This window comes from Nicotiana tomentosiformis, chromosome 2 (assembly GCF_000390325.3).
Source record: "Nicotiana tomentosiformis chromosome 2, ASM39032v3, whole genome shotgun sequence".
In the NCBI taxonomy this organism is placed as follows: Eukaryota; Viridiplantae; Streptophyta; class Magnoliopsida; order Solanales; family Solanaceae; genus Nicotiana; species Nicotiana tomentosiformis.
This window is the reverse complement of record NC_090813.1, coordinates 124,825,276-124,896,799: the sequence shown is the minus strand read 5'-3', so window position 1 is coordinate 124,896,799 and position 71,524 is coordinate 124,825,276. Positions and strand designations below refer to the sequence as shown.

Here is a 71,524-nt window from a genome sequence, read left to right as displayed (position 1 = left end):
TCAGGCATCTTCTTCGTCTTAAAAATAACATTAAACACCCCAGTGAGCCACTCCGAACCTGCCCGCCCCACGCTCTTCCAAAATTCCATCGGGATTTCGTCTGGCCCCATCGCTCTGCCCCTGCACATCTTACGCATCGCCCCTTCCACCTCCTCTACCATAATCCGCCTACAGTACCCAAAATCCCGCCGACTCTCAAAGTGCTCCAACTCACCCAGCATAATGCTTCTATCCCCCTCCTCGTTCAACAGTTTATGGAAGTAGGTCTGTCATCTTCTCCTAATAAGTGCCTCATCCATCAACACTTTGCCATCCTTGTCCTTGATGCACTTGACTTGGTCTAAGTCACGGGTTTTTCTCTCCCTCACCTTGGCCAACCGGTACAATTTCCCGTCCCCGCCTCTTCCCCTGAGCTCATCATACAAACGAGCAAATGCCGCATTCTTAGCTGTCATAACTGCTAACTTCGCCTCTTTCTTTGCCTTCTGTAACACTCCTGATAAGTCCTTTTTTCCTCTTCGTTTGTACTCTCCACTAGCTTCAAATAAGCAACATTCTTAGCTTCCACTTTACCTTGAACCTCTCCATTCCACAACCAGTACCCTTTATGACCCCCAGGAGAGCCCTTCGTGACCCCTAAGACCTCTCTAGCAGCTACCCTAATGCAATTCGCAGTCGTGAACCACATACTAGACGCGTCCCCCCTACTCATCCAGGACCTCATAGCCAACAACTTCTCCCCTAACTCCTGACCTTTGTCCTCGGTCAAGTTACCCCACTTGATCTTAGGTTGCCTGCACCCCGCCCTCTTCCTCCCACTCCTCTTGATCTCCAGGTCCATAACTAGGAGCCTATGTAGGGTCGTGAGGTGCTCACTTGGGATGACCTTGCAGTCAGTGCACAAACCTTTATCGCATTTCCTGTAGGGAAGATAATCAATCTGAGTCTTGCCCATTAAATTCCGAAAAGTGACCAGGTGCTCTTCCCTCTTCAAAAAACTCGAGTTAGCTATAACCAAATCAAAGGCTCTAGCAAAATCCAACAGTGAATTACCTCCCTCATTTCTATCCCCAAAACCGAACCCGCCATGCACATCATCATAACCCCTAGCACTAGCCCCAATATGGCCATTGAAATCTCCGCCAATGAATAACTTCTCTGTGTGCGGGATACTACGCACCATCTCGTCCAAATCCTCCTAGAATTGCTTCTTGACCTCCTAGTCCAAACCTACCTGAGGAGCGTATGCACTAATCACGTTTACAGTAAACCCACCAACTACCGGCTTAATACTCATCAACCTATTATTTACCCTCCTAACCTTGACCACGAGCTCCCTGAGGTCCCTGTCTACTAAAATACCTACCCCATTCTTACCCCCAGCACTTCCTGAGTACTATAGTTTAAACCCGTCTACATCTCGTGCCCTAGTACCCTTCCATCTAGTCTCCTGAACACACGCTATGTTGATCTTCCTCTTATGAAGAATCTTACCTAACTCTATAGACTTCCCCGTCAACGTCCCAATGTTCCAAGACCCAACTCTCAGCCTAAAGGCTTTCTTACCCTTTTCCCACCCCTGGACCCCTCCCCAGCCCCACCCGAGGACATGACCTTATTCTCACATCATTCACTACTGCCACTATAAGCCAAAGGTATTAGGTAAACACTACTACTAAGAACAAGTGGCGGGGATGAAGGACTACAAGCTACGAACCCGAGAGCTAAAAACAACTCAAAGGAGCTACTACGCGAGCAGGCACTAGAACAATGGATCTACCACGTCTAAGAAACTACCCCTATGCAAACACATAATTAAAATGGATAGATGAAACCTTAAGCTTAAAACACTAGTAGAAAAGATAGAAAGAGCAAGCAATCCAATTAAAATTGCTGGCAAGGCAACAGTAAATAGATGTGCGCAAATACAATTCAAGAAACATGGAACCTGGATCACAGTCGGGGATGTCCGGACGCGCTTCCAAATCTGCTAAATGTTGCTGCCTCCCGAACCCGTGTGTAGGAAAGTTTCGGCGATTTGTCAATTTCACCGGAAAGTTATCTCACAGCGGCAGTCGAAAAATGTCAATTCGATAATCAGAACTTGACACGAGAACTTTTACAACTGGCTAAATAAAATCTCAACTTTGTCGGAATTGAGAAGTTCGTTCGCCGGAATCTTGCTCCCTGTCCTAAATTAACAGAAAACTCCACTGCAATACTCCGACAGAGGGTTCTTTATTTTTCCGGGGTGCACTTTATAGTACCCGCGATGCTTCAGCGCCAGCCCCAGCGTGGGGCGTTGGGCTGGCGATCCAGGTGAGTAATTTTTGTTTTTATTTTTTGTTTTCTTTATTTAATTAAAAATACCCTACCCAATTATCCATATACACTCACAACCCAACCCATACCTAATTACCCAAACCCATTCCCCCACCTAAATTAAGACAACCCAACCCAAAACCCCCATTCTTCAAAAACACACGGTTTCTTCTTCTTCTTCCCCTTTTCTCTCAAATTCTAATATTCTTCAATATTTCTTGCTCAATTCCATCTCAATACTCTAAGGTATGTTCTTCTTGTTATCTCTTTTCTTGTATTTTGGAAGTTCTTAGAGTAGTGTAGTCTTCTTTCTCCCCCAATCCTCCAACACCCTAGGTTTCTTAAACATATTTGGATGTTATTGTGGGTGGAATGATTATACACAAAATTGGTGCAAAACTTTGGTTGCGTAGTTGTGTTTGAAGTAGTAAACTATAATTCCCTCTACTTCATGTAAATTTGGGAGGCCCACCTTCTCCCACCATTTTTGAAATAGAAGAGCACTATTGATGCCCATAAGGTGTTTGTGCTTAAGAGAGTAAATTTAAACACCGGTGAAGTCTAAGTAGCTGAGTGTAGTTGTATATGAGTTTGGGTGAAGTGTGGGGTGTTGTGGGGGTATTGTCTCTTGTTGTAAACTTTTGTAAGTTGTAGTTAGTGTACTAAAATAGTGTAGTAATGTAGACTTTAGCTTTGTTATGCTTGCACTATAGTTAAGTTACGGCCATGTTAGACTAATTTAATTTTATGGCATAGGGAAGTCTAAGTACCTATAGCCTTGTGATGACACATTGGTGCACATTGAATCAATATTATGATTCGCTTATACATAGCCTTAGGTTTTAAGTGTGGGCTCATCTTGCCTCTCACGATGACCTTAGGCAACATCTCTTGATTCATTCTCATCTTTGTGTTTATCATGTGTAGGTTGCTATAGCTCGTGACGATGCCGCTAAAGGAAAAGGGGTGGGGAAGTCCTCCACTACTGCTCCCCCTCCAAAGAAACGCAAGCAAGGCGAGAGCTCCTCTCGACAAGCCAAGGGAAAGCAACAGGCTAGTGGGCCTACGAGGCCACCACGGCCTCGACTGGAACTTGTTCGGGATGACGCCATCAAATGGCATGATACTTTTATTCCATATGGGAGATATGTGTCTGAAATGGGGATAAATGTGAAGGCTTTAGAACAGAACTTCCCAGATGTACTTGCTACATTGATTGAAAAGAAGATGGATAAGCTCCTCGAATATCCGGGCCCGGCAAATCTCAGCATGGTAAGAGAGTTATATGCCAACTGGAACGAGAAAAATGACATGTCGTGGGTCAGAGGAAAGGAAATTCCAATGGATAGGAAAGCCTTGTGTCATTTTTTAGGAGTTGATAGTCCTAACCCACGAAGGCTTCGAAAGTTCGTCAAAAGTCCAAGCTACCAAGAAATACGTCACACACTTTGTAGCATTGATTCTAATGCAAAATGGACGCGAACTAAGGGAAATATTCACCTTGAAATGCTCTGTTTCGACTTCAACAAAACGACCAAGGATTGGCAAAACTTTGTGCAAGCTAGATTAATGCCCGTTGAACATAATACTGAGTGCACTCGAGCTCGAGTGTGCGTGATCTACTTTTTGATAATCGGGCGCCCCATAAATGTGGGTGAGCTCATGCTTGGAGAGATGACCCGCACCCATTTTGGGGATCAAAAGATTAATCCCAGCTGTTACAACACAAAACCCTTGAAGATAGGGGAAGACCCTCATCGTCTAACTATTATCATGATTTTTGAAGGGAACAAAATTAATGGTGTAACCTTCTCGGTGGCCAAAAATACAAAAGTATCGATAACCCACAGCAAGAAACTCCGGGAAGTCACTGAAGACAATATAACCTTCATGGAAGAGGACGCCGATGGACTTCTTCTGCCTCATAATGACGCCCTAGTAATTTTTCTTAATGTTCTAGATTTTAAGATTAAACGTGTTTTGGTTGACCTAGTAAGCTCAGCCCACATCATTCAATAGAGAGTGCAGGAACAAGACAAATTAACCGGAAGCATCATTACGTCAATAAAACTCCTCGCTGGGTTCAATCTGGTGTGACAACCCGAGGGGAGATCTTACTGGCCACGAACGCCGAAGGGGTCACGAAGACCACCTTATTTGAAGTAGTGGATGGTGACATAGGCTACAACATAATCCTAGGCAGACCATGGTTGCATGAGATGAAGGTTGTACCATCAACTTATCACCACCTGCTAAAATTCCCGACCCTAGAGGGAATCAAGCAAATTAGAGGAGATCAACCGATACCAAGAGAAATGAACGCAGTGTCAGTTTCCAGCAGCAAGGGAAAGGAACCCGACAAATAGCAATTATAGGAACCGATGCCTACTCCCGAGCCGAGCAAAGATGATAAATACGAGGGGTCGTTGGAATCCCACCAGGTACCGAGATACTTTCAGGTACCGGAAGAGACAGACGCAGCCAAGTCCACGATAGAAGAACTCGAACAATTAGCTTTGTTTGAGGAATTCCTAGAGAGAAAATTTCACTTGGGAACGGGACTCAATCCAGAGCTCAGGTCAGGGTTTATTAATTATCTTAAAATTAAAGTTGATTGTTTTTCATGGTCTCACTCAGAAATGACAGGTATCCCACTAGAGGTGGCCGTGCATAAGCTAATCCTAGACCCAAGCATCCCTCCGGTAAGGCAAAAGAAACGCTCGATAGCCGAGGTCAGAAACAGGTTTGTTAAGGAAGAGGTAACTCGACTACTTGACATTGGTTCAATCCGGGAGGTAAAGTATCCCTACTGGCTAGCTAATGTAGTTGTGGTTCCAAAAAAGAATAAAATATTTTGAATGTGCGTAGATTACAAAGACTTGAATAAGGTGTGTCCAAAAGCTTCGTTCCCACTGCCAAGCATTGATCAAATGACTGATTGTGATGACCCAAAGGGTCATCTTGTGAATTAAGGCTTTACTTTCGCAATTGTACTTTGATTATTAATAAATTTAAAAATTATTTTTAAAAAAGATAATATTATTCTAACGTTGGCTTGTCTAGCAAGTGAAATGTTAGGCGCCATCATGGTCCGAAGGTGGGAATTTCGGGTCGTGACAGTTGGTATCAGAGCACTAGGTTACATAGGTCTCACGAGTCACGAGCAAGCTTAGTAGAGTCTGAAGGATCGGTACGGAGACTTCTGTACTTATCTCTTAGAGGCTATGAAGTTTAGGAACAATATCACTTCTTTCTTATTCTGTCGTGCAAATTAATTCTATCATCAATGATTGAACCATTCTACTCTTATTCTCTCACAGATGGTGAGAACATGTAATACCTCTACCGATGGACAGGGACCAGAACCCCCAGTGGTAAATATGGCCAGGGGTAGAGGTCGAGGTCGAGGTCATGCTAGAGGCCGAGGTGGTGCTAGAGGTCGAGGCAGAGGCCGAGGTAGAGCTCAGTACGGAGCTCGAGCAGCTGCACCTATTGTAGAACCTCAGGTGGACCTTCAAAAGGAGGTTCTAGTTCAGAATGTACCAGCTGGACCAGTTCAGGTCCCGGAAGGATTCATAGCTACTCCAGTGCTTCAGGACGCTTTAGTCCGTTTGTTAAGTCTTATGGAGGGCGTGGCCAGAATGGTACATTTCCAATGGCACCAGCCATTTCACAGACTGGGGGAGGAGCACAAACTCCCACTACTCCCGCTCCGGAGCAGATGGCTCCCCAGAATCAGGCTCCAGCAGCCCCGCCAGTTGGGGTAGTTCAGCCAGTTATTGCGGCACAGATCGGTGATAGGCCCGCCATGTCTTTTGAGGCCTTATTGAGAGTGGATAAGTTTACCAAGCTCTTTCCAGTTCACTTCAGTGGTACACCTTCTGAGGACCCACAGGATTATCTTGAACACTGCCATGAGGTGCTGCGGAACATGGGTATAGTTGAGACTAATGGGGTTGATTTTGTTGTATTTCAGATGACGGGTTCTGCCAAGATATGGTGGAGAGATTATACATTGACCTGACCAGTTGGATCGCTTGCACTTACATGGGAGCAGTTCTCTCAGCTATTTCTGGAAAAGTTCCTCCCTATCACACTGAGAGAGGAATTCCTCAAGCAATTTGAGCGTCTACAGCAGAGAAGTATGACTGTCACTCAGTATGAGTCCCGTTTTGTGGATTTGGCCCGTCATGCTCTCCTTTTACAACCTACGGAGGGAGAGAGAGTGAGGAGGTTTATTGAGGGACTCACTCACCTTATCAAACTTCAGATGGACAAGGAGATTAGAAGTGAGATTTCTTTTCAGGCGGCTGCTAATGTCGTAAGGAGGATCGAGATGGTTCTTGCATAGGAGAGAGAGCAAAGGTCCGATAAGAGGCCTCGTCAGTTCGGTGGTTTCAGTGGTGCCTCGTCTGGAGGCAGAGATAATTTTGGTAGGGCTCATCCTCCCAGACCATTTCATTCAGCACTTCATGTATCTCCCAGTGCTTCGGGGAGTCACGGTCCTATTATGCATTACTCTTGGTAGCCAGCATTTAGTGCACATTCAGCTCCTATCAGTGCACCACCACTCCAGAGTTACTATAGTGGTTATCCGGCCCATCTGGGTCAGCTTCAGCTTCAGCAGCCATGGCATCAGGATGGGTGTTATGAGTGTGGAAACATTAGTCACATCGGGAGATATTGCCCTAGATTGGCGAGTAACAGATCTCGGTAAGATTCTCGTGCCATCATACCGGCACCGGTTGCTTCACCGCCTGCTCAGCCAGCTAGAGGTAGGGGTCAGGCAGCTAGAGGGGGATGTCAGGCCATTAGAGGTGGATGTCAAGCCATTAGAGGTGGAGGTCAGACCATTAGAGGTGGAGGCCAGCCAGTTAAAGGCCGTCCCAGAGACGCAGTTCAGAGTGGTGGGGCTATGATCACATGTATTATTCTAGTTTGCCATAGAGATGCTTCAGTTCTATTTGATCCAGGATCTACTTATTCCTATGTGTCCTCCTATTTTGCTTCATATTTGGTTGTGCCTAATGATTCTCTGAGTGCTTCTATTTTTGTATCTACACCGGTGGGAGACTCTGTTGTAGTAGATCATGTCTATCATTCGTGTGTGGTTACTATTGGTAATCTTGAAACTAGTGTGGATCTTCTAATTCTTGATATGGTAGATTTTGATATCATCTTGGGTATGGACTGGCTATCACCTTATCATGCTATATTGGATTGTCATGCAAAGATAGTGACTCTAGCCATGCCGGGGTTACCTCGATTAGAGTGGAAAGGAACTCCTGGTCATTCTGCCAGCAGGGTTATTTCATATATGAAAGCTCGACGTATGGTAGAGAAAGGGTGTCTAGCCTATTTGGCTTATATTCGTGATCCCAGTGCGGATGCTCCTTCTATGGACTTAGTACCAGTTGTTCGTGAATTTCCAGAAGTATTTCCTACAGATTTGCCGGGGATGCCACCCGACAGAGATATTGACTTCTATATTGATTTGGCTCCGGGCACTCAGTCCATTTCTATTCCACCATACCGGATGGCCCCACTGGAGTTGAAAGAATTGAAAGAGCAGTTACAAGACTTGCTTGATCAGGGATTCATTAGACCTAGTATCTCACCCTGGGGTGCATCAGTATTATTTGTAAAGAAGAAAGATGGCTCTATGCGGATGTGTATAGATTATCGGCAGTTGAATAAAGCCACTATCAAAAACAAATATTCACTGACAAGAATTGATGACTTATTTGATCAGCTTCAGGGTGGCAAGGTATTTTCGAAGATCGATTTGAGGTCTGGTTATCATCAGTTGAAGATTAGGGCATCAGATATCCCTAAAACAACTTTTCGAACTCGGTATGGGCATTACGAATTCCTAGTGATGTCATTTGGGTTGACAGATGCCCCAGCAGCATTTATGAATTTGATGAATCGGGTGATCAAGCCGTATTTGGATTATTTTGTGGTTGTACTCATTGATGATATCTTGATTTACTCCAGCAGTCGAGAGGAACATGAGCAGCATCTTCGAAGTGTGCTTCACACCTTGAAGAATAATCAGTTATATGCCAAGTTTTCAAAATGTGAGTTTTGGTTAGACTCAGTTGCCTTTTTGGGGCATGTTATATCGGCAGAAGGCATAAAGGTGGATCCTAAGAAGATTGAGGCTATTCAGAATTGGCCTAGACCTACTTCAGTTATAGAGATTAGGAGTTTCCAGGGTTTAGCAGGTTATTATCGTCGGTTCGTGGAAGGGTTTCCATCTATAGTAAGCCCATTGACTAGATTGACCCAGAAAGGTGTCCCATTCAGATGGTCAGACGAGTGTGAGTTGAGCTTTCAGAAGCTCAAGACCGCTTTGACTACGGCGCCAGTGTTGGTATTACCCATAGTTTCAGGATCGTATACGGTATATTGTGACGCATCTCACATTGGGCATGGTGCAATATTAATGCAAGATGGCAAGGTAATTGCATATGCGTCGCTGCAGTTGAAAGTTCACGAGAAGAATTATCCTGTTCATGACTTAGAATTGGCAGTCATTGTTCATGCGCTGAAGATTTGGAGGCATTAACTCTACAGGTGTCTCGTGTGAGGTATTTACTGATCATTGTAGCCTTCAGTATCTGTTCAAACAAAAGGATCTTAATTCGAGGCAGAGAAGATGATTGGAGTTGTTGAAAGACTATGATATCACCATTTTGTATCACCCTGGAAAGGCCAATGTGGTGGCCGATGCTTTGAGTAGAAAGGCTGTGAGTATGGGTAGTCTTGCATATATCCCGGTTGGTGAGAGGCCATTAGCTGCAGATGTTCAGACTTTGGCTAATCAGTTCGTGAGGTTAGATGTTTCAGAACCCAGTCGGGTTCTAGCTTGCACAGTCGCTCGGTCTTCTTTATATGAGCACATCAGAGAGAGGCAGTATGATGATCCTTATTTACTTATCCTTAAGGATACGGTTACGGTGATGCCAAACAGGTTGCTGTGGGGGAAGATGGGGTTCTGCGAATGCAGGGTCGTATTTGTGTGCCTAATGTGGATGGGCTTTGTGAATTAATTCTTGAAGAAGCACACAGTTCCAGGTATTTTATTCATCCAGGTACCGCCAAAATGTATCAAGATTTGCGGAAACATTATTGGTGGAGGAGAATGAAAAAGGATATAGTTGCATATGTAGCTCGATGTCTGAATTGTCAGCAAGTTAAGTACGAGCATCAGAGACCTGGTGGTTTGCTTCAGAAGTTAGAAATTCCTGAGTGAAAGTGGGAGCGTATCACTATGGATTTTGTTGTTGGGCTCCCACGGACTCAGAGAAAATTTGACGCAGTTTCGGTCATTGTGGACAGGTTGACCAAGTCAGCACATTTCATTCCAGTGGCAGTTACCTATTCTTCAGAGAGGTTAGCTGAAATTTACATTCGTGAGATTGTCCGCCTTCACGGTATGCCCGTGTCTATTATTTCAGATCGAGGTACGTAGTTTACCTCACATTTCTGGAGGGTTGTACAGCGTGAGTTAGGCACGCGGGTGGAGTTGAGTACAGCATTTCATCCACAGACAGACGGACAGTCAGAGCGCACTATTCAAATATTGGAAGATATGCTCCGCGCTTGTGTTATAGACTCTGGAGGTTCTTGGGATCATTTCTTTCCACTTGCGGAGTTTGCTTATAATAATAGCTACCAATCGAGCATTCAGATGGCTCCATATGAGGCATTATATGGAAGGCGATGCCGATCGCCAGTTGGTTGGTTTGAACTAGGAGAGGCTCGGTTGTTGGGTACCGATTTGGTACAGGATGCCTTGGATAAGGTCAAGATTATTCAGGATCGACTTCGCACAGCTCAGTCTAGGCAAAAGAGTTATGCCGACCGTAAAGTTCGTGATATTGCATTCATGGTAGGAGAAAGAATATTGCTCCGGGTTTCACTTATGAAAGGTGTAATGAGGTTCGGAAAGAAGGGCAAGTTGAGCCCTAGGTATATCGGACCCTTTGAAATTCTTTGAAAGGGTGGGTGAAGTAGCCTACAGGCTTGCATTACCACCTAGTTTATCAGCGGTTCATCCGGTGTTCCATGTGTCTATGCTCCGAAAATATCATGATGACCCGTCCCACGTGTTAGATTTCAGCTCTGTCCAATTAGACAAGGATTTGACTTATGAGGAGGAGCCGGTAGCCATTCTAGACCGGCAGGTTCGTCAGTTGAGGTCAAAGAGTTACCCTTCAGTTCGAGTGCAGTGGAGAGGTCAGCCTGTTGAGGCAGCTACTTGGGAGTCTGAGTCGGACATGCGGAGTAGATATCCCCACTTGTTCGCCAGTTCAGGTACTTTTCTATATTCGTTCGAGGACGAACGTTTGTTTTAGAGGTGGAGATTGTGATGACCCAAAGGGTCATCTTGTGAATTAAGACTTTACTTCCGCAATTGTTCTTTGATTATTAATAAATTTAAAAATTGTTTAAAAAAAGATAATATTATTCTAACGTTGGCTTGCCTAGCAAGTGAAATGTTAGGCATCATCATGGTCCGAAGGTGGGAATTTCGGGTCGTGACACTGATGCAACAGCCGAGTATGAGTTAATAAGTTTCCTTGATGCCTATTACGAGTACAATCAAAATAAGGATGAACCCGGAGAATCAGGAAAAGTCTTCGTTTATAATGAACTTTGGCACATATTGTTATAATGTGATGCCCTTCAGGCTTAAAAATGTTGGAGCCACTTATCAGAGGCTCGTGAACAAGATGTTCGAGAAACAAACAGGTAAAATAATGGAAGTATACATAGATGACATGTTAGTCAAGTCTTTGAATTCATATGACCATTTATAACACCTCCAGGAAACCTTCGATATCCTGAGGAAGCACAACATGAAGCTCAACCTCGAAAAATGTACGTTCGGGGTTAGCTCCGGTAAGTTCTTGGGTTTCTTGGTTTCACAAAGGGGGATCGAGGTAAATCCCAACAAGATCAAAGACATTGAGGTCAATCCATACCAGCTGACAAGCGTGAAAGAAGTCCAAATGCTAACCTAGAGATTGGCCGCTCTAAGCAGGTTCATCTCTCGATCCTTGGAAAACATGTCATCACTTTTTCTGACTTCTAAAGAAGAATAAGAATTTCGAATGAACTCTAGAGTGTCAACAGACCTTAAAAGACCTAAAACATTACCTATTGAGCCCCTTGTTGCTATCAAAGTTGGGGGAAGGTGAACAACTACTAATATACTTAGCGGTCTCTAAGGTAGCGGTAAGTGTCGTTCTAGTCCGGGAGGATGAAGGTACGCAATCTCCTATCTATTATGTTAGAAATATTTTGTCAAGAGTGGAAACTTGTTATCCGCACCTCGAAAAATAGCCTTAGCTCTCGTAATCGCCTCTCGAAAGCTTAAGCCTTATTTTCAGTACCACCCGATAGCCGTCGTGACATCCTTTCCCTTGCGGAATGTCCTTCACAAACCTGAGTTGTCAGGTCGGTTGGCCAAATGGTCAGTTGAAATTAGCGAGTTTGATATGAATATAAACCTAGGACTGGGATCAAATCACAAGTTTTGGCCGACTTTATGGCCGATTTCAGTCCCGAGTTACTTCCTTTGGATGCAAATGAAGTAGTGATAGTGTCGGAAATGAAATCAGGAGTTTGGACCTTGTTCACAGACGGAGCATCCAATGTGAAAGGGTTCGGGCTCAAGGTGGTCCTAATCACGCCTTCGGGGGAGACCCTAAGGTGAGCCATAAAAACTATTTCGTTAACTAACAATGAAGTCGAGTATGAGACTTTGATTGCAAAACTTTAGTTGGCCCGGGGACTTGGCTCCGAGGTCATCAAAATCAAATGTGATTCCCAACTGGTAATAAACGAAGTATATGGAATCTTCGACACAAAGGAGGAGCGCATGCAATAGTATGTGATTAAAGTTCAAACTTTGCTTACACGATTCAGGGAGTGGTCGATAATACACACCCCGAGAGAAAAGAATGTAGAAGCAGATGCGTTGGCCAATTTGCCAATTTGGGGTCATCCACTGAGATAAAAGGATCTGACTCTGGTACAATCGTTCAACTTATACATTCGGTACTAGATGTGGACGGCTATTGTGAAGTAAATACAACCAACCTAGCATGGGATTCGAGGAATGAGTTCATCGATTACCTTTAGTATGGCAAACTGCCCGAAGACACGAAGGGATCACGGGCACTACACACCAAAGCGGCTCGTTATAGCCTCTTAGGTGGACAGTAATATAGAAGATCGTTACAAGGCCCGTTGGCTCGATGCTTAGGAGCCTTGGAGGCGGACTACGTAATGAGACAATAAAGGAATTTGTGGGAACCACTCAGGTGCAGATTCGTTGGTGTTAAAACTGGTTAGGGCAGGATACTACTGGCCCTGAATGGAACAAAACGTGAAGGCATTCATTCAAAAATGCGACAAATGTCAGCACTATGCATAGTTGGTGTACCAACTGGCAGAACTCTTGCATTTGGTGCTATCCACATGGGCATTCGTGATAGTCGGGTCATTGCCACCCGATCCCGAAAAGGTAAGATTTCTTTTAATTTTAACTGATTACTTCACTAAATAGGTTGAAGCAGGTCCTTACCAAAAGATCGGTGAGCGCGAAGCAGTTGATTTCCTATGGGATAACATAATTTGCCGGTTCGAAATACCGAAGGAGGTTGATTGTGATAATGGGCCACAGTTCATAGGTTCCAAAGTCATAAAATTTCTTGAAGATCAAGAGGATTACATCTTTACCATACCATTCGAGCGCTAATGGCAGACGAAATCAACCAATAAAGGAGATTATTCAAAACTTCAAAAAGAGGTTAGAAGCAGCTAAAGGCAAACAGCCCAAAAAGTTACTAGGTGTGCTATGGACATACCGGACGATGGAAAAATCAAACACGGGAGAGACGCCTTTACCGTGCAGAAGCATTGATCCTGGTGGAAGTAGGAGAATCGACCATACGGTACTTCTGAATGGATGAAAAAGCAAAATAATGAGGCATTGCTGGTCAAGCTGGAATTGCTTGATGAACGCAGGGATTTGGCACACATAAGAATGGTGGCTCATAAACAAAGGATGGAAATATACTATAACCGGAGGGCCTATCTCCGCTACTTTAAACTAGGAGACTTGTTTTTTAGGAAAGCGACTCAGAATACTCGGGAGATCAACACTGGAAAGTTGGGTCCGACGTGGTAAGGTCCCTACCGGGTTTCAGTAGTCACCGGGAAGGGATCATACGAACTGGAGAATCAAGATGGAGTCAAATTTCCAAGCAACTAGAATGTAACTCACCTCAAAAGTTATTACTGCTAATGGATCCTACTTATACTGAAAGTATGTGTTGCACTCTTTTTCCCTTTGACTAGTTTTTGTCCCAATTGGATTATTCTAGCAAGTGTTTTAACGAGACAGCAACGTAAAGCATACTACGAAGGAAGCATCATCAGCAAATTTAAGACCCTAACATGACAAGGCATTGAAATAACATATCACTAAGGGATGGTTAAATAGTATTTGGCTCGATGGAAAATTCCTAATGGGAAATAGAGCTTGCCATCGAATCAAAGTCTATTCAACCATTCACAAGTGTTTTTCTTCAAAGGAGCAAGACTTCCAGTTTTCCAATTCGCATACTTCGTATTCGAACACTAGAGGGAATAGTATGAGAATACGGCAACATGATTGCCACAAAAATCGAGAATACGAGACCCGCGAACAACAATGTCTTATCGGGACCGTGGACTGTATAGCTAGCCCCGTAGAAATAAGTTGTACAAGTTAGCCACATATATTGACAATTTTGTTTTTTAGCAAACGAATGCTTATGTACTTTGAAGATAGAAGGAATAAAATGATGTCCCTTTATTTTTATCTTGTTTCTTGTCCAAACGATGGATTGATTTTATCATTTGAATGTTTAAGTAAAACTACAAATGCTAGTATCAGAATGAATATGAGACGTCCTCTTCAAGAGCATCGTAAACATAAGAGGGGCCTCTTTGATGAAACCCTCATAGTAAAGGGTTGCTTCCGGAAGAGTTTATGCTCGGAACCAAAAAGCTATCGAAAGAAAACACACCTGAAGCCTTACCTAATTCGACGAAAAGAGAATGAACTTTGCGCAATGCTTAAACAAATAGCCCTTTTTATTTATCAAATATGCCAAACGGAATAAGTGCAAAGGTACAAAGGGAGAACAACAAAAGAAAAAATCTAAACTTCATCGCCACCAGAACTCGGAGGAGAGAGGCATCTACGCACCTCGGGAAAAGTGGGCAGGTCTGCCACCGATGTAGGATCTTGGCCCTCATCAACATCCTTTACAAGTTCCTCCTTGGTCCCCGAATAATCGGTGTCGGTGCTAGAAGAGTCAGTTGCGTCGTACTGAGCTGGGAGGCATTCTTGAGCAGTTAACTCCAATGCTGGGCCTTGGTAATCTCATCAACAATATCAATAACCCCCGCTTTGGCCTCCTCCGAGGTTTTCCTCCTCATATGGTACATAGAATATGTCTTTTCAAAGATGAGCGAATCCCTCTGGTGCTGGATCTTTGCCTTAAGCCTATAAACCTCGGTCAAAAGGCCATCCCGCTCGGACCTTATGGCACCAAGGCTAAGATCGAGATCACGGATTGTTGATATGTGAACCCTATTTTGGTCCATGGTCTTCTTATACCTATCATCCATCCGATCCTGCTTCTCCTTAGCAGCAGTAGCCTATTCGGCTTTGTAGTTCAAGGCTTCCTCCAAATTATTTGCTCGTTCAATGGTGGAAGACTTGTGTTCGGTAGCAGCAAGAGCAGCGTCTTGAGACTCAACCCACCTAGCCTTAGCATCTTGAAATTGTTCATGTATCTAAGTGGCTTCTTGACTATGAGTCATCACCTCTTGCTCACGTTGCTACAACCGGGCCACAAGCTCGGCCGCTTTAGCATCCTTTGCCTCTAGCATTGTTAGGCGTGCATCGAGTTGATTCCTTTCATCCAACAACTGATCTCGCTCAAACATGAGTCCTTATTTATCAAGGATCAATCTCTGAGTCCTTCGGAAGCGAGGAAGTTGGCCTACAAAATGTACATCAAAGTCAGAAACCATGTTATAACAGACGAATAAAAGCAAACAGTGAGAGAACAAGATAGTGTATTTTCTTCTTATCTTTTTCAGAAGCCAACGACTTATGATAGTTGCCAAGCTTCATCGGTCTGGACAGCAGATGGCACTCCTTTGAAATTGAGAGAGTAATGCTCTTCCTCCCACAGGGATCTGGAGAAGAGAGTGAGTAGTTGTGCCTAAAATTCCCGTGGTCAGGGGACTGGGGAAGGAAGACATCTTCTTCTCGGGCACCTGCAGCCGGTGGAGGAGATGCAACAGTTACTGGTGATGAAGGCATAGCTGGTGTGGAGGGAGATGAAGTTGATGGTGTTGTAGGTTGAGAAGCAACGACGACAGAGACTGTGATGATTATTGGTTGCTCATCAACCAAAGGTAGAAGAGGACCGGTATTCTACCTCACATGACCGGAGGAAACAACAGGGACCAGAAAGGGAGAATCGACATTCTCCAATAAATCCATTTCTCCCAAGAGTGCTCGTACCTCGCCCTCGGTTGGGGTTCTAAGCTCTCCAGATTGAGCATTTTATTGAGCTGATAAAGATTGTTGTCTCAGTTGAAGGGGAGCCTCTTCATCATTAGCTTCCCTTTCATCATCAATGACCATAGTGGTTGCGGCCGACTAGGGCGTGGCCTTCTTTATTTTCTTATTTTTGTTCTTAGCCGAGAAAGAACATCGCCTTTTTGGTTGCTTGTTCTCTGGATGGGGACTTTGAGAGGATGCACCTACACCGAAGGCAGATCCGAGGGCACCGCTTCGAGTAAGAGCCTCCTGCAATAACCTCGCAGCCTCCGCAGGATCGGTCAAAACCTCAACTTCGGGCCAAGTAACAGAACCTTGCGAGAGTCCTAAATCAAAAAAAAGGTATGGTTAGCAAGTTTATTTATGTATATGCATAGGCGGAAAGTAGAAAGAATCAATTTACCATGGTTCTTGGCCTTTCACCCGTATTTGGGGGCCAACTCCTTGCACCGACAGGTCTCTGGCATAGTAATATCCAGAATCTTTTGAACCCACTGGTCCAGGCCTTCAACCCTTGGTGGTATCCACCGAGTAGCTGAGATAAAGGAAGCAAAAGAATTAGCAATGACATGAAATAGCCTTTTACGGAGAAAGAAATAGATTATAAACTTACGTGAACAACTCCATGATTCAGGAAAAGATTGTGTTGTGGACAGGATGATATCCCTGGTAGAAATAACGACAAACTGCTTAATCCCTCCACGGTTCGTCATCCATGCTGGTAAGCAGAGCATGGTGGCCACGTTTGCTGAAATTTATTACTCCCCCACGGAAGATTTTGGGGGAGTAGAGATTCATCATATGTGCCAGGGTTAGGGTTTCCCCCGTCTCCATGCACAATTGGCGCAGACAAGCCTCTGTTCACCACATAGAAGGGATTACTTGGGCCAAGCAGACCCGGTACCAGTGGCATAACTCCAGAATCACAAGGTCAAGTCCCCCTCTCAACGAAAGCAGGCCTAAAGTGAAGGGGTACGTATAGACATACGTAAACCCTTCTTGGTGAAGGTTACCCACTCCACCAGGTTAGGAGCAATGATGTTTAGGTTCTGGCAGTTACATTCATCCTTCACAGTAGAAATACTGAAAGGACGGATAGAAGAAGGATACCTGCTAACAGGCCAGGTTCGAGGATTTGCAGAAGGGAATTTCTCTTGGAAGTCGCTCACCGTGCTCAAGTCTCAATATCAACCTCTTTATCTTTGCTTCTCTTCGGGCCTCCACCGAAGAGAAGACCAGAGTTCTTAAAAGATTTAGTAAAAGAAAGCATAATGATAAGAAGATAATAGAGTCTTTTGAAGAAGATCGGAGAGAGATGAAAGCAGAAGGAAGTTAAGTGCAAAGAGGATAAAAGAGCTTATGAATTTGTTAGAAATGAAAGAGGTAAAATGACGCGTATAAGTAAAGGTAGAGACGGCTAAAATCGTGGTCATGATTACCTCGAGAATCGGCAAAATTGCTGAATCATGGGGCAACACGTGTTCGGGGTATTAAATGCGAGGATATGTGCATCTTATCAAGCGTCAAAGACTGTTCAGAGGGGTTCGGAAAACTTCCCGCCTAGAAAAGAATCTTTACCAACTTCCCGATGACACAAAGATGTGCCGCTGGAAAGTAGGGGGACTATCGGTATAGGGTAAAATTGATTTATATTAAATGATCGAATGATTGTGCGACATGTGGAACCGAAGGCAGACGGAAGATGAATCGAGTAAGAACCGAGACCGAAGACAACAACTGCAGTTAGTGTTGGATAGACCCCGAAGGGGGCATAATCAACGGGAGCAAAACGAATGTTTGTCACCAGATGGCATTTAATGAAGAATATTCCCTAATATAAATAGGCAGCCGTTGCAGAGAATTTTGGCATTCATGGCCTGCCGTTACACCTTCATCAATGACCCCCTTTATTGTCATTTAAGAGGGGCTTGATCCTAGGATCTTATTTTCTAGGTATAGCTATAAATAGTGATTTCAACAACCATTGTAGGATACGAAATCTTTGGCAAAACATGTATTAAATTCTATTCTCAAGCTAAATAATACAACTTTAATTCTTGCTTTACACTGCTATTACTTCTGTTCTCGGAGGCATTGCTCTCGGAGCCAAATTTGCCATTTCATTTGTTTTTTACGCTAACTCTTAATTTTAATCTAATCTGTTTATCATTATGGATCAAATCAGTTTGTTTGTCTATAAGCCATGTAACAAATTTAACTGTACCATTTTACGGGTAAATAAATTGCCATTACTGTCATTGTATAAGTGGACATTTATTTTCTTCCCATAAAGAAAGAAATAAAATTGCTTGGTGTGGTAGGAGAAAACATATCCTTTTTATATGCTCAATCCAACAAAACTGGGCTTGTGTTATGTGCAACGGAGGGTACTAAAACTTTATCTTGACTCTTGACATGTAGAGTGACAACTGATCCACGAACGGTAGATTTCAGTGGGCTTGCCGATATTTAGTTCATATGGAAAATTTACACGAAACAATAAATATATACACTATATTTATTTCGTAACTATACTTTTAGAAAATTACTATTTATAGCTATATTTTTATAGAAATTCAATCTGAAAGTACTGAAATATGAGCTCAAATATTTTGAACTGAAACAAAAGAGTAACAAGCTCTCGTAGCTCAGTTGATTAGACCACTCACTTTAGTAAGTGGATGTCTTGAGTTTGACTCCCAATGAAAGCATTTTATTTTTCTGTATTTCTGTATTTCGTCTTGGTTGTTCAATTGTTACCAACTTGTATCACTTGTATTTAGACGCGCAGCGAATACACCCAAGAAAAAATACAGGAGTGTATACAAAGGATACAACATGTTACGTATTAGGCTCTAAGTTGCAGTGCTTGTATTTTTGTATTTCGTCTTAATTGTTCAATTATTACCAGCTTGTATCACTTGTATTTAGATGCGCAATGAATACACCAAAAGCAAAGTACATGAGTGTATATAAATGATACAACCTGGTAAGTATAGTAAATAGGTTCTAAATTGTAATGCTTTATAAAAGAATATCGGCACCTTCTAAAAAGTAGGATTTCTTATTTCTTGTATCCTTCCCTAAGAAAGTTTTCTAAATCTTTCCTTTTCTTGGTAGGATTTGATGGTAGACTGGAAATTCGTGCTTTAGCCGTATTTTATACTCTAATTACTGTATTTTATTCGTATTTGAGCTTAAATGATGATGATTTGCACTTATTATATATTTTATGCCTTGCAAAAAATAATTTCAAGTTAAGAAGATAATTTGGAGCTAAATCGAATAATTTAGAGCTTTGAAGTATGAGTAAAAGCTCAAGAAATTAAATCGGGGTCGCGCTCGATAGTCGAGGACCAAGTCTCGATATTAAAAAGTGAGAAGAAATATTTACGCTGAGAAACTTGCACTACCGCGCGCGCCGCGGGGCGCTAGTGCAATATTTCTGCAGAGTGAAAAATCAACTCTCTAAAGATCCTCATTAATGTGGCACCTGCGCGCCACGCTAATGTGTTTTCGCGATCCAATTTTTTCACTTCGGCTTAGAGGACATTTGGCCTAGGGAGTTATTGGAGAGCATTGGAGGCTTCAAGACACAAAATTTCAATATCTTTCCATCAATTCAATACGGGGGTTCGGATTGTAATGTTGAATTGATGTTTTCTTATTCTTTAACTCTATTTATGATTACTTTCTCTATGATTATGGAGTAGTTTACCTTAGGGTTTGACATGATGTGGTGACTTGATTATTATCTATGGATTTGATTATTGTTTGATTGCCGGAATTTGTTGGAAAAGCTTTAACTTTAGTTGTGATTTTATTCATTATCATGTTTAATCAGAAGAGGAACATAATTTTAAATATTGTTGCAACGCATGTCTTAATTTATTTTGTTATTTCATTAAAGTAATCGAAAGAGCTTTGTGATCTACCTTTTGAATTAAGATTGAGAAATATTCGCGAGAAGTTTTGCTTAGACCATTCTTACCAATAGATTCATGCAAGTTTCACCGCACTTTATATTAGCTTATTTGAACGGTTTAAGTTTAATCGAGAGAGGAACCTACATCCGAATAATAGGATAATAACATGTTAAATTCGAGAGAATCAATAAAACCTTAAGAGTGAAATTTAACAGTGTCAATTCTAGGATAACAATCTCGCACTTCTCAAGTCATGACCCTTATTTCTTACATTGATAACTAGGGGTGTACATGGACCGGTTTGGTTCGATTTTTATTAAAACCACACCAAACCAACTATATCAGTTTGGCTTGGTTCAACTTTGTCGGGTTTTTCAGGTTTTTTGAATTTTTTTGTTACATGAATATTATTTCAATCTTACTTTGTTAAATTTCTTATAAGTAAAAATATATTTAGTAAAAATTGATTTAATTGACAAACATATGATCTATTAACATATTCTTACGGGAGAATTTTCTTAGTAATATATGATAGTTAATTTTTTAGTCGTCTGACAATAATTTTTCGTTGATATACACTTTTAAGGTTAACTGAATTTAATAATTAAACATAAAAATCAATATGATACCTATATAATGATATGTTCTATTTAATTTTAAATTATCGAAATACCACTTCGAATTTGATAAAAATATAAGAATTTTAGATCTTGACTTGAATATGGAAGAACAAAGATATTGACGCATTTTACTAACACTTGATAAGAAAGTGATCATACAACCCATTATTTAAAGTTAATTTAAATAGAACACTTCATATTTAACTAAATATTACATCTCACAAGACACTACAAGAAATAAGCTAAATTGCGCAGGTTTATTTGTGGGAGTTATAAGAACCCCCACTATAAGATCATTTTGTGGCATTTATTTTAATCCCCGCTATATATTTCTTTTTGCGGCGATTTTATTGTAGAGGTTTTTGATAACCTCCGCAAATTGCATCAGATTGTGAGGGGTTTTAAAATGCTATAATTCGATACAATTTGTGGTGTTTAATAACCCCACAATTTAGGATGTCAATCAAAAGTTTGAATTATGGAGAAACCTCTTAGAGAGCAAATATTTTAGGATAAAATATAAATAAGAGCGAATATACGCACTAAAACTTTAATCAGCACGTGAAGAGCGAAGTTGAGGTGAGACTAGACGAGATTGCGGTGCTAAAATGCTAACAATTTAATATCGATATATAGGTTCATTGTTCAAGAGAATGAAATAATAGATAAAAATATTAAATAAGAGCGAATATACGCACTACAACTTTAATAGCATGTGAAGAGTGAAGTTGAGGTGAGACTAGACGAGATTGCGGTGCTAAAATGCTAATAATTTAATATCGGTATATAGGTTCGTTGTTCAAGAGAATGAAATAATAGACAAAATGTTACTCATATAGTTAAAATCAGATTGTTATGATGGAGAAGTGCTACATATTATGTGATAGAAGGATATCTATCAAAGTGAAAGGTAAGTAATAGTTATAAGATCGATAATATTATATAGTAGTGAGTGTTAAGTCACTAAAACCCAACATATCTCCAAAATGAATGCTGGAGAGGTGCGAATATTAAGATGCATGACGGTCAAACAAGATTAGACTAGATAAAAATGATTACATTCACTAAAAGTTGCAAGTAGCACATGTTGAGGATCAAATGAGAGGTAGCTTGAGATGGCTTACTAATGTCTTACGCGTCAACCTACATGCACACTAATCAATAAGTGTAAAATTAAAAAAAAATTACAAAAATATATGTCTCCTATTCATAATATTAGACGTTTTGAATTTAAATAAATAATAGTAGTAATTTTAAAATTTTCTTACATTTAATAAAGGATATTTACAATTTTAATTAAATGATTTAATTTAATGATATTTTGTGATTTTTCTCTATATTTTAATTTATTATTTATTTGGATGTGTTATTTTTTTGTGTGTAGTATATATGTCAATAATGTTTAAGTATATTTTATTAGTAATAAGTTAGCTTTAGTGCCTAAATTTTATTATATTTAAATAGATAGAAAAGAAATAAATAAAAGAGAAAAGAAATATTTAAAAGACAATATTGGACATCATCTTCTTAGGTTTTAGTATGCACATTACGGGGTAATTAAGAAATTAGACTCAAAAATTTCAGAACTAAGCGGGCAAAATTCCCTCTCTTTTTTTCCCTCATTTTTTCATAGGGCACGATATGTTTCAGAAGGGCTCAATTCCCCCTCCCCAACTCACGAAATCTTTCAAGAGGCTCAATTCCCCTTCTTCATCATCTTCTCTACATAGTAAGTTGGTGCAATTCGAAAAATAAAGAATTGTCATGCTCTTTCTTATTTTCTGTTGCGGTATTTTTTTTTTTTTTCGATGTAGAATTTGTAATCGAAATTGTTTAAATATTCTTGTGGATCTGTATATTATTACAGGTTTTGGGTTAAATTGTGATTCATTATTGTGTGGTCCATTGTTCTCGAGTTCGTGATTACAATTGAGTGTGTACTTTTAAAAGCCTAGGTTTTTTTACTATGTGTTTTGCTCTTCAATTTTGCTCAGATAGTTAAATTTTAATAATAGAAAATCATGTGAGTTCATCTTAGATACCATCACAGGCTGATTGCCCATCATTTTTTCTTAGGATGTGTGGAAATTGGGGGGAGGTGGGGAGGGGGGGTTATTATTGAGCAGGGAAAGAAGAATAGAAATACCTTTGGGTGCCTGCAATTGTTCCGTTGAGTTTTCTTAATCTTTCGGCACTCCTTGTGTTTATCTTCTATACTAAAAGATATGGTGTTCAGATTATGAGTTTTTGATAAACTAAATTTATCATGATTCTTATTTTATCAGTCATTTTTTCTTTATGCTTTACATTCTATTTAGTTGTAATGACAAGGTGATGCACATCCATCGAAGATTAAATGCTCTAGTACCAATGCAAAGGTTTTGAGATTGATGGGTTGGTATGATAGCACTGATGGGTGAGTTTTCTTAACTTATTTATTGGCAAGACACTCTTTTCAGAGAAAACTTATCTTTTATATAACATGCTTCTTGAATTACATGAAGCTACAATAATTGAAGACCATTTGCTCCATTGAATATCAGTTGCATTAAGTACTATAGAGTAATTTATTTCATATTCTCTTACAACTGTTATTGATATAGATACTGGTAGGATTCATATCTTAGAAGATTTGATTAAGTTCCTCAAGATATATGAGATGTTGAAGTAAGCTAGTTGTATATATATTTCATTTGTTATGATACATATATTTGAATTTGTGATATTTGTTACTCTAGTTTAAGAAATACTTCTATCATACTCCTTCCCATTTCCCTTTTCATAATGCATGATCTGCTCGGGTGCAAAGATGCATGGTGAAGGAATATATTTCGCTGGTGAATATGTGTGCAAAAGTTTCAAGATTATTTACTGATATAATAGTATTGATGGGTAAGTTATGCTTCGTAACTTGTCTCTTGACCAAGTGTTCGTTTCGTAGAAAGTTTACTTTTTATATAATAAACTTCTTGCATTATAGGAAGCTATAATTATTGGAAGAACATTTGCAGCATTGAACACCCGTTGAAGTTACAAAGAAATGGTAGCCTTGTGAACAATTAACACAATTGGCTCATTGACATCTTGCTATATATGTGGCTACAGATAGATGGAAACTTTATATACAAGTCTAAACTCACAATTTATATAAATCGGTGGTGGTTTTCTTAATTGCATATAGATTTTTCTTATTCCTAAGACTACTGCTTACTGAAAAATACAATAATTTTCAGAAACAACAGAGGTCCCTGGCTAGTTGATCATGTTATCAATTTTTCCACTTATGGTGATAGGTGATCATGCTATCGATTTTTCCAACTCAAATAATATGAAGGGCATATAGTAATTATTTAATTAGCTTAACAATATTTTTTCCCTAAAATTTTAATGGATACTGAGATGGTTAGCAGATGAAGAAGAACAACTTAAAGAAACTAATCAAACAAAAGTTCTGGAATTCAATTGTTGAGATGTCAAGTAAGTTACCTCCTACATTTTCAATCCTTGCACTTCTTTTCCCTAGGTTATGTTAAGTAAGTAAGAGTATTTTTTTTCATATTCTTTTGTAGTTATTACTAATACAGATTCTACTGGAATTCATGCCTTAGAAGATTTGATTAAGTCCCTCAAGAAACGAGATGTTCAAGTAAGCTGGTAGTATATAAATTCTACATTTTTGGTTAAAGTTTTGGCACTTTTTTTGCTTCTTTTGCTTGAAGTTAGCTCCAGACGATTTTGAAACTCGTTTGTTTGTTTAACTAATTATTATTCCCCCTCCTATTTTATCAGTGCATTTCTTTTACTTCAGTGTTCCAGTGTTAGCGGTCAACTTTGGTACAAGTTTAACTTCTATTAATCATGGGGCTGGATTGAAGTTTATACTTTATTTTCTTAATTCTAATGTTAGAAAACCTGTCGAAGTTGACTTATACTTTAATAGTTACATATGTGGTCTTTTTCATGAATATATAGCTAGAATTTATGCCGCCGAGTAGAATAATTTGTAAGTTTTGTGATGATATACGAGGAAACAACTCTGTACTTTAGTTCTTATTCATGTGAGAGTATCTAGCAACTTTTGTTTAATGCTGTTTTTACTTGTTAAACCAAGTGACAGATTTATTTGTTAGAAGATTTGGAGCTTTCGTTTATTTATGTATCTTGATTTGTCCAGCGACTTATGTATAATGCTATTGTTAGACTATGCTACTCGTTTATAACTTAGTCATCGGATGTTTTTGTTTAATTGTTTCAGCATAGTGATGTGAAGAGCGAGTGCTTCACCCGTGGGTATAAGAGTATCATCAAGTGACGGCAACACAAATCACCAAGCAAGTACTTTGGATTTTTGTATATTTATTCATTGAGGAACTACCGAACTACTCTAGATTGTCTAACATTAAAGTTATTATATACTTTATGTGTTTGTATAACTTTAGTTTTATTCCAATTTGATTTGTAATGTTTGTTAAAAACTTACAATAGATATTTTAATGAAATTTGATTTTTGTTGTATGAGTTATTTAGTAAAGTTATTTATTGAATCCTAAAATTAAAATCTTGAAATAGGTATTGCGGCATTTATAAATTGCCAATATTAAATATTTTTTTTAACGATTGAGTTTAAATTGTGGGGGTTATAAATCCCCACAAATATTTTTTTTAAAACATTAAGATCATATTACTGGGGTTACAAACTACCACTAATTGCCTTTGAAAACCGCCACAAATTAAAAATTTATTTTGTGGCGGTCGTCGTGGAGGTTTTAGAAAACTGCCACAAAAAAGCTCGTGGCGAACATAACTGTGGCATTTTTTAAAACCGCCACAATTTATTTTGTGGAGGTTGAAAACTGTCACAATCCGTGCTTTAGCCGTATTTTACACTCTAATTACTGTATTTTATTCGTATTTGAGCTTAAATGATGATGATTTGTACTTATTATGTATTTTATGCCTTGCAAAAAATAATTTCAAGTTAAGAAGATAATTTAGAGCTAAATCGAACAATTTAGAGCTTTGAAGTATGAGTAAAAGTTCAAGAAATTAAATCGGGGTCGCGCTCGATAGTCAAGGACAAAAGTCTCGATATTAAAAAGTGAGAAGAAAAATTTACGCTGAGAAACTTGCACTACCGTGCGCGCCGCAGGGTGCTAGTGCAATATTTCTGCAGAGTGAAAAATCAACTCTCTGAAGATCCTCATTAATGTGGCACCTGCGCGCCACGCCAATGTGTTTTTGCGATCCAATTTTTTCACTTTGGCTTAGAGGACATTTGACCTAGGGAGCTATTGGAGAGCATTGGAGGCTTCAAGACACAAAATTTCAATATCTTTCCATCAATTCAATACGGGGGTTCGGATTGTAACGTTGAATTGATGTTTTCTTATTCTTTAACTCTATTTATGATTACTTTCTCTATGATTATGGAGTAGTTTACCTTAGGGTTTGACATGATATGATGACTTGATTGTTATCTATGGATTTGATTATTGTTTGATTGTCGGAATTTGTTGGAAAAGCTTTAACTTTAGTTGTGATTTTATTCATTATCATGTTTAATCAGAAGAGGAACATAATTTTGAATATTGTTGCAACGCATGCCTTAATTTATTTTGTTATTTCATTAAAGTAATCGAAAGAACTTTGTGATCTACCTTTTGAATTAAGATTGAGAAATATTCGCGAGAAGTTTCGCTTAGACCATTCTTACCAATAGATTCATGCAAGTTTCACTGCACTTTATATTAGCTTATTTGAACGGTTTAAGTTTAATCGAGAGAGGAACCTACATCCGAATAATAGGATAATAACATGTTGAATTCGAGAGAATCAATAAAACCTTAAGAGTGAAATTTAACAGTGTCAATTCTAGGATAACAATCTCGCACTTCTCAAGTCATGACCCTTATTTCTCACATTGATAACTAGGGGTGTACATGCACCGGTTTGGTTCGATTTTTATTAAAACCACACCAAACCAACTATATCAGTTTGGATTGGTTCAACTTTGTCGGGTTTTTCAGGTTTTTTGAATTTTTTTGTTATATGAATATTATTTCAATTTTACTTTGTTAAATTTCTTATAAGTAAAAATATATTTAGTAAAAATTGATTTAATTGACAAACATATGATCTATTAACATATTCTTACGGAAGAATTTTCTTAGTAACATATGATAGTTAATTTTTTAGTCGTCTGACAATAATTTTTCGTTGATATACACTTTTAAGGTTAACTGAATTTAATAATTAAACATAAAAATCAATATGATACCTATATAATGATATGTTCTATTTAATTTTAAATTATCGAAATACCACTTCGAATTTGATAAAAATATAAGAATTTTAGATCTTGACTTGAATATGGAAGAACAAAGAGATTGACGCATTTTACTAACACTTGATAAGAAAGTGATCATACAACCCATTATTTAAAGTTAATTTAAATAGAACACTTCATATTTAACTAAATATTACATCTCACAAGAGAATCGCAAATATTTCTAGACATTTTTTAAAGAAAATTCTATGAAAAGTCTTAAAAGTATGTATAAAAATTATATATTTATATGTCAGTTTGGTTCGGTTTTTTTTACTCAATACCAAACCAAATCAAACCAAACATAATCGGGTTTTTTAATCGGTTTGGTTTGACTTTTCGGTTTAGTGCGATTTTTCGGTTCGATTTGTACATCCCTACTTATAACATACCAATTTTGTTAGTCTCTAGTTCTTCGCGATCAACTATCATTTGCTTTACTTTTAGTAGTTAATTGTAGTTCATACTCATCCCAAATCAAAGTGTTGAACATCCTAAATAGCATTTAACCCAAAAATTACTTGAACATTGTTTAAATCTAATCTGTGTGGAAAAGATATTTTACTATATTATCTTTGACTAGCGAGCATTAATTTTATATTGAATTTTGTGCTCGTCAGAATTCTATTTTTCATATTGTTTTCCTCGTAGACTAGAAATTTTTCTTTCCTTATTTTTAGCTATATCCTTTGTAGATTCGAATAGGAATGTGACGGTTATAAATATTTGGAACTCATTATTTAGTGGTGTTTTTGCATTATTGTGAGTTGACAAACAATTTTGTGAGATTGGAGACCTCTTTGTCCGCTTTGAAATTTCAAATTGGATTCTTGAAGGTAATTCTTTTTTTCTTAAATTTTATAACTTTAGTTTTTTCTTATTGGTCCAATATTCTTTATCCTAACAAATCAGTCTCAAGTGTTTAATGTTCTTCTTGCAAATTGCAATTATGGCTGTTCTAATCGGAGTACTATCAATTGTCATCAAACACAACATTACCGTTCGTTGTCTTTATTATTCGTTTCCTATAAACATGGCATGTTTAGTTTCACAAACAACTATGTAGTAGTGCCTACGAAAAATGTCTGGTCAATTCCATTCGATTGTGCAGTCCCAATGTGGTACATAGAAAAAAGTGTTCTACGCTGTTTGTTTTCTTGTCCATCTTTTAGTCAAAAGCATCATAAACACGTCTAGTTTGTGAACCTTCACATATTTTTAATGTTGTTGTGTGAAAAGTTCAAATATTAAATAACTCCAGCCACCCTATTTGGATGGAATCTGTCACGTAATTTAGTATTATAGGCTTCATGCTTTTCACATTAAGTTGCACCCTTCACCAATTAATTATGTTTAAACGAATTGAGATTATGAACATTGTGCTTTCTTTACAAGCAATACATATTCTTACGTGGAAAACACATAAGATGTTCAAAAATGGACGCCTCAAACCAGGTAGTTCAACTTTTGATTAATATTGGAAATGCGATTTACTGATCACTTGATTATTCTTGAAAATTGGCTAGAACTTAATTAGATTAGGCAGTGGCAGGGCCACATACATTTAAGGGGTGTCAACCGATACCCCTTTGTCGAAAAATTATACTGTGTAGTTAGGTAATTAATGTTTTATAAAATATGTATATATACTATGCATTGACACCCCTTGACTTCTTGATGAGTTTATTTCTTTATATTTTGACCCCTTTGATGAAAATTCTGGCTCCGCCACTGACATTAGGGCAGGCTAAGTTTACTACTCTCTCCATCTCAAATTATTTTTCGTGTTTCTCTTTTACATGACCCTTAAGAAACATTAATAAGAAGGAATTTTTGACTATTTTATCCTTATTTATATCTTGAGATATAATCTCTCTTTATTGAATATTTGTTCTATTTATGTGTCATCTCCATTTTCAAAAAATAATTACTACTAAAAATAAAACAAAAAAAAGATAATTAATTTTATCTTAAAATTTTTAAAATAATAAATAATTTGAGATAACTAACTTTTAAAATAGCGACACATAATTTGAGAGGGACAGAGTAAGAATTTTCTTTTATCTTTCTTCTGCGAGTAATATTGATTTTGTTTTTATTTAGTTGCCCAATCCATAATGTCAAAGACACTTGGCGTATGAAAGAAGCTGCAACGTAAGCTCCTACACCTGAAAAAACAAAAGAGATAAACAAAGAAGCTGTCAACGTTCAAATCTTAACCCAAATTTTCCTCTCTCTGTGTTCTCCCACCCCATCCCGCAAACCCCCGCACCCCAACATTCAACTCCTCAAAGAATAAGCAGCAAAACCAGGACTTCTCAACTGATAATTCCTTATTACGTGGATAATTTTTGTACGACAAATTTCTCTCTCTTTGTGAAGAATAAGGTTGTCAATTAGGCCAAGTCGCTGATAAGTAACTATCCTTACCCCTCAATTGTTGCTATTAAATCTGTCCACTCCATGAATTTTCACAGTTAGGTCGAATTTTTACTTCCTAATTAGTCTTTTGATTTGCTTGCAAATCTTGCTAACTTTTGACATGGGGTTCGTTGTATTTTTTTACAGGTGATTAGTCTATTTCTCTCTTTGACAAATTCAAACGGGTCATAAACTTTCCTTCAACTTCTGTTATCTCTCTGTTTCCCTCTGTTTGTTTTTGCTTCCACCTGAAGCTTCATACTGATTAAATTCCATGGCCACTCTCAAAATTTCTTCTCTTGTCTGAATATGGCTTCTCTTTCTCGTTACCTCTATCAAAATCTTTTCTTATCGCTTTCTACGCTTTTTGCCTCTGTTTCCATCTATTTGTCGCCTCTGTTCAGCTTCATCACCACATTCTTCCTCAGGTATTTATTTATTTACTTTCTTTATGTAAATCAAGATTCAATTTTTTCCAATGCCCTTTTTTTTCTTCCATTATTTTAACAATCCTGCTTATTTTTCTTTGTTTAAATCACAGATTAAGATGGGGTAATGCTTCATTAAACAAGAATCCAGGCTTTAAAGAAGAGTATAAAAAAGAATCTGCTTTTTCAAAGGCAGAACGACAGTTAGGTACTGAGTCTGAAGCTTTTAAGGATGCTTCTGAATTCCCTGATTCGGAAAATAATGGGGAGGTACAAAAAACTGAGTTCAGTTTTACATTTAGAATCTCAACCTATGAAGAATTTTGTAAGAGCAGGGAAGAAAAAGGTGAATTTGTTAGCTCTAAATGGATGCCCTCCGCGTGTAACCATAACTTTCTCACAGAAACAGAAACAGAGGTTGTTGTAACAGAGGATTTGAAAGAAGTTCATAGTAAAAGTGGAACTTTTAAAGAGGAAGAAAAAGGAGATTTGGGTGATTTTAAGTGTGATGAAGAGGAAATGGAGAAAAGTGAAGGACTCAATTCCGTGAAAGGAGAATCAAATATCACTGATGAGTTTCTGTTTGAATCTGAGAAGGATTCTTTAACTGATTCTGATAGTGTGTCAATTGGTTTTGAGCATATTCGTTACCTTATGAACAAATTAGTTGATCAGTATAGTGATGGTTTCTTGACTGATGAAGACTTTGGTGGTGAATTTGAGCATAATGAAAAATTAAGTGATTTTGAAATGTCAGAGGAAAATCAAGAATCTGAAGATTCTGATAGTGATATAATGGAAGAGCTAAAGAAATTAGAACATGATCAAGCACAACAATTTTTATCTGAGGATGATTTTCAAGAAAGTGTCAAGTCAAGAAATGAAGATGCAAACAAATTGGAGACGTTGTGGGAACATCAAGAATTAATTGAACAACTAAAAATGGAACTTAGAAAAGTTAGAGATACTGGTTTGCCTACTATTTTGGAAGAATCAGAGTCTCCAAAAATGGAAGATTTGCAGCCATGGAAAATTGAGGAAAAGTTCCAACGTGAAGATTGCATGAATGAACTTCATAAGTTTTACAAGAGTTATAGAGAAAGGATGCGCAAATTTGACATCTTGACGTACCAGAAGATGTATACAATAGGTCAGTAACAACTCACAGCTTCATAAGGGTAAATTTATAAAAACTATCTCTCACAATTCCATTTGTTTCATGTTTTCTGCATAATGACAATGGAAAGTATCATGCTTTTTCTTTTTTGCTTGGTGTAGTAGTGTACTAGTAACAATTATTCATGATTTATGGTTAGCTTCAAATTTCTTTGAATGTAATTACGTGAAATGAATAAAAGCAGCTTATCTTATTCAAAAGTTTATAACAGGACCCACAAAATCTGGTTAGCTGGGATCTCCAAACTTAGACCAAAATGAAATCTAAAGCATTGGATGCATGATGTAACAAACAAAAGTAGGCGAAAAGACGTGCTACCCTTTTTGCCTTTTCTTTTTGTTTGGTTGTCCACACTCCATTATGTGAAAACAAATTTGTCACGTAATTAATATCTATCAGTACTTCTAATGTTTATGCTATTTGCATGGGTGAAAACTTTGTGTAAATACATAGTAGTTCAAGACCATTTAACATAAACTGTTTTCCCCTTACATTTATCATAAAAAAGAGGAAGATTATTAGTAGCATATATTCCATCTTTTCTTTTCTTGACCGTGCAAACATGATAAGCAAGATAAGAAAATTGCTTTTTTAGAAAATTCCTGAAAAAATCGCAGCCGCTACTCTTCGGATATTGTTAATTATGTGCATTCCTAGCTTTTGTCTATGATTCATAATTGGAACTTTCACTTTTGTCTATGATTCATATTTGGAAAGTTGAAATTTCCGTACTTCATAGTCGTTTTATTGATTGAAGGGGAGCCTTGGTGTAATTGGTAAAGTTACTGCCATGTGTCTAGGAGGTCACGGATTCGAACCCGTGGAAACAGCCTCTTGCAGAAATGCAGGGTAAGGCTGCATACAATAAACACTTGTGATCCAGCCCTTCCCCGGACCTCGCGCATAGTGGGAGCTTAGTCCACCGGGCTGCCATAGTCATTTTATTGATTGTTTATGTTTACCAGAAATGGCTACTGAACCTTGTTACTTAATGAATCATTGTAACCAAACCATGTTTGTTTATATAATTACATGCTATTACAGGTAACTTAGTTTGTGCAGAGAACTTAAATTCTTTTCATTTTTAGCTGTTCTGATCCAAAAGGTTTACAGGTTATCTGCAGAAAGATCCGCTAAACGATCCATTTCAACATATCTCAAGCCAGAGATGTTCAGGTCCAAAACTAAAATCCCTTATTTCACAAAATATTCGGCTATTCAAACATAAAAGCCATGACAATATTGACCCAATGGTAAAGTTTATCAAAGAATTGCAGAGTGATCTGGAAGTAATATACGTTGCACAGATGTGTCTTTCTTGGGAATTTCTACACTGGCAATATGGGAAGGCTTTAAGTTTGTGGGATTCTGACCCTCGTGGTATCCGTACATATAATGAAGTTGCTGGAGAATTTCAACAATTTCAAGTTCTCTTGCAAAGATTTATAGAAAATGAACCTTTTCAAAGGCCTAGAGTTCAATATTACATCAAGAGTCGATACGATCTTCGTAATCTTCTTCAAGTTCCTGTCATAAGAGGTAAGCGTCTCAGAAGATTTTAGAGTTAAAGTTGTATGCACTAACAAAATAGAGTTTTTACACTATTAGTGAAAACCTACGATAGTATGTTAGTTACCATATTTTTCATGTTAACAATTAATGCTTGTCATAGAATTTAGTATATCTTATAAGTGACACGATTGTGTCAATATATTTTACGTTGTCAGTGCATAAAACTCTTGTTTTTGTCGTTCAATGTACTAATAAAGAGGTTGATGGGCAGAGGACAGAATGAAAGACAAAATCAAGGCTAGAGCTGGAGAAAAGGTTGATTATTTCATAACAAGTGACATGCTAGTGGAGATACTTGAAGAATCAATTCGAATATTTTGGCAATTTGTTAGAGCTGATAGAAATTGCTCCAATATGATTGTGAAGGGTCAAAAGAGGAAACGTCAAGAGCTTCAAGCACCAGAAGATTTGGAGCTTTTAACGGAGGTCAAAAGAAATCTTGAAAAGGTACACTCTTAGTTTTTCACCGAAACTCATTGTCTAAGGATTTAATGTACACTGATAGATAGTACCAAATAAATTGTATTACCCGTAATTATCGTTTAAGTGAGCTGATAGTATAACTCATTTTCTCAATTCTTGTGGAATGCAGAAAGAAAAGAAGCTGAAACATGCTTTGAGAGGTGAATGCTGCATACTGAGGAGGTTCAGGAAACACAAGGAAGATGATGATTCAGAATCAGATCATGTACTCTACTTTTTCTCTCAAGTAGACATGAAATTAGTAGCTAGGGTCCTCAACATGTCCAAGCTAACAAAAGATCAACTAGTCTGGTGTCACAACAAATTAAGCAGGATTAGTTTCGTGCATAGGAAAATACATGTAGATCCTTCTTTTTTGCTCTTCCCTTGTTAATATTAGTCCTCGTTTTTTTCTTTTTTCCTTTTTAGGGTATCAGTATGCCGTCAAAGGTCATCTTTTGTGGAAAATTTTCTTTCCTTCAGTTTACCATTTCTCCAGCAGGCAAAAAAAAAAAAAAAAAATTAAAAAGGGACTTGTATATGTGTAAGGAGAGTTGAGGGGCAAAAATAAATTGTCAAGAATGGGATTCGAACCCATGCCCTTTCGGACCAGTACCTGAAACTGGCGCCTTAGACCAACTCGGCCATCTTGACTTCTTGGTGTTTGTTTTACCAAAAACTTATATAAATCTCTACCTACTCCATATCTTTCTTTTGCTATTTCCTATTCTCAATTTACTTTTAACTCTTTCACAAACACAAGACCATTGAAGAGTCGACTCTCATGGTTTTTCCAAACTCCTTGGGCTGACAAGGAATTTGTACAAATACTATGTCCATTCGACTTCCCTGTCTTCTCTCTCGTGTAGATGCAAGCGTTTAAATGAGAGATTTTAGATGTTTATCTTGACACAAAATATTTGCAGCTTATATTAGTGTCTATAATAAAAGAAGGAATAAAATATCTTGAGGAAACATAATAATGCGCAAATTAACATTTCACTTTAAAATGTTTCAATAAAAATACATATCTTAGTATGAATTGATGTCACAACCTAAATTTTCAGAGGAAATTAGCAAGAACTGGAAGAAGCAAAACATTGTTGCGTAAAAGAATTCAAGGTTTGCTCATTTTGCCCTCCTTTTCATAGTAACTCAAACTTTACAGGCGATTCATTCCGCTGGCAGCATTTAAACATGTTCCATACATTTCCAGATTCCCGACAGACAATTCTTAATTGTAGTATATACCGATATTGGAACAATACATTATCATGTAAACTGATGGCACTAATTAAGCTGAAAACCAGAAAGCTCCAATTGTCATGAATCTTTTTCCTCTAATGCTATGCTCAACTCCATGTTTTCGTTGCCCCTACGAATTTTTAGCCGAACTTCATCACCTATGTTATAGTTGTCCAGGGCTTTATACAAATCTGCTTTGCTCCTAACCTGAAGCCAACATAAAATGAGCGCGTCTCAGAAATGCAGACTTGCTTAGAACAAGCAACAAAAATCAATGAGAGTGGGAAGGGAAAAAACTGAAGGGACTACTAAGTTAGAGCAAAAACTGCAAACTAATTTAATCATATTCATTCATTTGTGCTCTCTTTCCTTATCAGTTCAATGAGGACTTGTGCTTTCCAACCAAATCTTATCCTTTCAAGCTCAAGCAGGCCACAAAAGTATATTTTTCTTTCTTTTTCCCTAACCCCCCAAAGAGAATCAACACCACTTTTCCAGTCACTCACTCCTCACATTACTCGAATTCTAGAAATGCAGATTGGAGGCCAAGGCAATGTGAAATCACTCACTCATCAATTTGCACTAACAAACAATTTGCCCCCTAACACAAGAAACAAGACCTAAAACAGTAATCACTCACAGGTTTGTCATTCACTGCTTCAATAATATCACCAAGTACTATATTTCCAGCAAAACCCCTGGTAGTAGGAAGAAGTCCAACTTTGGCTGCAAGACTATTTCCAGGTACCTAAATAGAGCAGGAACCGGTTCAGACAAAAGAGATATTGCGAGTTCTACTCTAAAGGATAACTGTCCCTGGCAGGGTCAACAGTGACAGCAATATACCTGCAGAATCAGAGCTCCATTTCGAACATTAAGTTGGTTGGCAATCAGGTCTGGAGCTATTTCAATATTCAAACCAGCACGAACAACCTGACATGCATAAGACATACAAATACATAAACAAATAATAAACCTTAAGAGTATGAAACCACTTTATGACCTACAACTTCCCAACCCCCAAAAGCAAAGAACCACTATTTTAAATGAGAATATGGTGTTCTGTAACAAAATGCAAATGAAGAGAATTCTGGAAAACCCGGAGAAAAAAGAAGAAATGAACAGAAACAAAATTTTCAATTGGAAGCTGACAAGAACTAAGTCATGAATTAGTGCAGCAACAGTCATACTTTTCCAGATTGGATCAACTGGGGCACAATTCTCAATACAGTTGAAGAAGGGATTGCAAATCCAACACCTGCTGATGTCCCTGTTGTACCAAAAAAGAATCAGTAATAAAACAAGAGGATAAACTTCGAACAATAAATAAGTGTATCTTTTCAGTTCCTCTCAATCTTCACAGTCTATAACACAAACCACGATGGAAAAATTATTCACCTGTCTGAGTGAATATTGCCGTGTTAATCCCAATCAAGTTTCCTTTTGAATCTAACAAAGGACCTCCGCTGAAAAAATACACATTTATTCACAGAACAGCAGTTGGAAAAGAAAAGGAAAAAAGGACCTTTAAAAATTTTCAGCATCAGAGGCAATGCATTCGATACCAAGGCAAGCACAAGTTCAGGAAAATAAACCTGTTCCCAGGATTGATGGCTGCGTCTGTTTGAATTCCTCCGCTAATTGTCACTCCAGTTTGACTATATATATCTCGATTCAGTCCACTGATAACCCCAACAGTGAGTGTATGATCAAACCCAAAAGGATTTCCAATGGCTAAACACTGCTGGCCAACTCTCAAAGAAGCAGATTCCCCAACTCTAATTGGCCTCAACAGGTCTTCAGAAGTTTCCACCTAGCATTTTAGGATGCGGTGTCATAGTCAGAAATGTAAGTTTGAGTTAGAAAAAACAAAAAGGGGAAATGTCAAAATGCACATCACCAACTGCTATGTTGTAAGAAAGTTCCACAGGCAAATAGAACTTATAAATATATCGATTCGATATGAGTAAAAAAGACGATTTAAAAAATAGGGAATGAGGCTCTTCCTGGATGCATAATCATTGATGCAAATAAATCACTTGGATTACTAAGGAAATACAATAAAAGCATCCTCCCCATACAGTTCCTCCTCCCAATGTTCCAAAGAAACCACTATATATTACAGTGTTATTCTTACCATATCTAACCACTTATCTCTCTGAATCTCTTTTGCTCTATGTCATTTATTTCAGAAAATCTCATCGCACGACTATCCCTCTCATTTGAATCTCTTTTGCTCTATGTCATTTATTTCAGAAAATCTCATCCCACTACTATCCCCCTCATCTCTTTGCACTTAATGGAGATTTGAATCTTAATTATTCAGTATTCAGTTCTTAATATAACATCTTAATATGCAGATGTGTATTCAAATTCAGACGTTTAAATCTTTAGTACACAAATTAATATTCAGATGTGTATTCAGATTCATACGTCTTAGTCTTAACAAAAATAAATGAAGTTGTTGGGCTCAACCAGCTCGAAGATACTCTTAATATGGCATGATATTGTCTGCTTTGGACCGAACCCGCACAGTTTTTCCCAAAATGCCTCATACCATTAAGAGATCCCTACACCTTATATGTAGACTCCCAATCTTTTCAGCTACTAATGTGGGACTTTATTCGTACACCCAACAATCCTCCTCTCGAACTAAGTTCTACATGGCCTATCACCATGATCCACGGGTCTCTCCCTCGCACTAAGTTCCACGTGGCCCATTACAACGATCCACGGGTTATTTCCGAGATTCATTGTGTGCCACCTGGATCGTCAAAGTATTTATGGCAACCAAAGCCCGCAACTAGCTTCTTTTATTTGTGTGCATCTCTGAGCTCGTAAGGGAAAGTAAACCGAGCCCCATGCCATCAATCTGTCATCGTCATACTCGTCCCGCCGAACCTGTCTCTAGTACCAGTTGTTGGACTAAAACAACCCAAAGATACTCTTATCATGGTGTGATATTGCCACCTTTCTGTGGCGAATAGCAAATTTTCTGTGGAATATGTGGATAAAATGGTATATCCTTTCTTTCTTTCTGTAAGGATTAACTGGAGTTGCTTCCTGGTGACTTTAAAACGATTATCAACCATTTTAAGCAGATGATAATCACGTGTTGAGTAAGACTCAAAACTATACCTTTCGTTGCTTAGCAATACCAATCAAGAAATAGAATGAATAAATTAGAACAAACAATTGGTTCATTTCCAATGATTACCATGCATTCTAATATGTGCCAGCAGATCCTTAATTGCTTGTGCAGAAGAATTACAATTTAATTAACATGACCAAAAAGCTGAGGCTGGAAGATTACTTGGATTATCAGCTGAAGAGAGATAGAGCGAACAGGGAAAAGAAAAATGTAATTGACACTCAAACTACAGCTACAAGAAATATAAGAACACGCTCACATAATGAAAGCAAGTATATCCCATGAACTTAAGAATCCTCGAACAAAACATGCTTCTGGGAATAATATTTACCTTCAATACAGCAAGATCCTTGGCACGGTCTGCACCAATCAATTTACCCTCAAAATTCTTTTGCACCCTTCAGAAGGAAACAAAATAAAATTAAGAGAGTCAAGGCATTAGATGGAGAGTAGGATGAAGTTGCATCATCCCATTTAAGAATATGTAAAATGGCTGCTAAAGCATCAACCGATGAACTTTGTTAAAATAGACTACAACTCACCCTTCTGCAGCGAGAATATTAACACGTGCAACTACTTGCCCACGGCTTGGGTTTCTAGAAAGGGAGTTACCAATCACTGGACATATAAAGAAAACTGCTTAACCAAGAATTGCATAGCCCATCCAATAGACTGAAGCTGATTTTTGAGTCATAGAATTCAATTCTATTTTTTCAGATAATGAAGCCTTTATTAGGCCCCAACTTTATGAAACATTCATTTCCTATTCCACACCAAAAATTAAATAGTTTGATTCTCATACTCCAAACCCGTTCATTCTTTCTGGGATGCAGGGTGTATATTACACAAATAACTAATGCACTCGGGTACCATATTGAAGTGATCTTACCATGGTAATTAGTAACAATGTGGCCTTCGTTGTCCCAAATCACCCCCGAACCATTTCCTTCAGGAATCTGCCATTTTTTAAACATAAAAAATATTTCTGCTTTCAAAGACAGATTAATTACTTAATCGAGGGACAAAAATGTGAGTTGGTTGAGGCACCATATGCATGAAGATTGAAAATCCATGGACATAAGAATCTTTACTTCCAAGTGAGTATCAAAGATAAACTACCAAAAAAGTTTAATAAGCATAACACTGAAATGTAAAAGTAAATGCTTGCACACGTCTACAAAAGTTACCTCGACTGCACCAGTAACATTAAGCGTAGGTCTCAAGGTTACATCAAATATGTTGACAACACAGTAGGTATTCTTCTCAAAGAGCTCGACAACTCTTTCCTGCCAAGTAGACATGTACCAAATAAACTGTGATCTATGATTTATATATCAGAATGTAACAAAAACAATAAAGAATAAGTTGAACAGTTAATGAAAGTGTACCTCGGAAGGGAACAGTGCTGCGGAAGGAAAAGTAGAAGGTGTAACTTGTTCAACTGTGACAGACGGATCCCCCAAAGCAAGTGCTGTATATCAAAAAGTAGGTTACAATTAGAACCATATAGGATGACAATTCAACTAATGATCAGGATGAAGCAAACTATTGTGAAGTTTTGCATTTTTCAGTCGCCAACCACAGAAAAGCAGGGGTTTGCTTGTTGGGGTTTGGGGGGAGAGGGCAAGCAGAGTTGCATACTTGCATACCCACAGTTGAGTTCCCTTTTACTATAATAAATCAACTATAGCTCTAGTTGGATGGAGTAAATATACAAATTCTACACATCCATTTGACTCTATTTAAGCTCCATTATAATACTACTTTCAGAGATTCATCACTATACCCTAAACCCCCCTCCTTTTTTTGGTACTGAGACCAGCTATGTTTTGGGAAGCTCACAGAGTCTTCATAATGCTACACTCCAATTAAAGATCAAGCCAAAGGAGAATTCCGCTTTACAAAACAAAAAATCTTTCTTAAGAACCTAGGCAACTTGCTTTAAAGCAACGCCTTCCTTTTTTGAATATGAAAAACGGAAAATCCAATATTTAAAAATTGTATCGAGAATGACCGGAAAGGTGGAAACAAGACCAAATATAATTTGATCATTATGAACAAATCCAAAATCTTTATAGATAGAGCCAATCATTAATTCCCAACCGTGGGGTGAATGGAATCCAATACATAAGGAATATCTTGATAATTTTAGAATACAATTTAACGAGCTGAAAATGCCAAATATATTCGTTAATGTGATCAAATGTGCTAAAAGATATGTGATTATAATTGTGAGGTCTAACACAGAACTCAAAGCTGGCAAAGCCTTCAAAGTTGACAAGTGAAGGAAAAAGAAACAAACAGCAAGAATGTGCGAACCTGATAAGTACCTTGAAGGATGATAACATGAATACATGAAAAAGCTTGTTAACAACATCCTGCGCGTTGCTGATGGAAAGCTTTTCCGTAGTTGTTCAACCAAAGAACTGCCATTATCTCCACTACCCCTGTAACATTAGTCATTACAGAAAAGAATATGAAATCAAGTGATAATACAAATATTAGATAGGAACCTCAAGAAAAAGTAGAATTATATAGGTGCTAAATTTTATAAACTACCTCATCTAAAAGTTTAAGCAAATAGGGAGGGCAAACATGCCCATATTCCAAGCCTTTCTTTTACTGATCAAATAAATAAAATTGCGGTCCATTTTTTTCAAAGAAAATAAATGTTTGTTTACTTCAGAGAGTTTGTTTTGTCATTCTACTAGAGTATGTAATTTAATGCGGGCATAGAGTACCTGAGAGTGAGAGCGGTAGAAGGAGGAGCGGAAATGGGGTGCGGAGTAGAGGGATCAGCAGAGCAGGCTGAACAAATGCTATCGAAGCAGAGCTCTCTACGGCCCAAAAACACTGAATTGTTTGTGATAATGGGTGGTTGTTGATTTCGGTTGGGGTTAAGTGGAGGTGTTGTTTGGTTAGCTGATACTATCACTTGCATTTTAAAAATTGAAGCTTCAAATTCGCAGAGAGGGGGAGAGTTTGTTCAATGGACAAAGAGGGAAAGAGTAGATAAAGAGTTGACAATGGCGTCCTGAGAAGTGAAAACTGGGACTGGGATATTTTGCTCCTATGCCTATTAAGTCCTATTTTTAGTGTTTACACTAAATTATACTAGTATCAATTTATTTTATTAAATAATATAATGAGGTAAGAATATATTCCCCTAAATAACAACTTTTTGTATTTTTATACCGTGCATAACACCTTATGATAATAATCTTACTATGTTTTTCATTGCGTAAGAATTTCTGTATTACAATTCTTGTTTAACAAAATTGTGAACCAAATTTTAACCGCAAGAAGAAAGTATTAGACCGTAATAACTTATATTTGTTTCTTCTTTTATTTTATTTCCTTGATCGTGCATCAATAATATGAATTCTAAAGCATTTCATTCTATATTTGTGTTAAATATGACATTCTTAAGAAAAATATATAAGAGAATATGCAATAATATTTTTATTTTATAGAAATTGTTCAACGTTATATAAATAAATATCAATTAACCAAGACTAAGTGATAAAACTCCATCCAGAAAATGATATGCTCCTATATTTTATTAGTTTAAATAAATTAACTTGGTTTATGCACAAACCAAGTGCAAGGCAAAATTTTCTTTAGCGCAAATTAGTGTAGTTTTTTTTTAAAAAAAATAGCAATTAAAAAAACAATTTTAAGATGTTGGGTATTTTCAAAATCAGAAGATCCGGGAAGACATACTTTTTGACTGCTTTCAATTGATCTGTTTTTGAGAGAACACTTCGCGTTTGGCCAAGTTTCTCCCCGGCCCAAAGTGTCTTTTTTTTTTTTTTTTGCAAAAAAGTGCTTTTTGGCTCAATTTGAGGTGTTGGGTTTTTCTCGAAAAAAAAAAGTGTTTTTGGCTAGAAGTAGAAGCAGTTTTGAAGAAGTAGAAAAAAGTAGGTTCCCTCGAGAAGCAGAAATAGTTTTGACTTTTCTTCCTATCAAAAATACCCTTTGCAAAATATTATATATACCAAAATAACCTTACTTAGTTTAAACTATTAAGTAATATAAAATGACTTTTGAGATAAACTTTCGTATTTATTGAATGATTTTTTAATATATATTTAAATTATCTTGAAAGAATAAAGTATTTTTTAATTTTATTTTTATATTTTACTTAAATAACATAAAAAACTTAATTATTATCTTTGATAGTAAATATTTATAATTATTTATCTACTTATATAATATTAACTATTAAGCAAATATCTCCATGTCCTTATTTGTAATTTGACACTTAAAAGTACTTTTTAAAAAATTTGGCCAAACATAAATTATTGTTCAAAAGTGATTTCAAATTGATTAGTCAAACACAAATTACAATTCTCTAAAAGTACTTTTTCAAAAAACACTTTTGAAAAAAAGCACTTCTCAAAATAAGCTTATTTTTTCAATTTGGCCAAATTGGTCAAGCTTCTCCAAAGCGAAAATCACTTCTTTTTAAAAGTTTGTTTGGCCAATCTTTTAGGAAGAATTTTTTTTAAAAAAAAAACCTTCAGATAGAAGTGGAATCAGAAAAACTCAAAAAAGTAGTTTCTCCCAAAAAATATTTTGTTTGAAAAGCATTTTTTAAAGTTTGACCAAACACTAAATGTTGCTCAAAAGTGTTTTTCAAATTAATTAGCCAAACACAAATTACTTTTGGTGAACCAAAAGTACTTTTGAAAAACATACTTCTCAAAATAAGTTTGATTTTTGAAACTTAGCCAAACAGCCTATAAGTCTCCTTTTGTGGATAATTTTAGCAGAAATGTTTTCACTAAATGGTCTCATTATTAATTTAAAGCGTCTCCACACTTAAAAAAAAAAAAAAAAAAAAAGGCAAAATTACCGTCTACAGAATGTCGCTCTATCATACAATGTGATTAGTTTTGGAATGCTATCTCCTTTTCTTAAGTTTTGAAGTGACCTTATACTAAATTGAATAAAGAATTGTTCTAAAGAAAAACCATGAAAGCATGTCCATCAACAAAATTTATGCAAGAGATAAGCCTACAGGAGTTTGGCTTTTTTTGAAGAACATCAAATCAACCGCTTTCATTTGCTTTGAGACTAACCACTTCCCAGCAATAAAGGGGAAGGAGCTTTTCAGCCAATCACAAGGAGGCGCTGGCATATTAATTACTCGAAAAACGGACTATACAAGAAAAATGGGAAGGGAATGAGAAGAAAGCCGCGAATCAACTGAGCCACCAGGTTTGAAAATGAGAATTTCCTGGATCTATTAGCGGGTGAATCACTGATCAAAGAGCAGCTTTTAACCTTAAAACACATTGTGGAGCACCATAGTCCTGCTTACTAAAGAAAAGTACAACTTGCCAATCAAATGAGGCTTGGACTAAAGAGTTTCCGGGCACGAAAACAGCTACCGTATTCATCACAAGTAAATTTAACAGAAGTTGGCTGGCTACAAAATAGGTTTTTTAACTGTCTTATCTACTGAAAATTATATTTGACACTGATATGAGCAAAGTTTGGAAGAAGGGATAAATTAAAGAGCTAATGACGAGTTCAACAATCATCCTCATCTTCCTCATCATCGTCATTTCCCTGGTTGAGAGGAAATAAAAGATTAGTTGACAAGCCCATTATACAAGATATTATAACCACCAAACTTCACCTGTCATAGCATTTTCAGATTAGAGCATATACAACAATAGCTGAAAAGATAAAGCATTTAGGCAATTCATTTTCAAATCTCCTTGAGGTAGTTCATTTTTAACCCCGGTAATGTAAATAACACCAAGCCTGTAAGACACTATTATGAACATAGTAGATGTAATTTTAGATTTAAATCACTAATTTGACTGTTGTCTGGATCATATAACTCCTTTCTGCAGGATGCATAGACGAGAGGAAATTCTATAGCAAACCTTCAGCACACCTAAAATCATAATTCATTTACCTATGGTTAGATGTGATGAGCTACTTTTCTGTAAGGTCTTGTTTCATCAGGAGAAGTCATACAAATAAACAACTAGGAATATCATATGCAATTTCCTAGCTTTGACTTCTGCGAAAGCTTTGACCAAATTTATTGTGCTCCAAAAGGTTTGTCTCCCAAGTTACCCCAACTCTCGTCCTTCAACAACTTTCTTGATGGTAAAAGATGAATATATGTGTTCGAGAAAAGTCAATTTCTGTATCCTGGAAGCAAAAGGCACTAAACTACCTCTAGAAGTGTAGATATCTCCCCCACTTCAGCAGAAAAAAGAAGTGTAGGTTACTTCCCCTATTCCCTCAACTTACCCTCTCGTTATCTGTTGCCGATGTCCCACCACCTTTTTGGATACGTGCAGTGTTATCAAAGGCGCGCCCTGAAGCGAGGCTCAAAAACATGTTGAGCGCTCCGCCTCGCTTAGTGGGCGCTTCAGTGTTTTTATCAACGCTCTAAGGAATACTTTTTCTTGCCAATGAGTGTAATTCTGAAGAGGCAACACTAAACAATTGATATTTCACTTTATCGTAAATTTTCTTTAATTTCTTTCTTCATATATTTGGTATTCATGCTTATAGATATTAGTCTTGGACTACACATACATATTTGTAGTTTTTCTCCATTTGCGTCTTTTTTATAAAAGCCCACGCTTTATTTGCGCTATACGCTTAAAGCCCCAACAGACCTTAGAGCTTTTTTGTTTTTCGCCTTTTGATAACACTGGATATGTGTACATCCTTTTTTTCATTCTAAGGCGATTGACCATCAACTATGATCATCGACATTCCCACGTTTCATCACTATTTCCGAAGAAATCCTAACACAGTCAACTTCACCACGAATGCAACATTTTGCATGTCACTCTATGAAACTTGTGTTGTACTGGTTGTAGCATCTTGAAAGGAAAAGGTTATGATTGGAGTCAAGACTCCAGAGTAGTAGTACCTAAGCTGATAAAATTCAAGGCAATAAAATTCAGATCTAAACTGGCTAACCCATGACATATGCACCATCTATTTAGTGAATAAAGGTTTCAAATTTTAACAAGGAACAGTGAGATAGGAATGCACCAAAGGGCAGCAAGTCAGCAACAACATCATAGTTCATTTAAACCACCAAAAATAATCAGAAGATTCAATAGCCAAGTCAGAAAAGCTTAGCACAAAACTAGAAGGTCCAAATCAAGCAACTATAAAAAGGAAGGTAGTGTAATCTCATCAGTGTTTACCTCTTCATCGTCCTCGTCTCCATCGGATTCTTCTTCATCAGCTTCCTACAAACAAAGCACAAGTTTCCCTTAGCTTGACGAAGAAAGAAGGATGGAAATCACGTCACATAACCTAGAAAGGAAGGTAACGTGTTACATTGTTGAAATATTTCAGTGGATTGGGCCATAAGTCATCCTTGATTATCTCTCCCACCTGCAGTCACAGGGAAACATATAAAATACCTGAAAGAAGCTGAGATTTTGGATAGAATTAAATTTGTTGCACTATATAATGTTTTTAAGTCTCTGATAAGAAATTTGGAAAAATGACGAGAGATGAAATAATCTCAGCAATAGTTTACACAAAATTGCCATAATTATGAACTCATCAAACGAGGAGCAATAAGAATGCAACAAAGTAAATAGTCTCAAGCAGTCGGATATAGCAATTACCTCATCACTAAGCCCATCTGCAATATCTTTTAGCTGAGTTTCAGAAAACCAACTAAAAAAGCTGCATCCATCAGCATATGGTTATTGGTGATACGATTTACAGTAAGAAAAAAATCTAAGATACTTTTTCTCACCAGATCAGAAGTTGGACTACATATTAACATCTTGGAAAATTTAACCAAGCATTGCATGGAACAAAATTCAGTAAAAAAGAACTTCCTTAGTCCACTTTTTTATTTCCCAACAATGCTTTCCTTAAAAATATCTTTGTAACTGCTTAGAGTCACTTTGTTCTCAAACATCAGGATCACACCTCAAAGCGTGGAATTAGCATGCCAAGAAGGTCAGAAAAATTCTCAAGAAAGAGAGTGACAACTACCTTTCCTCTGACGGTGGCCGCTTGTTTCCTTTCTTTTCAGGAGTACCTCCATTAGCCGCACCCTTCAAATTACAACTATTAATCATGTTTCCATGGAAGAGGGGTCTGAAGGAAGAAGAAAAGGAGGGTTCTAACATAACAAGTTACGCAGGTATAGCCATTACCATGCCTTCCTTCCACTTAATAGCCGTACCAGTTACCGTCGTTGTTCCTTCATCTAGAAATGTATATGTCTTAACAAGTTTCGTATCTTCAAAGTAAGGATTTGGTTTGAATTTCTGAAGGTTGAAGAAAAAATAGAAAGTCAGTCAGCAGCAACTTTATGCAAACTCTGTGAGAAGATGCGGGCTATTGATGCATATTTAATGCAACCTCCGGTAGAGGAGTGTTTTATAGACAAAAGAACTTACAAAAGTAAGGGAGTAACCGGATGTCACATCTTTGAAATCCTCCACATCAAGAGAATCCAAGTACTTGAAGATCTAAATCAAAGGAAGAAGAGTGTCGCAATTACTAATTTAGCAGCTATTAAAATGTCAAGGAAAGAACATACCGTTCTCACATGACATCTCAAAGAACAGCAACTTAACAACAGGCTCAGAACTAAGGGAATATCACAAAATGAGGGACTAGACGACATCTAGGTCAACAATTAAGAGATTTCCGAGTAAGTTTCTCCAACAAATTGGAGCTGAATTACATGTCAAACCTTCTGATCTTCCTCATTCAAAAGCTCGCCAAGCGCAGGGTGACTTAAGAACTGCATAGATAAAATTAATTAACAGATAGAAAAGTTAGGTTGCTCGATTTTCCACCACATGAATTCTAACTGAAATCTGGAAAGAAATAGACAGGACTTACGGCAGTCAACCAAAAGTCAGGAATGGATTTGATGACCTCATTTCTTTTCTCATAAGCAGGCCTCCTTATCTCATTATACTTCCGTTCAATTTCTAATACCTCCTCACTAGCTTGTTCATTAACCTGCACAGTGCCAAACAAAAATGGATGCTCCTGAGCTATGCATAAACTATTTGCTGCATTTACTAAACAAATTTGGATGCAGTTAATACTCAATTAATTAATAGGTACTTGAACCAGTTTTGTTGAGCCAGTAACTCTTTTCTAATGCTTTGTTGAACAAACAAGGAAAGCAAATTCTCAAAGAATACATATGGATATAGAGCTAATAAGAACTGGATAAAACTATACTTTGAGTCAGTTGACAGCAAATGATTTTGCTAATGCATACTCTTTACTGCTTTTTCATCCGCCAAATGCATATCATTGAAATATTGAAGCAGATTTCACGAAACACGGGTTTAAAAACTAAAATATTTCGAACTTACACTTAAAACTGACTGTTGATGAACCCATAAACCCACAGCAAAACCATTAGCTTTTTTTAATTGTACTCAGATTCCCATATTTTCAAATCATCGTCATGCGCTTGCCCAGTACGAAAAGCTCAGACCCTACCAACCAAGTACCAAAGAAAAGAAGAGAAAGAAAGGAGGAAAGAACTTTGTATTTTGGTAACTCTCTAGGAGCCATTATTAACCTTGAATGACATTAATAGATTCTACAGCAATATAGACTTTATATTCTTTCTTGTAACAGGAAATCCGAAGCATAATCTTTTACATTAATTATTCATATCATACTCATGATTAAATAAGTAAAAGACATGTTGACAATTAAAAGGAAGATAAATAAATAAGAGAATAACCACCAGATTGGCAACAAACTTCTGAAAGTTAGTGTGATATCTGTCAACTAGTTGGCTGATCTGAAATATCAACTGGGCAGGCTGCCAGTGACTTCAAGAAAATCTTCGGAAACAAAACATTTTAACAAAATTATTAAAAAAAGAAAATGAACCTTGCAAAAGACAGGGTACTATTGGGGTCTAACCCAAACTTAACCATGGCAACATGATGGGGATTAAGATGTTAACCTTTTACCTATAGCAAAAAAGTTGTTACCCGGAGCCATTTAAAGGGAACAGCTTTGGTGGTTTATTTTGGTTTATAAGAGTGTTCCAGCTAGGCCATCTTTATCGACACGGTGATACATTGCAATGACCCATAAAGCATAAAAATCTGTACTTGCCAAACAAAAATGTGTATATGTACTCCCAGATTGAGCATATGTCAGTAAGTCATTAACGTGAGATTTAGGTATTTCCAGAACAGCTTTTTCGTTGTAAGGTTCTGACCAAGAAGCACAGACAGATGCTGGAAATATAGCACAAAATAATACTCCCTCTGTTCAATCTATGTGGCGTAGTTTGATTGAGCATGGAGTTTAAGGGGAAAAAAGACTTTTGGAACTTTTGGATTTAAATATGTCATGAGTTTTTTGTAGCTGTAGAAGCATGTCATTTAGGGTAATTATATGGAAAGGTTAAACTTTTTCCAAATATAGAAAGGTGTCATCTTTTTGGAGGACTAATAAAGAAATAGTGCCACATAAAATGTAATGGAGTACAACGTCTACACTAAATATCTCAATTTGTAATTATATGCCCCAAAGTTGCGCACTTGTTAAATAGATAATAGAATAGAGCCGAGTCAAAGTCTGCTGATATTTCAGACATACTGAAACAGAACCCAAGATGATTTTCATTCAAGACTTGTAATGTTTAACATCTGAGTTAGATACGGATACCCTATTCTGTCAAACAATTATGCCTCAATCAAAGATCCAATTTATTTCCCAAAACCTATGTGTGTGTGTCTGAGTCCAATAGAAGCATTCATCAGCTATTAACAATCACATCCGCATGCTCCAATTAGGACTGATTTAGATAGAAAAGAGTCAGTTTAGCAATTTTTCATATGGCAATCCAAGTAGTTCATTACATGATTTATTACCATTATACGTCTTCGCTATTTTTCTGTCAAATTTTTTCCAAGCCCTTCGCTTTCTTTTTTGAATCAGCGAGATAGATCACGACCCTTGAGCCGCCAGTCTCACAACAGTATTTGGCACAAAAGCATTGTCCTTTACTTCCTAATCGTTCATGAGTCGGATTGCTCGTTTTTCACGCCTTTTATTCGCTCGCCTGATTCCCTCTCCTCTTCCCCAAAAAGACGTTACTTACTATTTTCAATAAAGGACATCGTTTTTTATTGTGTGGTTCATCTGTTTGTGATCCAACATTAATTGTTTATTTCAAAGCCACTTAATACTTCTTTACGGCTCATCTTTATGGTTTCGAAGACACTCTAAGACAAGTACATTGTATATTAGAGGGATCCAGGGTTTCAGCAGACAAAGCTACCCTGACACTTTGAATGTGGCTGCCAGTTGATTTGGTGAAAAATTGCAGATTAGCAAACCATAACGAATGATAGCTGAAATATTTCTATGAGAAGGAATAATGGTTCATGGAAGAGGAGACAAAGGAAAATTGGGGAAGGAATAGAAGAATAAAAAGAGGCGACAGAGATTGATGGGAAATATACACATAGAGAATCAGGAAGTGCTAGAATTCCACATTGGTTGAGTGTATGCGATGTAGTCTCTTTATATGGTCTAGGACAACACGCACCTCCCGAGCTAGCTTTTGGGGTTGAGTGAGGTGTAAGGTCCATTTTCTTGACCGATAGTAATCTCTAACAAGCTGCTGAAAATTTATTGTAATCCTATTTATACGACCACCACCAATAGTGACACGTCATTATAAAATAAGGAGTGCTAGCTGCAGAGATGATGCGCCTTAGTTTTTCCGAAAAGGTCTTCTTTTGAAGGTGAAGTATATTGAAAGCAAGCAATTTCGAAAGGCTGTCATTTGGTTAAAATATCACAACTCAAAGGATCCACAACTAAAAGCCCCGACCCCTCTTTTGTTTCATTCGGTCCATCACTATACGATAAAAAGTTACAAGTATACTACTCCTAGGCCCTAGCAAAAGAATTCCCCACTTGGCTTCTCGTCCCTTTGTCATTTACGGCGTTAAGAAAAATCCAAAAGGATAATTAACCAAATAATCATTTCCAATTACAGAGGAACTTAACAAATACAAAAAACTTCAGATTTATTTTCCTTCTTTACACTTAAAGCAGTCTACTCACTCTACATTTTCTCGAACAACATCTTAGTTTATCGTAAATTCCAAAGAAAGAATGATCCTAATACAGCATACCACTGGAATGAAAAAAGTAATAAAAGAAAGAAAATGGCAACAATCAGTCAAATCAAGAGTCCAATTTGTTCTGTTTGGGCACAAAGCTAACAAAAAGAGTCTTTGCTTACTCTTGAACAAGTGAATCAGCAACAAAAAAAAAATAACAAAAATAACAATCCCCATAATGCAGAAGCATATACAAAAGCAGTAAAAACTCAAAACACAAGGCCAAAAAACAACAATTACTCAACTAAACTCCACAACCAAGGACTCGTAGAAAAGCTCAGAAAAAATAACATGCATTATATAAAGAGTTAAGAATTAAACCTTTTCAAGCTCATCTTGAACTTCCTGAAGCTTCTCGATGGAGAAGACAAGCTCAGTGTCAATTTGATCGGCGTTTTCCTCCACACTTGTCTTTGATTTCTTCGCCTGGTCAGCCACCATTTTCAGCAACCCTAGAGCTGGTCTTCTAAAACCCTAATCTATGGCTGCCGAGATGAAGAAGAACGGATAGTGATTTTCTGTATGTTTGTGTATTTGTAACTACTCTTTGGTCTTATAACATTCTCTGTCATCCTCGTATGTTTAAGACTTAATAAGTTCCCTGTTCACCTGTTAAATGTGTCTGTCTGCCACGTCATAACACTTTCAACTGATGACACCTTTCCTAAACTATAAAGGAACCTTTTATACTGTAAATAATAAACAATAATTTTAGTTTAGTGAGTATTTTCTCCTGTATAAGAAGCACTAGGCATAATACCGACCGAACCAAAAATATCAGCTGAATCGAAAATTTTGATTTATTTGGTTTCGCTTTATTCGGTCGGTTTGCGATTTATTGATTTAAAAAGTTCGGTGTTCGATTCGGTGGTCGGCTTTAATAGTTCGGTTTTCTATTAAACCGAAGAACCGAATTTTCAATCTAATCTTGGACTCTGTTAGGTTCTCTGTATCCGCATGTTCCTAAATTTTCAACCCAATCTTGGACTCTGGTTCATTTTTTTGTATACATAACTGAAGTGAAGATGCCTTCATAACCGAGTCTTTTAAAGCAGACTCTTCATTCACAACCTTATTTGTCCAATTAAACGGTAAAACATTTTCTTTATCACAAAGATTGGATTTTTCATGTTTATTCGGTGTCTTATTCTCTTTGTTATAAGAGATAATGAGTTGGTTCCGGAGCAAATAAATACTCAATGCTTCTCCTATAGTGCTGACATTGCCACTGTTGATGCTTCTGTTTTGTATTAGCTTAGTCAAGGCATTATCATAAAGGGAATTATATGAATTTTAAGAACATAGAGAGGTTGGAATTTTCTTGAAGACTGTAGAAGCACTTGAATTAACCGAATCGAAATTCTATCAAAAATCGAACCGATTAAACTGAATCGAACATGAATAAATCGAGCCGAACTGAAGTTATTATGGTTAGGTTTTGATTATTAAAATCACAAACCAAAAACCGAATTAACCGAAGAGAAATTCTACAAAACCGAACGGACCGATGCCCGCCCCTAGCAGGAACAGCTGAAGCAACCTGCTCTTCGTCGACACGCCAGCTTCAGCCATAAAATGTTTACCCCTGCTTTTCAACATTATTACATCAACTGCCATCACACCATTTTGTAAATAAAGTGAACTTTCTAGGTATTTTCAAAGCCCGTTTTTCACCTTTCACTGGTGCTTTAACTCTAAAAGCGACAGGTTTTACATCTTGGCCTAACTCATTATAGTTACAATACAACACGTAAATGTAACGACTCGACCGGTCGTTTTGAGTATTACAATCTTATTTCTCTATTTATTGTTCAATTTATGTTTTACAATTGTTATGTGACTTGCAGGGGATTAGTCCGGCTCCGGTAAGATTTTGGAATGATTGGAACACTTAGAGCCCGTTTGGACATAAGAAATTTTTCTCTTTTTTTCAAAAAAAAATTACTTTTTTCCGAAATCAACGTTTGTTCATAAAATTTCCAATTTTCACTTGAAGATACATTTTGAAAATTTTCGAAAATTTGAAAAACTCCAAAAAAATATTTTTCAAATCACTCACAAAACTTCAAAAACAACCCAAGATTATATTCATGTCCGAACACAACTCTAAATTTTAAATACTATTTTCACTTGAAAAATATTTCCCCCCTATTTTGGATTTTTACAATTCTTATGTCCAAACGCCCACTTAGTTCCAAGGTTTGGAACTTAAGTTGAAAAGAGTTGACCGGATGTTGACTTATGTGTATTGACTCCGGAGAATTTTTGCCAAGAAAATTAAGGTTTTGTGGTGCCGAGGTAGATCAATTAGTACAAAAGTTGTAGAAATTTCGCCGCGTCTCGGACTTTTTGGGTTGAACAATGCGCTGGTGAGTAAAAGAAAATTTCGGGCAGGAAATTATATTTTTGCGGCCCACTATGCGGCTGCATAATCACTCTGCGAACCGCATAATGGTCGCAGAGTGAAGCAGAAATGAGCCAAGTTCGAGGACCATTGTGCGGTCAATTATGCGACTGCAAAACCTATCGCAGACCGCAAAACCTATCGCAAAATCAACTTGGGATTTCCGGAGGGAAGTTATGCGGTGCATTATGAGACAACAGAGTAGGTCTGCGGTGCATTTTGCGATCGCAGAACAGGTCTGCGGGCCGCATAACTACCGCAGACCCAGGCAGGCGACCCCTAATTTTGGGCACAAATTTTTGCGGCCGATATGCGGACCGCATATCAACTCTGCGATCGCATATGCGACCGTAGCGTGTGTTTCAGAGCTTCAATTTGCTGGTTGTATAAACCCGACCCTATTCTTATAAAACACTATTGGGGTCATTTTGAAGGGTTTCATCTGATATTTTAGAGAGAGGTGAGAGCATCTTAGAGAGAGAAAGTGAAGACTTAGTCAATTGTTCATCAATTCTTGTTCAAGGCTCGAAGATTTCACAAGGATCTTGCTAGGGTTTCAAAGAGGTAAGGATTTCTAACTCTAATCTTCAATTTCGAGTTTGGGTAAAGATGGGTGATTGAGAGTATGATTCTTGGGTGTGAGAGTATTACTTATACATACACATACCAATAAGGTTTATAGAAAGATTGTTGAGTTCAAATGGGTAAAGATTGGGTTGAAAATGGTAGAAATCTTCAAAGACTTTAATTGAAGATTTAAGGATCGTGTTGATGTCGGAATTTGACAAAATTTATATGGTTGGACTCGTGGTTGGATGGCCGTTCATATTTTATAACTTTTGTCCGGTTCCGAGACGTGGGGCCCACATGTGATTTTTGAGTTAAATTTCGAATTTTGTCGGAAAATTAGTATTTTCTTATAGAATTAATTTCAATAATTTTTAATGACTGAATCGGATTATTTATAACTAGATTCAAGGTGTTTGGAGGCCAATTCGCGAGGCAAAGGCATAACAGAATAAAGAATTACACGGTTTGAGGTAAGTAATATTTCTAAATTTGTTCCTGAGGATATGAAACCCCGGATTATGTGATATGTGATTGATTTTGAGGTGACGCGCATGCTAGATGACGGGCGTGTGGGTGTGCACTGTAGGAATTGTGACTTGGTCAATTTCATGAAACTGTGTAGTTAAATAATCTGTTGATATCTGTACATGTTTTCACTTATTAGAGAAATTGGTATATAAATCATGTTTAAATCGTATGATTACATTGTTGGGACCCACAAAGGTCGTGTACTTGTGAAATTATCTGCTAAATTATTGTTTTGCACTCAGTCACGTTTTATTTGCACACTTTTATCTCCGTCTCTCTTACTCACTATTGATGCGTCATATCATTGTTGTTGGACTGCTTATCATAAATTCTGAGAGCCCGAGAGACTGGAGAGGTTGATGACTGAGTGAAGTCAAGGGCCTAATTGTGAGGATATTTATGGGATCGGGTTGTACGCCGCAATATGTTTCATTGATTTATGTCATGATTGGCTTGTTATAGCGCTTGGGCTGAAGGAGCACCTCCGGAGTCTGTACACACTCCTAGTGAGCGCAGGTACCTACTGAGTGCGAGTGCCGAGTGCTGAGTAATTATGAGGAGTGAGTGACTATGAGGAATGAGTGACTATGAGGAATGAATGACTGTGAGGTTGGACTGAATGGAAGGATTGAGTGACTGTTACTCTGAGAGGATGCATTGATTTCATTATTTCTGCATTTTAGCTGTCATATACCATTGTTTTGGAAAATTTCTAAAAGACATTATCTTCTGTTTCAGTCGAAGTTGATATGAAATTACTGTGAAAATTTTAAATGTTGAACTTGAGAGTATGCCTACCCTTTTATGTTGGAAATTATTGTATTTGGACTTAGCCGTGAAGCTCGTCACTACTTTCAGTTCTTTATTTATTATTGTTACTTGTTGAGTTGGTTGTACTCATACTACATCCTGTACTTCGTGTGCAGATCCAGGTGATCCCGTGAAGCCATTAATGTTCTTTCATCCGCTGACCAATGATTGTTGTTCATGTCACTTGTATGTTGAAGTTATCCGTACATGAATATATCAACATATCAGTTAATTCTGAAAATCATAAATTTCAGTTCGAAGCTTTCATAGTAGTTAAATAATGACAAAAATAATGTCTTGGCTCAATGCTACTAGAATTTCTAACTGTTACTTTAGAGTCTTGACAACATGTAAATGATTTAAATGCTTGACACCAGAACTAACGTAACAATACAAATGCAAAAAATAATCATATCTTGTTGGGCCATGCGCAGAAGGGACTTTTCGCATCTAGTTATGTTAGATGTGCCAATTCAATCCGTAAGATAAAATCAATACATTCTAGTAATTGCATTTGGAACTTCTAAAATGGCACTTTTATTACTGTATCAATACTTTTCGCATCTAGTTATGTTAGATGTACCAATTCAATCCGTAAGATAAAATCAATACATTCTAGTAATTGCATTTGGAACTTCTAAAATGGCACTTCTATTACTGTATCAATAGTCAGATTTTTTAAATGTTAGAAAAAAATACGCAAACGTAATATAAGTTGCAATTTTTTCCGTATAATGAAAAAACGTATATTTAATCAAAGTTCACTTGTAAGGTGGCTCCTGCTGATGTAGACTGAGCAGTGAACAATTTCAGTAACGAAATAATTATTCTACGGTTGCTGTAGCCACACTTACATTACTAATTCTTTTCACATTTTTTTGCAGCTTAGTACTTAGTAGCTCTCAGTTTCATTGATTACCATGGAGCATCGAATTAATGAGATCGCTTTATCTTAAATAGAGATTTTGAGTTTAAATAAGCATTTTCTCCATCAGTAAGTTTTAAATATTAAATGCATAGAGAAAAAAAAAGAAGAAGGCTCTTCGCTACGTTTCATCAGATGCTAGTGCTGCTCAGAGCCGTTTTCAAGTTAGCTAAGTTGTTTGCTTTCTGTGCTTTGGGCTTTTCAGGTGAGGAGTTCTTATACTGCTATCTACAGTAGTTGATCTCTTTTAGTCCATGATTGCTCTAAATACGCTTTTCTGGTAAAAATGAAAAGGCTGGCCGACAAGAAGGATTTTTTCATTTAAAGGAGTCTAGTATGTACGGATGTGCTTACCCTGATGGATATAGATGACGAAAGCCCGCCAGTGAAAGCCGAAGCACAGGTTCGCAGACCTCTCTGAATCCCAAGAAGGGGATTTACTGTCAGCGCTATCTCACTCACCTTCTATAACCTAGCTTCTCGTATTTGAACCGTGCAAGTTTCTGCAGTTCTTTTTATAGAATGATGGTATTGGCCTCAAGGCCGTAAGCCCAATTTAGGTAACTTCATTACAATTATTGGTGGCATATGACTTGTAACAGGTGATACACTCGTATATTGTTAAAAATTTCATAACCAAGAAGACGTGTCAACCATGTCAAAGTTCTTCTTTCTATCCAAAAAAAAAAAAAACACATTTCATCTGATAACCTGGAGCCATGTATTATGCACACCTAAGGTGCTACCCGCCACAGTAGCGCGCACGCAATGACAATTTCTCCCTTGCCCTATCATTCACCACTACAAATATATTGTGACGGATCTAGAATTTATACATTACAGTATTGAATTGAGAGAGTGAGTTCTAAAATGTATATCGCACGTATAAATAGGTTGGATGTTAAAACACTAGATTCTGTTGACTCTCCAAATCCATTGTTGGATCCGCCACTAAAAATACACGCGTACAATCCAATTAAGATTGCTCCCCCGTCATTCTTTGTCCAGATGAGATGTAGATCGGAGATAATGAACTCGTAGCATATGCGTATGTTTATGACACTGCATATTAGTAATTATTATATTTGTAACAGGAGTTCGTAAGGGGAGAAGATGCAAAATTGGTTGCTTCTGTATTGTTTACTTTATAAGCAACAGTGATTCTACTCTCCATTGCCAAATTTCTTTATTTAAGTGAAGCGCATTCAATTAAAGTATTAGACGAAGCTGTAGAGCGGATGGATTGTAAAATTAAGCTAATGCAAATGAATCTATTATATATTAAGTGCTAGATGTAAGTTTTAGCACGTGTGTGGCCCAATAGGTTTAAGGCTCATAATTAATATTTAATTAATGAGCAAATCTCATCCGTCCGATCGGTTATTTAATGGATGTACCAGATTAAATGAGAACCTCTATAAATTGGTCCTCCTACATTAGGGTTACCACCTATTTTATTCTTCTTTTCCATCACTAAAGGCGGCGGTAACAAAAGCTAGGGCATTATCATGTTCAAGATCCTGGTATGAATTAAAGTTTATGTTTACATGTGGTATCACGAACCTGGATTGTTTGAACTGATAATCTTCGATTATAAAGATATTAATTCATGACGTATGTGACACCATCAAACTGGACAATTTTATTCTTGATTTGGATAAATTCTGAGTTATGACTTGGACATATATGTGTTCTCATGGGAATTGAATCCCGTAGTGGCCGAACTACACCGTCACTGTACCAAAGGGAACTTGAAGTTGTTGTGTCTTCTAATATTTGACCCAATAAAGTATTTGATACCCTTTTTTTAAGGTTTGACACATATTATTTTATTAGTTTACGTTTGAATAATTAACCCAAATAGCCGCCCACCTAATCTCGTAAATTAAAAATAGTCGACGGATGTATAATATATGTATAATTCATATATAATATAGGTATAATTATGTATAATCAATATATAATCTATGTATACCGACTAAAAAAAGTAAACATTAAATGTGATCGGCTATTTGTGTAACAATCCCTTTACGTTTCCTTGTCATACATATGTACCTACTCTGTCGCAACACCTTAGGCCAAACCTTGATTAATTGTTACTGTTTATTGATCTAACTTATTTAAGTACTGATCTCGGTGTAAAAATATGACAAAAGTATTTCTCTGTACTTGAATAGATTTTGTATTATATAAGTTGTGATATTAGAAGATAATGATTATAATGATGTGCAAGAATTTGAATTTGATGATACGAGAGTAATGTTAATGATGCCCTAATGTCATAGGTTGATTTAAAACTAATTATTTATTTCTTGGGCCGTATAGTAATCTGTTTTGGGCTATTAGGTTGGTGAATCTATTAATTGTTTATTTATGTATGTAATTAATATTTATATAGTTTGTTAGTCATCAAAGTGGCCAAACTAGTATGTTAATGAAATTACGCATACATAAAAATTGTAGTTTATTCATGAGATTAATGAAATGCATGTGATTGAAAATAAATGGATAAATTGAATTTCACTATTACTAGAACTTAAGGATTTACCCAAAGGTGAATCAATTATTCTATGAATAGTGAATATGACGAGGTAAAATTAATATTCTTTAGTCAAATATATATTGTGTGTCCAAAGATGGCATACATATTTGGTTAAAAATATTTAATTACCTATTAAGGACTAAATGTCATTTAAATTGTGATAGTATGTCGTAGTATTTACCAAAAGAGAATTGCGATATGCTTTAACTATTTTGTTGAATCCATATTGATTTGTGAGCATGTATTATCTATTTTGCAGCTATTCCTCTTCATTTGCATGCTTCGTTTGTTACTGTGTACAATGGATTGAACTTCTCTGAATGGCATGAACAAGTCGAGTTCCACTTAGGTGTGATGGATCTTGACTTGGCTCTGCTAAATGATAAGCCCGATGCCATTACTGATTCGAGCAATGCGGATGAGAAGTCTTTCCATAAAGTATAGGAACGCTCTAACAAGTTGAGCCTTATGTTTATGCAAATGAATATTGCCAACAACATTAAGAGTACTATTCCACAAACAGAAAGTGTCAGGAAATTTCTGAAGTTTGTGGAAGAACGTTTTCGTTCTGCAGATAAGTCTCTCGCTGGTACGCTAATGGCTGAATTCACGACCATGAAGTTTGATGGGTCGCGTAGTATGCAAAATCATATCATCGAGATGACTAACATTGCAGCAAGACTTCAGACTTTGGGGATGAAAGTTGATTACTCCTTCTTGGTTCAATTTATTCTAAACTCGTTGCCTCCTGAGTATGGACCTTTTCAAAATAACTATAACACTATTAAGGATAAGTGGAATGTTAGTGAATTGTCCAGTATACTTACTTAGGAGGAGTCAAGACTTAAGAAACAAGGGAGTCATTCAATTAACTTCATGGGTCAAGGAGCTGGTAAATGACTTAAAGTGAAGGCCAACAAGTTCAAGAAAAAGAAAGCACCTGCTAAAGATCCACAGGACGCTAACAAGGAACATAAGGCAAATACTTATCGTTTCTGTAACAAGGAAGGACACTATCAGAAAGATTGCCTGAAACGTAAAGCTTGGTTCAAAAAGAAAGGTACAATTAGTGCGTTTGTATGTTTTGAATCAAATTTAGTAAAAGTTCCTAATAATACTTGGTGGTTTGATTCTGGTATAAATACTCATGTATCTACTACGTTGCAGGGATTCCTTACGATCCAAACTACAAATCCAAATAATGATTTCTTGTTCATGGAAAATCGTATGAAGGCTCCAATTGAAGGCATATGGACTTATCATTTGATCATGGAGACTGGATGTCACCTTGATCTATTACAAACTCTTTATGTACCTTCAGTTTCTAGGAATATGATTTCTCTTTCAAGATTTGATGTTTCTGGATTTGATTTAAAGTTTGGAAATGGATGTTTTAATTTATATAAGAATGCTGTTTTTTATGGTTCTGGTATTCTTAGTGATGGTTTATATAAATTGAAACTCGATATTGGTTTTTCTGAATCCCTTCTTACTGTTCAACATAATGTTGGAATTAAACATAGTTTACTAGATGAAAGTTTTGCTTACTTGTGGCGTAGACATTTGGGTCATATATCCAAAGAAAGATTAGTAAAGAATGAGATTCTTCCGAATCTAAATTTTACTGATTTTAATATATGTTTGGATTGTATTAAGGGAAAGCAAACCAAGCATAGTAAGAAAAGAGCCGCAAGAAGCTCCCAGCTTCTTAAAATTATACACACCGATATTTGTGGACCCTTTGATATTCCATCTCTTAGTAGAGAAAAATATTTTATCACTTTTATCAATGATTTTTCATGTTATGAATACATCTATTTGCTGAAAGAAAAATCTCAAGAAACAGATGCTCTAAAGGTATTTGTTAATGAGGTTGAAAGGCAATTAGATAAAAAGGTGAAAATCATTAGGTCAGATAGATGTGGTGAATATTATGAAAAATATAATGAATCAGGACAATGTCCAGGTCCATTTGCAAAGTTCCTCGAGGAATGTGGCTATGTGTATAGTATACTATGCCAGGAACACCTCAACAAAATAGTGTTGCAGAAAGGCGTAATCGAAATATAGATATAGTTAGGAGCATGATGAGTAATTCCTCATTACCCAAATCATTGTGGATGTATGCTCTTAAAACCGTTGTATATTTGTTAAACAGGGTTCCTAGTAAGGCAATTTCAAAGACTCCTTTTGAACTGTGGACAGGAAGGAAACCTAGTTTAAGGCACCTACATGTTTAGGGTTGCCCAGCAGAAGCTAGAGTTTATAATTCATAAAAAAAGAAATTAAATTCTCGAACGGTAAGTGGTTACTTTATTGGTTACCCAGAGAAATTTAAAGGGTACGTGTTTTACTGTCCAAACCATAGTTCGAGAATTGTTGAAACCGATAATGTAAAATGCATTGAGAATGGTGAAGTTAGTGGGAGTGCTGAAAAATAAAGTGTGGAAATAAAATAGGCGAGGGTCAATGTTCCATTACCCATGAATGTGCCTACTTCCACACAAATACTAAATATTATTTCAGTTATTGAAGAACACTTTGACAACATCGAGCAACATTTAGATGAAACACTTCATGAAAAAACTAACTCACAAATATCTGACACAAGTGAACCACAAGAAATTCCATTAAGAAAATCTCAAAGAGTAAGAAAATCGGCTATTTTGGATGATTATGTGGTTTATTTGCAAGAGTCAGATTTTGACATTGGTCTTAATAAGGATCCGGTTTCATATTCACAGCCCATAAAAAGTAATGAGTCTGACAAATGGATTGATGCCATGAAGGAAGAGTTAAAATCCATGGAATACAATAAAGTCTGGATATCGTTGAATTACCAGAAAGTTCTAAAAGGATCGGGTGTAGATGGGTCTTTAAGACCAAACACGATTCAAATGGTAATATTTAACGATTTAAAGTTAGACTTGTTGCCAAGAGTTATACTCAGAAAGGAGACATTGATTATAAAGAGATATTTTCACCGGTCTCAAAGAAAGACTCATTGAGAATTATTATGGTTTTGGTGGCTCATTATGATTTAGAATTACACCAAATGGATGTGAAAACTTCTTTTCTTAATGGAGATCTCGAGGAGGAAATTTATATGACCAACCAGAGGGTTTCGAAACTAAAGGAAAAGGTCAAATGGTGTGTAAACTGAAGAAGTCAATATATGAACTTAAACAAGCCTCACGACAATGGTATATAAAGTTTAATGATACCGTAACATCTTTTGGATTTGTGAAAAATACCGTTGATCGGTGTATATACCAAAAGATCAGTGGGAGAAAGTTTATATTTTTAGTCCTATATGTTGATGATATTCTACTTGCTGCTAATGATTTAGGCATATTGCGTGAGAGTAAAGATTTTCTCTCTAAGAATTTGAAATGAAAGATATGGGTGAGGTATCCTATGTGATAGGAATAGAAATATTCCGTGATAGATCACAAGGATTATTGGGATTATCTCAGAAAGGCTATATCGAAAGAATTCTATGGAGATTTAACATGAATAATTGTTCAACAGGAATTGTTCTAATTCAAAAAGGGGACAAATTTAGTCTCATGCAACGCCATAAGAATGATGTAGAACGAAAAGAAATGGAATCAATTCCTTACTCTTCTATTGTTGGTAGTCTGATGTATGCTCAGACTTGCACAAGACCGGATATTAATTTTGCCGTCAGAATGCTGGGAAGATATCAGAGTAACCCAGGAATTGATCACTGGAAAGCTGCAAAGAAAGTCTTAAGGTACCTGAAAGGAACGAAGGATTACATGCTCATGTATAGGAGATCCAAGCATTTGGAAGTTGTTGGATACTCGGATTCAGATTTCGCTGGATGTATTGACACTAGAAAGTTCACGTTTGGTTATTTGTTCTAATTGGCTGAAGCAGCAATATCGTGGAAGAGTGCCAAACAGTCTGTCATTGCTACATCCGCGGTGGAAGCAGAATTTGTGGTATGTTTTGAAGCCACAATTCATGCATTATGGCTGCGAAACTTTATTTTAGGACTTGAGGTTGTCGACACCATTACCAAGTCGCTGAAAGTTTATTGTGATAATTCTGCAGCAGTATTCTTTTCCAAGAACGATAAGTACTCCAAAGATGCCAAGCATATGGAATTAAAGTACTTTACCGTTAAGGAGGAAGTTCAGAAACAAAGCGTGTCACTTGAGCATATTAGAACTGATCTCATAGTTGCAGATCCGTTAACGAAAGGTTTACAGCCAAAGATATTTAAAGAACATGTACATAGAATGGGTCTTGACTGTATTTATGACTGATGTATTTATGATGTTTTGACATTCTGAGCTCATTTATGTGTTTCTGATATACATTAATGATTTCCTGTTTCTCATAATGGTGTACACATTATTGTTTTGAGATATTACAGAATAAGTCTCAATGAGACATTATTGTGGACCATAATATTTTATAGCTTATGAACATTGTACGATGAGTTGCTAATGTTGTAGTATATGGAAGGGAGTATTTTTAAACAAATTATATATAACTGCCATAACTCACATTTAGTAGTTTATCGTATTATGATATTTATGATGGACATTATAGAAGAGATTTATTTATACGCAACTAATGTTTATATTATTAAATATTAATATTATGTTATTATTGGGCCAAGTGGGAGAATTTAAGTTTTTCTATGTGTGTGGCCCAATAGGTTTAAGGCCCATAATTAATATTTAATAAATGAGCAAATCTCATCCGTCCAATCGATTACTTGATGGACATACCAGATTAAATGAGAACCTCTATAAATTGGTCATATTCCCACCTATTAGGGTTACCACCTATTTTATTCTTCATTTCCATCACTAAAGGTGGCGGTAACGAAAGCTAGGGCAAGGGGCGTGAAACCAATTCCAATTAACGCTTCCGCTTCGTGATAATGGCTTACGATTCAAGTATATTTTTTGTAACAATTTTATGTAAGATTATTATGTTCAAGATCCTGGTATAAATTAAAGTTTATGCTCGCACTAGAAAAATTGGACCATAAAAGAGAATCATCCCCAAAAGTTTAAACTAAATTCAGATAACGATTTGTTAAATTGAAAAATGGAACAAGGCAGGAGATTCAGAGTTCAAAATGATCAGCTAACAACTTGTTTGGATTGTTGTTACATGTCATTTCATAATGTATCATATTGTATTGCATTGTATTATATTGTTTGATGAATACAACGTTTGGATAGATTGTATCGTTTGTCGTCGTTTCATGATGTCATGCACTAACAATACGAAGAATAAACTTGCAACATTACTAAAAAAAATAGGATACAAAAATAACCTTATAATATTAAGCATAATAACTCATAATAAAAGGACATAACCAGAATTCTAGATATTAGCCTTGTCGCGCCCATTTTTCTCACGAAAGCGGGTTTTGTGATAACTCTTTTAAAGGAGGTATTAAAAGATTAGAGTCGCCACCTAACGATTTTTAAGGTGCGTTACGACACCTATTTGTAAATAACTTTGTTTGATTAATCTACGTCACCGAAGATCGGGTAAGGGCTTAAATTACCTCAAAGAGAAGGTGTTAGGCACTCTTCGAGGTCCACAACTGTGGGTCCCGACCGAACTATAGACTATGTGGATTCTGTAGTTAAACTAGGTGATCAAATAACTAGAAGGGAAACTCAGAAGTTGTAGTCTCATTAAAACATAGGAGAATCGATATAAGTCTTAACAACTGCGTAGGTACAAACTACCCTGATCTATGTTAAGCATGAATAACATAAACAAAAAAAGGGGGAGGGTCCTAAGTTTTTAGCCCAAAGGATCACCCCGTGCAACATAAATAATACTTCGCAACTCCCTTACGATAAAGGTTGCTCGTATTATTCAGCGAGCACAAACTATTATCTCCTGGTACCCAATTACTATATTGAAGTTGTTTACTTAAAGGCGTTTTATTCAATTCTAAATTGTACCCTATGCATGCACTTCTTGTCCCATGCCTATGGTCCAGGAGGCTTTGGACCTATTATTTGGTAGTTTTAAACTCAACTCAGGTGCTCAAAATGATAAAACTAGGCGACAATCAAAAACAGATAGGACTGCATATAATTGCAATAAAAGGCTCAAGTAACCTCCACACATAAGCAGGAAAGCACGCAAACAGATTTCTGGTTAGGTAGTAGACAGAATTAAGGCACATTAGAATGACTAAGTCCTATAGGCATTACTTCTATATGATTCAAGTATTATACAGGCAGTGTTGTAATTTCTGGACTAACGTATAGGCAAATTAGAGCGTTGCAAGTCCTATAGACATGATATCTAATCGTTTTTCGTAATAAGGTAGTGAAAAACAATCCCATAATTCTGGATTACTAATGCTGGTTCATGGATATGCGTCTTAGGCAGGTGACAGTCCCTATAGGCATGATCTCTAATAGCCGCATAATTAGGCAGTGAAGTCATTTGAAAACACAGGATTAGCAACGTTAATAAACATCCTATGGGTAGGATTCCTAACAATTGGCAATAGAACTTGATTTTATAACACTTGATCCCTATAGGCATGCTATCTAAGTGAAGCAATACAAAAACAGAATAAAGCAATTGATTAATTAGTTATGACCCTATAGTCATGGTATTTAGATATGCAAAGGTATTACATTGTTGTATTGTCACGACCCAAAACGTCGTGATGGCGCCTATCTCAATACTAGGCAAGCCGACAATCTCAATAAATCCCATATCTTTTAAATTTAAAAACACAATAATTAAATTCAGCGGAAGAAATCTCACAAGTACAAATATAAACACTCCCAAAATCCGGTGTCACTGAGTACATGCGCATCTAATATGAATACGAGCCTGGAAAACACAGCCTATAATAGTCTGAGACCAAATATAGTAAACAAGGAGATAGGGAAGGAGAGACAAGGTCTGCAAAACACGGCAACTACCTCTAAATCTTCGGAAAATCAACTGTGTGAAAGAATCAGCACCCACTATGTCTGAGAATACCTGGATCTGCACACGAAGTGCAGGGTGTAGTATGAGTATAACCAACTCAACAAGTAACAATACTAAATAAAGAACTGGAAGTAGTGACAAATTTCACAGCTGAGTCTAATTACAGTAATTTCCAACATAATAAGATAGGCATGCTTTCAAATTCAACATTTAAGGCCAAAACAGTAATTTCATGTCAAGTTCAACTGAGAAAACATAAGAAAATATCTCTCAGAAATTTTCAAAACAGTGATATATGACAGCTGAAGTGCAACAATAATGAAATCAAATGCATCTCCTCAGGACCACAGTCACTCAGCTATTCCATTCACTCAACACTCAGCACTCGCACTAAGTAGGTACCTGCGCTCACTAGGGGTGTGTACAGACTCAAGAAGGGCTCCTACAGCCCAAGCGCTATAATCCGCACGGACAACTCACGTGCTGCACGGACAACTCATGTGCTATATTATAATATCTGGATCCGCACAGACAACTCACGTGCTGCACAGATAACTCACGTGCTATAGTATAATATATGGATCCGCACGGACAACTCACATGCTGCACGGACAACTCACATGCTATATTATAATATATGGATCCGCACGGACAACTCACGTGCTACACGGACAACTCACGCGCTATAGTATAATATCTCATAATCACGCCCTCGGCCTCACTCAGTCATAAATCTCTCCAGTCTCTCGGGCTCTCAATGATCATGCAAATCAGCCCAAACAACAATAATATGATGCATCAATAATGAACAATAAAGACTGAGATAAAATCAACAAATAAACTGTGACTGAGTACAAAATAATAATTTAGCAGATAATTTAACATGTGCACGACCGTTGTGGGTCCCTAGCGTGCCAACACATAATCTAAACATGATTTGTGTTTCAATTTCTCTACTGCATGGAGAATGTACAGATAACCATAAATTATTCAACTACACAGTTCCATGAAATTTGACCAAGTCACAATTTCTACAATGCACACCCACACGCCCGTCACCTAACATGTGCGTCACCTCCAAAACCGATCATATAACACATAATCCGGGGTTTCATACCCTCAGGACCAAATTTAGAACTGTTACTTACCTCGAATTGTGTAATTCTTTATTCTGCTATGCCTTTTCCTTGCGAATCGGCCTCCGAACACCTCAAATCTAGCCGCAGTTAATTCAATTCGGTCAATACTAATTATAGGAATTAATTCTATATGAAAATACTAATTTTCCAACAAAATCCGAAATTGAACTCAAAAATCGCCCGTGGGGCCCATGTCTCGGAATCTGATGAAACTCACAAAATCCAACAACCCATTCAATTACGAGTCTAACCATACCAATTTTATCAAATTCCGATAAGAACTCGACCTCCAAATCTAAAATTTTCGTTCTTGAAAAGTTTTGCAAAAATCTTGATATCTTCCATTTAAATCCGAAATAAATGATAAATATAACCATGGATTTATGAAATATAATCACTTTTGGATATAGGACACTTACCCAAGTCGAAGTCGTGAAGAAATCCTCAAAATCGCCCAAGAACCGTGCTCCAAAAATCCAAAACGAAATGAAGAAATTGACCATTTTTGGTCCTTAAGTTTCTGCCAATCCATCACTAAAAGTCTATTTTCCGTCACTAAAGGTCCACATCAGAACTTGCTTGCACCAGCAGTTATTGTTTTCACTAAAAAGGTTCTAACTCCATCATACGAATTTGAAATTCGATGATTCTTATTCTTATGAGTCACAAATAATAATTCGAACCTAGTCGTTCAATCGATACACAATTCAGAGCTTATTTGCTCCATTCGATACCAATTTCACTTGTTAAACAATTAACTCATGTTTCGCGCTAAAAACCCAATCGCGACTTGATGAAATTAGACCAAACTTTTCAGATCACTCCTATAATTCATTATCAAAATCCCGTAAGTCTCGAAATCAAATTTCGATCTCTAGAACTAAAAATGGACCTTTGGATCATTACATGCTTATGCTCAAAACACCAAACTCTTCCAAAAACTCTTCCAAAACTAATCCGAGACCATGGGACCCCAACCAAGTATACTAACAAGTCCCATAATATGACACAAACTTAGTTGGTGCCTCAAATTATATTGAACAACACTAAAACACGAATCGCACCTCAGTTCAAGCCTATTCAAAACTAACAAATTCCAAATTGTACATTCAATGCCGAAACCTATCAAATCAAGTCTGATTGACCTCAAATTTTGCACACAAGTCATAAATGACATAATGGAGGTATTCTAATTTTCAGAATCAGATTCCGGCCCCGATATCAAAAAGTCAACTCCCCGGTCAAACTTTCAAACTTAAATTTCTATTTTAGCCATTTCAAGCATAATTTAGCTACGGGCTTCCAAATAATTTTTCGGACACGCTCCTAAGTCCAAAATCACCATATGGAGCTATTGGAATCATCAAAACTCTATTCCGGGGTCGTTTACACATAAGTCGATATCCGATCACTATTTTAACCTAAGCTTTAAACCTTGGAACTAAGTGTTCCAATTCATTCCAAAAACTTTCCGGACCCTAACTAATCACCCCGGCGAGTCACATAACAACTGTAAAGCACAAATTGAGTAGTAGATGTGGAAATGGAATTGTAATACTCAAAACGACCGGCCGTGTCATTACATTCTCCCCCACTTTAACATACATTCATCCTCGAACGTGCCAAGAGTTGTTTCCAAGCCATCACATCACTATTCCATCTTACCACGCACATACTCGGGGGTGATCCCACGCCACCCTATTCCATATAGGCCTAACAATACAATATAATTGAAGATCCTTACTTTAACTTTACTCTGTAAAACTTAGAACCCAAATTTCCAATATCCAGAATTCTTTTCAAGACACGAATCTCACATCTACACACTGTATAAGTCTGTACAAGCAATATCAAGCCATAACCATAACCCCAAGTATAGTCACATAACATACTACACAACTCGCGTACTCGCAGCACCATTTAGGATGACAGTAACTACTCAAAACTAACCCGGTACTAGTGTTAAACCCCATACCAAACAAAACTTCGTTACAAAACCTTCGTACACTGCTGATAATGAAAGAAACACGCGGAATCTCATAACCACTCATCAGGTCAACAAGTCATAGAGCTCTCTCACCCCAACCAAAATCATAATCACCTTCTAAGATGACTTTCAATATTATCCTCCCAATATACCGTAATAAAATTTGATAGTACCTATTATAGGTCAAATGACCATATATTATTAAACACAACTACCCCACTGACATGCCACACTAATGTAACTCAAGCCATAACTGCGCAACCTTGTACCCAAAATGGAAGATGTCTCAAAGTAAAGAACCGTATTGCGAGTCCAATGAGCACCACCACAACTGCAATGCTATAAGCTCATTATATATTGTAGAACCAAGACACACGAATTTAATAACAGTAACCAGCTCTTCTAGAGCTCACATTAACATCACTCGCACGGACAACTCACGTGCCAATAATAAAATCCGCCTGGCATGGTCGCAGGCCTCCAGTCCAAACATATCATACCGGAGAAATTAAATAAGTACACATGTATATGATAAATGAATTATGATTCTCATGCTCCTGAACTATTATAAATAACACGTCATAGAGTAGGCAGGTGCAAAGTGTGCTATAACCACTCAAATCGGCAAGTTAACACATAAATAATAACTACCCAATTTATTCAGGGAATTAGCCTCTTTGTAACCTCAAGTGTAGTCCAAATAGTTCTCGACAAAGGTACGAATACGAGAAACGCTATAACTCTATGCTTAACAGTCAACTCTAGGCTTATCATAGCCTAGGAATTCTTCCAAGTGTGAATACTTGCTCCAACGCCCGCACATGGGCTCAAACCATACATATATGCACACTCATATAGCGTAGCTATCATAAATAATTAACGCAACTAGTGCCTCCATTGAGTTTAAATAAAACACTCACCTCAAACAGGCCGCAACCCTGAAATAATATGCTTCTGAGAACTCTCAGTCTCCAAATTCATAGAACACATGAATCACCGTAACTGATCCCAACTCCAGCACTCGAATGACTAACACATCTTTCATGCACGATCATCCCACGAGGAATTCTTCCAAAAAAAAAATCCGTGCCACATAGCAATAATTAGAATATCAACAGTCTATCAACCAGGTGAGTACCACAATACCGATGAACATCCGTAAGTCAAAACACTATGCCCCCTTTGAAATGCACACCCTTCTCAGGGATTACCGAGTAGTTACAACATTCATCTAAATATCTAAAACTGACCATTCTGTCCAAACTTCATGACCTTTCCTTCAAGACTGAACTGCCATCTTGTACATGTAAATCTTAATCCCACACAACATACCACATCTATTATGCCATCATGTGACAAGCACAAGAATCTCATTATAAACTCTGAGTCACCAACAAATTACATACCGGGTTAGTTAGAAACCTTTCTCTTGCTTCCTTCCAAGAGGAAATCATAATACATAACACGTTCTCCAAACCAGTAAAAAATATCCGGCTCAAACCATGGTAGAAACCCTTAAGTACACTTTAAAATCTATTTGCACATAACCAAGCTATCAGAACTGAATTTTTCTAACTCGACCAAGGCACACAGGTTACCAAATTGAAGAGTATTGCCACAAAACACCCGTAAAGCCCCACATCATCATAAGAACCAAAAGAACTGAGCATACTATTACCATACTGATCCACCTTGTTACCCATTTGTCCTATTTTCTCCGAGTTTCTTCTAAATTACTCTCAAGTTGACATTTCTCCTTGTCAGAACACTACTATACTTACCCAAAGCTCACTACAAGACATCCTAACATAAAACCACACCGCCCTAAGGCCCATGAGCCATTGTATTCTTCTTAAGCACTCCCATAAGTACTACAACTGAAGCACCCATTCTAAAAATACCTTATGTGAATTTAAAATTGTTCTTTTACCTTTCTTATATTGGAATGTAGAATCCATAGTCATACAGAATTACCGCAAGTCCCGGCACCATCAAATATAAATCTCAGATTCTATCCATACACAAATACGAAAAAAATCTCGATTGCTATATATAAATCTCGAACTCATTAGAACCTTCTAGAGAGTCATCCACTCTACTAAAATCTAAATTGTACCGCCCAAACGGTCCGAAAGACACGTGCTCCCTTAGATTAACAACACTCAAAGAGGTAACCTTGCCTTAACATCACCAATCAATTCATACTCCATGTGTACTACATCCAACAATAACAACTCGATTATCCCATGATTTTCATATACTCATAAAGTGCAATATAACCCGTATCCAGGAATTTCTTTACTCGAGTCATCCTCGATCTCAATCTCTGCAAGTCATAACCGATTCACATGTATGACTCAAACCGAAACTAGTACAACACATAACCATGAAATCAAATCGTCAATAGCAGGCTCCCCCACTTGGCGCAAAGCCATAGAATAAAACATTCCATAACTCACAATTTCCATACTCTATTACTGCCATAATACTGCAGTCAGTTCAACAAAAATTCTTAACAAGCTCATGTAACACAAACCAAAAAATACCTCAATTCATCTGCTAAGCTCGCCTTCATTATCGTGATAGTCAAGTCAACTTTCTCAACCAGATTCAAATTCAAATCTCAACACACACACTCCGCTGGTAGAAAAGAAACTCTCCACTCAACATTATAAGGAACACACCTACGTAGATTACTCCGCAGGAGATAACCCACCTGCTTAGCCTTAAATTGGCATCTTGTTATACCCTTTCGCAGCAACAGTTACTACACAATCACGTAATCTTTCAGAGTTTGAACTCATCAACACGACATGAAAAATCTACTTCGCTCCACAATTAAACCGCATGACAGATCCTTCAACACACTCATAACTCGAGACCGTACGTCACACAAAATGGAAATCAAGCACCCAGTGCCCCTTTTTACATCTCAAGCAAACTATTCTCGGCACCATCAAACCATTTGAAAACATTCCGTAGTCCCATCATGCTCATCATATAGCTATTCAACAGCTCATCGAAATACTAATTCCACTCATAGGGACACTTACGGACATATGAGTCCAAATGTACAAGTTTACACAACTGAAACTATCGATCCTAAGCTGCGGTCTAACCCCGGCCTCAAGTCCTCCAGACTGGCCCATCACCAAAACACAGAATACATATCACAAATCTCATTCATGGAATCACAAGCCGGTGATGCACAACTGATATCGAGCGCACACATGCGCACACAAATGCGTGGAAAGAATTCCAAGAGTTATGTTTCAAGCTGAATCAATTCCGCACGATAGAATACAAGAAAGTGAAATTTTCCCTAAGGGTTGGGTAGCCTCTCGAATATAAGTACAGACGTCTCCGTACTAACCCGCAAGACTCTACTAAAACTACACTTAACTCGTGAGACCTATGTAACCTAGAGCTCTGATACCAACTTGTCATGACCCAAAATCTCACCCGTCGTGATGGTACCTATCTTAATACTAGGCAAGCCTACAATCTCAATAAACCACATATCTTTTAAATTTGAAAACACAATAATTAAATTCAGCGAAAGAAATCTCACAAGTACAAATATAAACACTCCTAAAACCCGGTGTCACTGAGTACACGAGCATCTAATATGAATACGAGCCTGGAAAATACGACCTATAATAGTCTTAGACTAAATATAGTAAACAAGGAGATAAGGAAGAAGAGACAAGGTCTGCGAAATGCGGCAGCTACCTCTAAATCTCCGAAAAATTAACTGTGCGAAAGAATCAGCACCCACTATGTCCGGGAACACATGGATCTGCACACGAAGTGCAGGGTGTAGTATGAGTACAACCAACTCAGCAAGTAACAATACTAAATAAAGAACTGAAAGTAGTGACGAGCTTCACAGCTGAGTCCAACTATAATAATTTCCAACATAATAAGATAGACATGCTTTCAAGTTCAACATTTAAGGCCAAAACAGAAATTTCATGTCAAGTTCAACTGAAACATAAGATAAAATCTCTCAGAAATTTCCAAAATAGTGATATATGACAGCTGAAGTGCAACCGTAATGAAATCAAATGCATCCTCTCAGGACCACAGTCACTTAGCCATTCCATTCACTCAGCACTCGCACTAAATAGGTACATGCGCTCACTGAGGGTGTGTACAGACTCCGGAGGGGCTCCTTCATCCCAAGCGCTATAATCCGCATGGACAACTCATGTGCTGCACG

At 37.2% G+C, this 71,524-nt stretch overlaps 5 protein-coding genes and 1 non-coding gene across 23 annotated transcripts; 2 read left to right on the top strand and 4 right to left on the bottom strand.

Annotated features, from left to right (window-relative positions):
• Positions 1-460: 460 nt before the first annotated feature.
• Positions 461-1,183, bottom strand: LOC117276278 (uncharacterized). The gene has a single exon (XM_070194077.1). It carries the CDS (start codon positions 1,181-1,183, stop codon positions 461-463), a length of 723 nt encoding a protein of 240 aa, XP_070050178.1.
• Positions 1,184-22,037: 20,854 nt separating this feature from the next.
• On the top strand, positions 22,038-25,041 carry LOC104094242 (uncharacterized). Of its 13 annotated transcripts, XR_011414220.1 has the most exons (6): positions 22,075-22,239; positions 22,829-22,926; positions 23,320-23,402; positions 23,921-23,987; positions 24,080-24,156; positions 24,766-25,041. XR_011414220.1 is itself a non-coding variant. In XM_070196071.1 (5 exons), exons 1-4 carry the CDS (start codon positions 22,152-22,154, stop codon positions 23,571-23,573), a joined length of 339 nt encoding a protein of 112 aa, XP_070052172.1. In that variant the 5' UTR covers positions 22,038-22,151; the 3' UTR covers positions 23,574-24,156; positions 24,766-25,041. The 13 variants fall into 13 exon arrangements, 1 of the variants encoding a protein (XP_070052172.1); XM_070196071.1 differs by having other exon boundaries at positions 22,038-22,239; positions 22,842-22,926; positions 23,491-24,156; XR_004506523.2 differs by having other exon boundaries at positions 22,079-22,239; positions 22,829-23,803.
• A 4,014-nt stretch (positions 25,042-29,055) lies between these two features.
• LOC104094244 (WEB family protein At4g27595, chloroplastic) lies at positions 29,056-33,615 on the top strand. Of its 6 annotated transcripts, none has more exons than XM_018770113.3 (6): positions 29,056-29,684; positions 29,798-30,834; positions 31,975-32,037; positions 32,131-32,400; positions 32,645-32,880; positions 33,026-33,615. In XM_018770113.3, the coding sequence occupies exons 1-6, from the start codon at positions 29,566-29,568 to the stop codon at positions 33,287-33,289; spliced, it is 1,989 nt and encodes a 662-aa protein (XP_018625629.1). In that variant the 5' UTR covers positions 29,056-29,565; the 3' UTR covers positions 33,290-33,615. The 6 variants fall into 6 exon arrangements, with proteins under 6 accessions (XP_018625629.1, XP_070052171.1, XP_009598414.1 ...); XM_070196070.1 differs by having other exon boundaries at positions 31,975-32,400; positions 33,026-33,121; positions 33,325-33,615; XM_009600119.4 differs by having other exon boundaries at positions 29,057-29,251; positions 29,404-29,684; positions 31,975-32,400.
• On the bottom strand, positions 33,469-33,549 carry TRNAL-CAG (transfer RNA leucine (anticodon CAG)). The gene has a single exon. It is a non-coding gene; the product is annotated as a tRNA-Leu (tRNA).
• A 246-nt stretch (positions 33,616-33,861) lies between the features above and the next one.
• Positions 33,862-40,357, bottom strand: LOC104094245 (protease Do-like 8, chloroplastic). The gene is made up of 13 exons (XM_009600122.4): positions 40,033-40,357; positions 39,611-39,738; positions 38,680-38,762; positions 38,479-38,577; positions 38,181-38,247; positions 37,834-37,909; positions 37,623-37,689; positions 35,736-35,953; positions 35,539-35,606; positions 35,331-35,410; positions 34,987-35,073; positions 34,781-34,888; positions 33,862-34,347 (listed from the first exon to the last, which is right to left on the bottom strand). The coding sequence occupies exons 1-13, from the start codon at positions 40,230-40,232 to the stop codon at positions 34,219-34,221; spliced, it is 1,410 nt and encodes a 469-aa protein (XP_009598417.1). The 5' UTR covers positions 40,233-40,357; the 3' UTR covers positions 33,862-34,218.
• Positions 40,358-42,664: 2,307 nt separating this feature from the next.
• LOC104094246 (NAP1-related protein 2-like) lies at positions 42,665-50,000 on the bottom strand. Its single transcript, XM_009600123.4, has 10 exons — positions 49,756-50,000; positions 46,157-46,279; positions 46,005-46,055; positions 45,706-45,777; positions 45,460-45,573; positions 45,296-45,357; positions 44,917-44,977; positions 44,621-44,677; positions 44,485-44,529; positions 42,665-42,868 (listed from the first exon to the last, which is right to left on the bottom strand). The coding sequence occupies exons 1-10, from the start codon at positions 49,873-49,875 to the stop codon at positions 42,830-42,832; spliced, it is 744 nt and encodes a 247-aa protein (XP_009598418.1). The 5' UTR covers positions 49,876-50,000; the 3' UTR covers positions 42,665-42,829.
• Positions 50,001-71,524: the final 21,524 nt, after the last annotated feature.

What these genes read in the sequence shown, in the direction of transcription:
- LOC117276278 (XM_070194077.1), bottom strand. Translation starts at nt 1,183, where the DNA reads ATGGTGCGTAGTATCCCGCACACAGAGAAGTTATTCATTGGCGGAGAT.
- LOC104094242 (XM_070196071.1), top strand. Translation starts at nt 22,152, where the DNA reads ATGTTTCAGAAGGGCTCAATTCCCCCTCCCCAACTCACGAAATCTTTC. An exon ending in TTCATCATCTTCTCTACATA is followed by an intron (nt 22,240 to 22,841) that starts GTAAGTTGGTGC and finishes TGTAATGACAAG; the next exon opens with GTGATGCACATCCATCGAAG. An exon ending in TGATATAATAGTATTGATGG is followed by an intron (nt 23,403 to 23,490) that starts GTAAGTTATGCT and finishes CTTGCATTATAG; the next exon opens with GAAGCTATAATTATTGGAAG.
- LOC104094244 (XM_009600119.4), top strand. Translation starts at nt 29,566, where the DNA reads ATGGCTTCTCTTTCTCGTTACCTCTATCAAAATCTTTTCTTATCGCTT. An exon ending in ATCACCACATTCTTCCTCAG is followed by an intron (nt 29,685 to 29,797) that starts GTATTTATTTAT and finishes TTTAAATCACAG; the next exon opens with ATTAAGATGGGGTAATGCTT. An exon ending in CCAGAAGATGTATACAATAG is followed by an intron (nt 30,835 to 31,974) that starts GTCAGTAACAAC and finishes AAAGGTTTACAG; the next exon opens with GTTATCTGCAGAAAGATCCG.
- LOC104094245 (XM_009600122.4), bottom strand. Translation starts at nt 40,232, where the DNA reads ATGCAAGTGATAGTATCAGCTAACCAAACAACACCTCCACTTAACCCC. An exon ending in GCCATCAATCCTGGGAACAG is followed by an intron (nt 35,607 to 35,735) that starts GTTTATTTTCCT and finishes GTATTTTTTCAG; the next exon opens with CGGAGGTCCTTTGTTAGATT. An exon ending in AAGCAGTGAATGACAAACCT is followed by an intron (nt 34,348 to 34,780) that starts GTGAGTGATTAC and finishes TGTTGGCTTCAG; the next exon opens with GTTAGGAGCAAAGCAGATTT.
- LOC104094246 (XM_009600123.4), bottom strand. Translation starts at nt 49,875, where the DNA reads ATGGTGGCTGACCAGGCGAAGAAATCAAAGACAAGTGTGGAGGAAAAC. An exon ending in TGAATGAGGAAGATCAGAAG is followed by an intron (nt 45,778 to 46,004) that starts GTTTGACATGTA and finishes CCTTTGATTTAG; the next exon opens with ATCTTCAAGTACTTGGATTC. An exon ending in CAGATGGGCTTAGTGATGAG is followed by an intron (nt 44,678 to 44,916) that starts GTAATTGCTATA and finishes CTGTGACTGCAG; the next exon opens with GTGGGAGAGATAATCAAGGA.